The sequence below is a fragment of the Sminthopsis crassicaudata genome, chromosome 2 (assembly GCF_048593235.1).
Source record: "Sminthopsis crassicaudata isolate SCR6 chromosome 2, ASM4859323v1, whole genome shotgun sequence".
NCBI lineage: Eukaryota > Metazoa > Chordata > Mammalia > Dasyuromorphia > Dasyuridae > Sminthopsis > Sminthopsis crassicaudata.
The window spans coordinates 438317112-438378059 of NC_133618.1; the positions used below are offsets into that span (position 1 = coordinate 438317112).

The 60948-nt window shown below is 40.1% G+C and overlaps 1 protein-coding gene across 7 annotated transcripts; it reads left to right on the top strand.

Moving 5' to 3' along the window:
- Positions 1-7944: 7944 nt before the first annotated feature.
- On the top strand, positions 7945-58899 carry ZNF341 (zinc finger protein 341). 7 transcript variants are annotated; one of them, XM_074292420.1, is made up of 15 exons: positions 7945-8083; positions 38740-38850; positions 41428-41615; positions 44229-44378; positions 46341-46601; positions 47798-47993; positions 48886-48970; positions 49334-49524; positions 50063-50253; positions 50653-50861; positions 52761-52857; positions 54093-54225; positions 54732-54843; positions 55489-55559; positions 55839-58899. In XM_074292420.1, exons 3-15 carry the CDS (start codon positions 41490-41492, stop codon positions 56339-56341), a joined length of 2325 nt encoding a protein of 774 aa, XP_074148521.1. In that variant the 5' UTR covers positions 7945-8083; positions 38740-38850; positions 41428-41489; the 3' UTR covers positions 56342-58899. The 7 variants fall into 7 exon arrangements, with proteins under 7 accessions (XP_074148521.1, XP_074148518.1, XP_074148519.1 ...); XM_074292417.1 differs by having other exon boundaries at positions 7947-8083; positions 44226-44378; XM_074292418.1 differs by lacking the exon at positions 7945-8083 and adding an exon at positions 30324-30427 and having other exon boundaries at positions 44226-44378.
- Positions 58900-60948: the final 2049 nt, after the last annotated feature.

Below are 60948 nucleotides of genomic sequence, written 5' to 3' on the forward strand. Positions count from 1 at the left end.
TAACTTCCATAGCATAAATCTTTAGAAGGATTAACAGAAAGCAGTGGGCTCTATAATTTGAGGTGTTGGCAGCTAATGATCCTTGGGAAAATTGAAATTTTGAATGATACCATTTGTAATTAAAATACAGATTTGATTTGACTGAGTTTGTCTTTAAGCTAAATTATGATATGGTCTCATTTAAAGTGAGATGCATTCTATTAGGATAATTGAAATATTTGACCCTGTATAAAAAGATCAGATCTTAATGAAAAAGATATTTGATATTTTATATTAGGGCAGTATGTTTAGAAACTACTTGTATAAAAATTTAAAGTGTTATTGTTTCTTTTGACTGGTTTTTGAATGTGATTAGTATAGAATGCCAAATCAATAGCTGGATGAAGTGATTTTCTAAGTAAGAAGATTTGGAAATATATTCAACCAAATTATTATTTGACTTTTATTTTGTGTTATGTTTTTAAAATCCATTATGTTAGTTATGTTATTGTTATATTTCTAATTTTTGTTGTATGTAATTTGTGGGAAATCATTATATAAGAAATGCTATTAATTTGAAAAATAGATATCCCAGGGAGTGATGCAATTGTATACTGGGAAAATAAACTCCTCTTCTGAAAAAAACTGTTACTGTTATGGGTTAAAATTAACTGTTGAATGTTTAATTAAATATATTTTATTTTTGAAATGAGTAATGATAATTATTTATACTTCAAGAAAATGCCACAGTCTTTGGAAAATCTGTAAAGTTCTTTGGGGATTTGCCAGATTTTCAGTCTTCAGGATCTTCAGCCTTTTTAATTCTGTGAGAAATTGTTGATAGAATTGTGTAATGTTCTCAATTTAGTACTGACTGATCCAGATTTAAAGATTTTGCTTTAGGGATTGATACCACCAGATATGAATATCTGCCAGCCTCAAAGCTACATTAGAAAAAACATTCTTGGAACTATAATTTGATATTTTTAAGTATAATTGTCTGAACTGTCATTAAGCCAATAATCCACCATTTAAAGAAAATTCCATATGTTATTCAAAGGAAGTATGATCTGAGAACTGCTACAGCCTAGAAAGACTGAAAAGACAACCTTGGATTGCAAGGGTAGGCTTGTCCTGGCTGAGTTTCTTTATTGTGTTATTTCCTTTCTGAATAGGAAATTTCCCCACCTGATTAATTCTGAGCCTGAGTGTAATATTCTGTGAATAATGTGGTATTTTGCTTTATGATTGTTTTTTTTTTTTCAAAATAAAGGTTTAACTCTGACACCTGGAATTGAACAAAGCTAAGGGAACTTTATCCTGTTATGCTTATATCAGGTCTTTGAAGGGACAGTCTTGATATTATTATAACTATGTCCTTTTATATATATATGTGTGTATATACATACTCAATTGGTAATAAAAATTTATCTTACCCAATAAAGAAGTAAATAGAGAAAGAAATAAAAGTGGAGGGAGGTCGTAATGGGAGGGTAGATAAAAGAAAGTGGACAAAAACAAAACAGACTTGAGAAGAAAGGATGAAAAGAGAAATATACATATTTATATCAAAGCTTCTTAAACTGTGGATCATGACCCCATGTGGGGTCATATGGTGGGGGGTCATGAAACTATGCTTTATTGAGAGTAAATGTTTGATTTCTATACCAATTTTATATATCCATATACCAAGGCACATAAAAATTTCTCAAAAGGAGAGGGGTGATGAGTGGGGAAAGTTTAAGTAAACCTGATTTACAGGTACATTTATATTAGACATGGCCATGCTAAAATATGTTTTGCTTGACTATGTTTTTGAATAAGGGTTTTGTTTTTCTTGTTTTCTCAGTGAAAGGATAGGAAAAAAAGGAGACCCTTTGATCCAGCAGTGATACTACTGGGCTTACATCCCAAAGAGATCTTAAAGAAGGAAAAGGGACCTGTATGTACAAGAATGTTTGTGGCAGCCCTCTTTATAATGGCCAGAAACTAAAATGAGTGGATGCCCATCAGTTGGAGAATGGCTGAATAAGTTGTGGTACATGAATGTTATGGAATATTATTGTTCTGTAAGAAATGACCAGCAGGATGATTTCAGAAAGACCTGGAAAGACTTACATGAACTGATGCTGAGTGAAATGAGCAGGACCAGGAGATCATTGTATACTTCAACAACAATACTATATGATGATCAATTCTGATGGACATGGCCATCTTCAACAATGAAATGAACCAAATCAGTTCCAATAGAGTAGTAATGAACTGAACCAGCTACACCCAGCGAAAGAACTCTGGGAGATGACTATGAACCATTACATAGAATTCCCAATCCCTCTATTTTTGTCCACCTGCCTTTTTTATTTCCTTCACAGGTTAATTTTACACTGTCTCAAAGTCTGATTCTTTTTGTGTAGCAAAATAACTGTTTGGACATGTATACATATATTGTATTTAATTTATACTCTAACATATTTAACATGTATTAGTCAACCTGCCATCTTGGGGAAGGAGTGGGACTAAGAAGGGGAAAAATTGGAACAAAAGGTTTTGCAACTGTCAATGCTGAAAAATTACCCATGCATATATCTTGTAAATTAAAAGCTATTTTTAAAAAGGAAGAAAGGAGAGAAGGTAAATGTGATTTAATTTTTTAAACTATTTTAAGATATTTCATGATCCCACATATTTCTTTCAAAATTGTGTTGTTCAGAACTGACCAACATCTCACATTGTATACCAAGATTTGGTCAAAATGAGTACACAATTTACACATAAAGGGTGATACCATAAGCAAATTAGGAGAGCAAGGAATAGTTTACCTGTCAGATCTATGGAGAAGGAAAGAATTAATGATCAAACAGGACATAGAGAACATTATGAAATGCAAAATGGATACTTTTGATCACATTACATTAAAAAGATTTTGCACAAACAAGGGCAATGCAACCAAGATTAGAAGGGAAAGAGAAAGCTGGGAAACAATTTTTACAGTCAGGGTTTCTGATAAAGTCCTCATTTTTTAAATCTGTAGAGATCTGAGTCAAATTTATAAGAGTACAAGCCATTCTCCAATTGATAAGTGATCAAAGGACATGAATAGGATATTTTCATATGAAGAAATTAAAGCTATCTATAGTCATATAAAATGCTCTAAATCATTATTAATTGGAGAAATGGAAAGTAAATCATCTCTGAGGTACCACCACATACTTATCATATTGGTTAATATGACAGAAATGGAAAATGATAAATATTGGAAAGGATGTGAAAAAATTGGAACACTAATGTTCCACTAATTGGTGGAGTTGTAAACTGATCCATTCTAGAGAGCAATTTGGAACTATTCCCAAAGAGCTATAAAACTATGCATACCCTTTGATCCAACAGTGTTTCTATTGGGTCTATATTCCAAAGATATCATAAAGGAGGGAAAGGGACCCACATGTGCAACAATGTTTGTGGCAGCTTTTTTTTGTAGTGGCAAGGAACTGGAAATGGAGGGAATGCCCATTAGTTGGAGAGTGGCTGAATAAGTTATGATATATGAATGTTATAAAATATTGTTTTGTAAGAAATGATCAGAAGGATGAATTCAAGGAGGCCTGGAGAGACTTACAGGAACTGATTGATGCAAAGTGAAGTGAGTAGAACCAAGAGAACATTGTACATAGCAACAAGAAGATTATGTGATGATCAACTCTGATAGATGTGGCTTTTTTCAACAATGAGGTGATTCAGGTCAATTCCAAAAGACTTGTGATGGAGAAAGTCATCTGCACCCAGAGAGAGCACTGTATGGGCTGAATGTGGATCACAACATAGTATTTTCACTTTTTTGTTGTGATTTGCTTCCTTTTTTTTAATCCTCATTTTTAAATCTGCTTTTTCTTGGGCACCATGATAAATGAAGAAATATGTTTAGAAAAATTTCACATGTTTTAATTTATCTTGCATTATTTGCTATCTAGGAAAGGAGGTTGGGGGGAAGGGAGGGAAAAAATTCGGAATATAAGGTTTTGCAAGGGTGAATGCTGAAAACTATTTTGCATGTATTTTGAAAATAAAAAGCTATTATTGAAAAAATGTGTTGAGGAATACCTACTAATGCAATTATAATAACAAATTCTGTTATTTATTCAATAAAAATAATATTATTCTGTGCAAACATACTATATAAAAATAACCATATAAATAAAAATAATTAATACTCTCAAGAAAAGACAAAATTATGTTGTTCTTTTCTGCTTCCTTTTGAACTTCTGTTTTCTTTTGTGCATTTGAGAAAATGTTTCAAGAGGTTTCTTTTTTGGGTGCACTATTATTTGCTAGTCTCTTATCTTTTCCTGAATATCTTCTCCCAACCCCCCCAATTAAAAACTGAGAGAAAGGGAAAGACCTCTTGTAACAAATAAGTATAGTTTAGTGAAACAATTAGCATGATGGCTTAGGGCAGATGAGAGATAGAATTCTCATCATTAGTGTGCAATGAAAATCCAGCAAAGGAGCCATTAGAAGCAGTTAGACAGGGAGAAAGAGAACCAGAAGAAAATCCTGTCGTGAAAACCCAAAGAAGGAAAAGTGGATAATCAGTAATATCAAAGGCTGCAGAGAGGGGTCAAGAAGAATAAGGATTAGAAAATGCCATTATATTTGATAATTAAGAGATTGTTAATAACTTTGGAGAGAGTAGTATTAGTTGAATGATGAGATCAGAAGCCAGACTGCAGAGAGTTAAGAAATTGAGAAGAATGGAAATGGTTGCACCTGTTATAGGCAACTTCCTAGGTAGTTTAGCCACAAACGGAAGGAAAAACATGGGACAATAGCTTGCAAGGATGGATGGATCAAGTAAGGATTCGGGTTTTGTTTGTAGTTTGGGGAACCTATAGGTATGTTTGTAAGCAGTAGACAATCAACCATAGACAGAGAGATCTAAGATAAGTGAAAATAGAGAGGATAAATTATGGGTAACATGTTTCATTACAGAACCTCTGCAGACACAGTTGGTCACTGCATTGAAAAGAATTCTTGTCTTTAAAAGTTATTTTAATTTAAAATGTCATTATTGGGACAGCTAGATGGCACTGTGGATAAAGCACCAGCCTTGGATTCAGAAGGACCTGAGTTCAAATGTGGTCTCAGTTACTTAACACTCACTGGCTATGTAACCTTGGACAAGTCACCCCAATTGCCTCACATACAAAAAGACATCTATCTATAAAATATCATTATTCTTTTTTCTATTTTATCTTAAAAAAATATTAAAGTGTTTTATTTTCAAAACAATCATAATTTTCAATATTTACCTTTGTAAAACCTTGTGCTCCAAATTTTTTTCTCCCTTCCTTCCCACTACTCCCTCTCCTAGACAGCAAATAATCCAAAATATGTTAAACATGTTCAATTTTTCTATACATGTTTCCACAGTTACCATGGTGCACAAGAAAAATCAGCTCAAAAAGGGAAAAAATGAGAAAGAAAACAACAAGCAAGCAAATAACAACCAAAAAGGTGAAAATGTTGTGATCCACACTCAGTCCCTACACTCCTGTCTCTGGGTTCAGATGGCTCCCATCATCCAAGACCATCTGGCCTGAATCACCTTGCTATTGAAAAGAGCCATGTCCATCAGAATTGATCATCATATAATCTTGTTACTGTGTGCAATGTTCTCCTGATGCTACTCACTCAGCATCAGTTCATGTAAGTCTCTCCAGGCCTCTCTGAAATCATCCTGTTGGTCATTTCTTACAGAACAATAATATTCTATAACATTCATATACCATAACGTATTCAGCCATTCTCCAATTGATGGTTATCCACTCAGTTTCCAATTCCTTGCCATTTCAAAAAGGACTACTAGAAACATTTTTTCACATGTGGGTCCTTTTCCCTTTTTTATGATTTTTTTGGGATACAGGCCCAATAGAGACACTGCTGGATCAAAGAGTATGCACAGTTTGATAGCCCTTTGGGCACAGTTCCACAGTCTCCAGAATGGTAGGATCAATTCACAACTCCATCGATAGTATATTGAGTGTCCCAGTTTTCTCCCACCCCTTCCAACAAAATATTAGTATCTTGTACAAATTTTTCAATGGGTTCTACTAACTTCATTCTGTATCAGTTCATATTAACTAGGATTCTCTGAAATTCTCTTTTGTTAATAACTCATTATATTTATACTGTCATTTGTTCAATCATATCTCAATTGAGAAGTATCCCCTTAGATTCTAATTCTCTTTGTTTTTATTTTTCCTTTTAATTCACTCCTCCAATCCCAGGAAGTTTGTTTTGTTTGTGACTATTACTTTTCTCTTAACTGCTCAACATAATACCAACTTGATTCCTCTTGAGTTTGTTTTATTTCTACCCCAAATTGTGTCTGTTCAATCATGTTTTGCTTGTTTCATCTAAGTGAATTTTGAAATACAGAAAGTCTTTCTCTATATTGATGAACCTGTAATTTATTCAAGTAGACAATGGCAGCATTAGTGCTCTTGTGACCCATCAGGATCCCACCTTTCTTGTGCCTTCATAATGAAGCAGGTTGTGGTCCCTTTAAGAAACAGCATTTGTGATTCCTTTCTGATTCCCAACTCCTCTTGGCTGATGCATTATCAATCCAGGATGTCAGGGCCTTTGACTCACAAATCCTGGTCAAAAGCATCCCTTTGAATTCCAATAGGAGATCTGGGCTTGTCCCAGCCCTTAGATTTGAGCCAACTCGGGCTGTCCCAGCCCCCATTCTAATGATCTGCTAGGTTTCCCAACCCCCACCAAACAAATTCTAGCCCTACCAGAAACCCAACTTGGGACTTCACCCACAGGCCCCTTTAGCTAAATCTCTCATTATAAAAAGAGCCAAACTAAAACCCTTTCTTTGCAGAGGTTCCAAACATGCTAGCACCATGCTTGGCACCCCAAGGAGCTTCTGCCCACTGGAATACTCTTTTCCAGTGCCATATCCTCTATACCCTCACCTATTTCCTTAACCAGACTTTAACCTTACTTCCAAATCGTGGGGGCGAGATTTCGAGCTGGATACAAAGCTGGCCAGCCTGCAGGGAAGCCCTGAGAAGCCAGGCTTGCTGGGACTTGCGTCCAAGGCTGGCTTCGGAGTCACAACTTGTGACTTTGCTGCAGATGAACTGAGCTAAGTTGTTTGTTAGCCCCTCCCCGACTCTGAAGTCTGGATGAATTGTGCCTCCAGGTATGGGAGAGTACATGCATATTTGCTTTCTGTATAGCAGGGCAACGAGCGATGGAGCGTTCTTCGGTGAACATTAATGCAAGTGGGATGCAGCAGGACTCCCAGGGCTGGGGGAACAGCATCAGTGGGAGCTGGAAGCAACAGCGAAGTATCTAGAGGCCCCAGAGTCCTTAAGAGTACCCGGATTTAGCTTTCAGGCGTGTGGCCGAATGCAGCCCTTGTTATACTAACATAAATGCAGTTATAAAACACTTCAATGAAATAGTGATTTCAGTGAAGGGTTAGTTTCTCCTAGTTGAGTTTCACTAATCAATAAATTAACCAAGCTTAAGTGCGCCCAAGCACTGTGCTGAGTGCTGGAGAAAGGGGCCGGACATTGTGGAGGACGAGGGTTTCCGTGCTCCTCGCTGGAAGTGCCGGGGGCGCCGGGAGCGCGCCAGGCTTTAACGTGCTGCGCTTTGGACGGAGTGGGAGGGACCGGCTCCTGGCCTGAGATTCACGGCGGGGATTCTGGACTTAGTCCGACATCCCCGGGCCTCGTCCGCTGAGGTTCGGCCGAGAAGTCTGCGGCCTCAGTCCCCCGCAGCTGGAAGGGTGCTGCTAGCCCCGGGGCAATGGCTCACGTCGGCAGAGACGCCGCGCCCAGTCAGAGGCATGGCCCAGTGCTGCCCAGAAGCGGCTCTTCCCGCTGCGTCCCGCCACCTGGAGACGCCCCGGCCTGGAAAAAGGAGAGAACTGGAAGTTGTTGTCTCTTCCTGCCCGGTGGCCCACGAGGGGTCGCCACCGGCTTTATTAAGTGCAGAGAGCCGGGTGCCGGTGGGACTCACACTTCGAAGACAATCACTGCCGGGTGAGCGGAGGAGGACTGGAAGCAGGCAGCCCACTCAGCAGGTGGGTGTGGCGGGAGCTCGGGAGGGGGTCATGAGAGAGAGAGAGCAGGGGCGAAATCACGGGGTCTCCAGCACAGCTCGGACCGGGGCAGTGAGAGAGTGGAGAGGCCGGGCGTAGTCCACGTTGCAGGCGTGGAGGCGGGAAGGAGAGTTCCAGAAAGTTTGCTGGAGGTGGAGGCCGGTTAGGAGAGAGGCCGGTGAGGTCACTGGGGGCACACTGCCTCTGAGATCTACTTGACATCTGACTCAGGTGTCTGGAAAGCAGTAATAGGGTGGAGAATCCTTTGCAAAGAGAAGATAAATCCTCAGGGACTGAGGAGACCGCAGACTAGCACAGCGGGGATGAGAGGAGGATGGGGCGGAGCCTGGGGGCCCCCACCTCAGAGGGCGTGGGATCTGAGAGAGGGGCGAGAAGTGGCCTGGTGGGCAGAAGGGAGGACCAAGGGCCTGGCCCAGAGAGGGCGGAGGTCAGTTAGAGGCCCGGCCGGTAGGCCGGAGGCCTGGCAGCTGCCGAAACAACACTTTGGGGGTGAGGAGGCCGGAGCCGGGTGGGGAGGGCTCTGTTAAGAGAGAACGAAGGGGCGCCCGTGATGGCGGCCTCCTCAGGGAGCTCAGCCACAAAGGGACACATGTCGGCGCTCGGCGGGAGACAAACGTGTGTCTGTAATGGGTGAGGAAACGGCCCGGAGACACAACTATCGAAGCCGCATGAGCGAGCAGAAGGAGAGGCGTTCGAAGAGGCGGGAAGGAGTCAGTTGGGTTGGGTGAGGAATAAAGTCGCCGGTTCTTGTGAGGCAGAGGTGAAGGAGGAGCGTGACAGAGTAAAATAAAGTGAGGGAGAACAGAGGAGGGGCATCCTGTGCAGGTGACCGCGAATATTTTTGTAAAATAAAAGTCAAAGTTTTTAACCAAGAAAGGTGGAAGTTCCAAGAGGTTGGAGAAAGATAAAAAGGCTTGGAAGAACCATTGGAGAGTAAGACGGTGGGTTCGTAGGGGAGATTTGGGAAGATCGCCTCCGTCAGGGAGACCTCACTTGAAATCGCATCACATACATCTGGAGCGGAGCCACACAGAGCTAGTCACTTCCTCCGCTTTGGTTCAGCTGCGCGTATAGAGAAACGAGAGCTGATCGGGGGCCGAGCCAGGCCGAGACTTCCCAGGTACCGAGGCTGATATTATAGGGGCCCGAGAGAATTGGAACTAGTCTATGAATGCCCTGGCAGGACCTGGGATGTGGCCGCGTCTGTGTGTGGTTGCTGCAGGCAGGGAGGACAGACCCCGGGGAAGTCAGCAGCGGAGTACTAGGGATCCGAGGGAGAGTCAGTGTAGATACTGAAGTTCCCTAGTATGAGGAAGGAGTTGGAGAAGAGAGAAAAATCCGGAACCTGGCCCTGAGCTCATTGGTGAAGATCCACATACGGTAGCCCTCACAATTGGGAATGGAGGTGCATATAAACCTTGATTCCCAGACTGCGCCCCGCAGGCATCCCCATGGAGACGTCAGATTCCAGAAACGCCTTATGGAGTCTGCCTCCGAGTTCACCACTCTGCTAATATCTGTTCAAAGGTTTTGGAGATTTCTAGAAGGAACCCAGAAGAGTATGTTCATCTTGCTCATTTCCCCACGTAGGAAGAGCAGTCATCAGGATCAAAAAAAGGATTTTTTAATGCTTACTCCCTGATCCTCCTCCTGGCAGACTTAGAGCTGCTGTTAGAGGATAGCAGTAATCAGAACTGCTGAGATACTTGATAATAGTACTTCCTTGCTACTTGCAGTAGAGAGAAAGAAACCACAGAAGAGATAAAGATCTGATACTCCCAGTTACTAGCCAGCAGTGGTCACTACCCACTTTGTTGTTTACTTCTCAATCAGATTTCCTCTCATCTTATGTATATCCCTGTGAATAAATAATTTTTTATATTTTAAAATTTTATTATTTTGAGGCTGGAGTTAAGTGACTTGCCCAGGGTCACACAGCTAGGAAGCGTTAAGTGTCTGAGACCAGATTTGAACTCGGGTCCTCCTGAATTCAAGGCTGGTGTTCTATCCACTACCCCACCTAGCTGCCCCGAATTTTATTTATTTTTAACTTTTAAAATTTTGAGTTCCAAATTCCCTTCTTCCCTCCCAACCCCTTTTCTATTCACTGAGAAAGCAAGCAATAGATCAATTATTCATGTGAAATCACGCGAAACATTTCCATGTTAGCCATATTTTTTAAAGGCAAGAAAAATACAGAAAGTGAGAAAATTCTACTTCAATTTGTACTCAGAGTTCATTAGTTCTCTCTCTGGAGACAGCATTTTTTTCATTATGAGTTCTTTGGAATTATCTTAGATCATTGCATTGATCAGAGTAGCCAAGTCTCTCTCAGTTGATCACTATTACTATATTGCTACTACTGTTCACGATGATCTCCCGGTTTTTCTCTTCACTTAACTTCAGTTCACTTAAGTCACTTCACTTAACATCAGTTCATACACCCCTTGACATGTTTTTCTGATACCATCCTTCTCATTTCCCACAGCACAATAGTGCTCGACCACAAACAAAAGTCACAACTTGTTCAGCCATTCCTCAATTGATGAGGATCCCCTCAATTTCCAATTCTTTGATATCACAAAAGAGCTGCTCTAAATATTTGTGTACATATAGATCCTTTTTTGTCCCCTTGATTTCTCTGAAATACAGACCTAGTCGTGGTATTACTGGGACAGAAGGTATGTGTGGTTTTTGGAGCTAGTTCCAAATTGCTCTCCAGAATGGTTATAACTCCAGTTACTTATTTTCCCCTCATCCTCTCTAGCATTTATGATTTCTGAGATGTATGAGATAGTGCCTCAGTGTTATTTAAATTTGCCTCTCCCTAATCAAGAGTGATTTAGAGCACTTTTGCCCCATGATAATTGATAGATTTGATTCCTTCTTCTGACAGCTGTCTGCTTATATCCTTTGACCACATATCAATTGAGAATAGCTCTTATTTTTATAAAGTTGATTTAGTTCTACATCTGAGAAATGAGTCCTTTATCAGACAAACTTACTATAAATGTTTTTATGTTACTTCATTGGTTATGGTATCTTCCAGACCACCATAATAAAAGCTAATGCAATAAAGCAAATATTGAAATAATCATATGAATTTTTTTGTTTCACAGTGCACATAAAAGTTATATTTTATTAAGCATAATAGCATTGTCTAAAAACCTGCACATATTATAATTTTAAAATGTTAGTCATCATCCAAGTCTTTACTGAGTTGTAATCTTTTTGTGAGTAGATCTTATTTTAATGTTATTGGCTGCTAACTGATTAGGGTGATAACCGATAAAGGGTGAGGTGGCTATGGCAATTTCTTAAAATAAGACAACAATAAAGTTTGCCAATTGATTCTTCTTTTCATGAAAGATTTCTCTGTAGCATGCAATGCTATTTGATAGTATTTTCCCCCTGCTGTTACATTTTGTTTTTTTTATTAATAGCTTTTTATTTTCAAAAAACATGTGTGTGGTTCAGAAATGGTGAGGGGCCACTATTTAATAAAAGAGGCTGGAGAGATCTCTAGAAGCAAAGCAAAATTTATTATATGGTCCAGTGAGAAGCACCTCCTGGGGGCAGGGTTAACACTTTAATCCCTAATGCATATGCCCCTCCCAACACTGATCCTCATCCTCATTGGCTGAGGGTCTCATTCTCAACGAGGGAACTACCCAAGAAATTGAACTTGACCAATAAGTACATAGTTGTCCATATTTGATTGAAATAGGGAGAAAATTATGTCATTAAAGGATAGCAGAAAGGGGACTTAGGTAAGCCCTTGGATCAATGCTCAAAGTCCTTCAGGCATGCTCAAACTCTGAAGTAGATGAAGCCTTACTCCATTTTCACAACTGTCTTGAAAGATCTCACCCCATCTCGTTCACATGCAAAGATAGTTTTCAACATTTACCCTTGTAAAACCTTGTGTTCCAAATTTTTCCTTCCCTTCCTCTGTTCTCTTAGACAGCAAGTAGTCCAATATATGTTAAACATGTGCACTTTTTCTATACATAATTTCAATTTATCATGCTTCACAAGAAAAAATCGTAACAAAAAAAAATTAGAAAAAAAAAGCAAGCAAACAACAAAAATGGTGAAGATACTGTGTTATGATCTACACTCAGTCCCCACAATCCTCTCTCTGGGTGTAGATGGCTCTCTCCATCACAAATTTTTTGATCTGAATCACCTCATTGTTGAAAAGAACCATGCCCATATTTGATAGCATTTTATCCACAGTAGAACTTTCAAAATTGGAGTCAATTCTCTCAAATCCTGTCTCTGCTTTATCAACTAAGTCCATTAATATTTTTCAATATTGTTGTGCTCCAGGAAATAAGAAGACTTGAGGAAAGGGAGAGAAATGTGGAATTTCTGGTCAGTGGTCATAACAAACATAATATTTGTCAATTAAGTTCATCATCCATTATAGGTATAATTCATAGTGCCCCAAAATAATTAAAATAGTAACATCAAATTACTGATCACAGACCACCGTAATAGATATAAATAATAATTGAAAAATTTGAACTATCACTAAGATTATCAAAATGTGACCCAGAAACACAATGGAAGCACAGCTGGAAAAATGGCACTGATAGACCTCCTTAATGCAGAGTTGCCACAATCCTTCAATTTGTAAAAACAAAATAAAACAAAACAAAAACAAAAAACTTCACAACCCACTCCCCACCATAATATTATGAAATGTAATAAAGTGCAATAAAATGAGTTACGCCTATTATTTTCTGGTTAGATCCTTTTTGCTTTTACTTTATCTGAGATCATGCTGCTTTTTTTTTTTTTTTTAATTCAGCTAAAACACTTTACTTTCTGCCCTAGCCCTTTATTTTAATTCTGTGTTTGTTTTCTCTTTTAATTATGTCTCATAGAACATAGTGTTGGATTCTAGTTTCTAATCCATTCTGCTATCTGCATCTGCTTTATGGGTGAGCTTATCCTACTCATATTCACAGTTATGATTACAAACTATATATTTCCCTCCATTCCAATTTCTTCTGTTTTTTCTTGTCTCTCTCTCTCTCTTTTTTTTATCCTGTCCTTCCTTAAAAGTCTTATGTTGCTTCTAACCACTACCTTTCTTAATCTGCCCTCAATCCACCTGACTTTCTCTTATCTCCTTTCCCTCCTATTTCCCTATTGGGTAAGTTATATTTCTACACACAACTGAGAGTGTATGTGTTTGTGTGTGTGTGCATACATATCCTTCCTCTTTTGAACCATTTCTAATGAGTGTGAGATTCAAGCATCTATCCCCCTATTTTCCCTTCCACTGTAAAAACCCTTCTTTACATGCTTCTTTTATGAGAAAATCTTCCCCATTCAACACCTCACTTCCCCTTTCTCCCAGTGCATCTCTCTTCCTCATTTCTTCATTTTTGTTAGAAGTTATGCTGACATAATTGACTTACATTCATGCCCTTTGTCTATGTAAACTGCTTTCAATTGCACAGTAATAATAAAATTCTTAGGAATTACATGTATCATCTTCCTAAAAAGGGATGCAAATAGTTTAATTTTAATGAAACTCTTTATGTTTACCTTTTTATGCTTCTTTTGAGTCTTGTGTTTAAATAGTCAAATTTTTTATTTACCTCTGATTTTTATATCAGAAGTGCTTGAAAGTCCTCTATTTCATTAAATATCAGTATCTTCCCCTTCCCCAAATATTATACTTAATTTGGGGTGTAATCCTAGCTCCTTTGCCCTCAGGAATATCATATTACAAGCCTTTTGCTCCTTTAATGTGGAAGATAGCTAAATCTTATATAAGCCTAACTGAAACTTCACAATATTTAGACGGCTTGATATATTTTCTCTTTGACCTCGGGAATTTGGCAAGAGTATTCCTGAGAGTTTTCTTTTTGGGATATCTTTCAGGCAGTAATCACTGGATTTTTTCAATTTCTATTTTGCCCTTCAGATCTAAGATATTGGAGTAGTTTTTCTTTATATATGATGTTTAGTCTTTTCCTTTGATTATGGTTTTCAGGCAATCCAATAATTTTTTTTTTTTCCCTCCCTGAGGCTGGGGTTAAGTGACTTGCCCAGGGTCACACAGCTAGGAAGTAATCCAATAATTCTTAAATAATCTCTCTTTGATAAATTTTCTAGACCAGTTGGTTTTTTTTCATTGAGATGGTTTACATTTTCTTCTATTTTTTTCTTCTTTTGATTTTGCTTGTTTTGTTGGTATCTCTTCTACTTGACCAATTCTAGTTTTTAAAGAATTATTTTCTTGAGTGAGATTTTTGTATTTTTTTTTCATTTAGCCTATTCTGATTTTTAAAGAGTTCTATACTTAAATGAATTTTTGTGCTTCTTTCCCCCCCTTTTTATTAATAAAGATAATTTGCTAGACCGGTAGATCAGTGGAACAGATTAGATACAAAGGACAAAAAAGGGTACATCTATAGCAATCTAATCTTTGACAAACCCAAAGATTCCAACATTAGGGATAAAAATTCATTATTCGGAAAAAACTGTTGGGAAAACTGGAAATTAGTATGGCAGAAATTAGATATGGATCCACACTTAACACCATATACCAAGATAAGATCAAAATGGGTCCATGATTTAGGCATAAAGAGGGAGATAATAAATAGATTAGAGGAACAGAGGATAATCTACCTCTCAGACTTGTGGAGGAGGAAGGAATTTATGACCAGAGGAGAACTAGAGATCATTATTGATCACAAAATAGAAGATTTTGATTACATCAAACTAAAAAGTTTCTGTACAAATAATACTAATGCAAACAAGATTAGAAGGGAAGTAACAAATTGGGAAAATATTTTTAAAAACAAAGGTTCTGACAAAGGTCTCATTTCCAAAATATATAGAGAACTGACCCAAATTTATAAGAAACCGAACCATTCTCCAATTGATAAATGGTCAAAGGATATGAACAGACAATTCTCAGAGGAAGAAATTGAAACTATATCCACTCACATGAAAGAGTGTTCCAAATCACTACTGATCAGAGAAATGCAAATTAAGACCACTCTGAGATACCACTACACACCTGTCAGATTGGCTAAGATGACAGGAACAAATAATGACAAATGTTGGAGGGGATGTGGGGAAACTGGGACACTAATACATTGCTGGTGGAGTTGTGAAAGAATCCAGCCATTCTGGAGAGCAATCTGGAATTATGCCCAAAAAGTTATCAAACTGTGCATACCCTTTGACCCAGCAGCGCTACTACTGGGATTATATCCCAAAGAAATACTAAAGAGCGGAAAGAGACATATATGTGCCAAAATGTTTGTGGCGGCTCTTTTTGTTGTAGCTAGAAACTGGAGGATGAATGGATGTCCATCAGTTGGAGAATGGTTGGGTAAATTGTGGTATATGAAGGTTATGGAATATTATTGCTCGGTAAGAAATGACCAGCAGGAGGAATATAGAGAGGCCTGGAGAGACTTAAATCAACTGATGCTGAGTGAAATGAGCAGAACCAGAAGATCACTGTACACTTCAACAACAATGCTGTATGAGGATGTATTCTGATGGAAGTGGAAATCTTCAACATAAAGAAGATCCAACTCACTTCCAGTTGATCAATGATGGACAGAGGTAGCTGCACCCAGAGAAGAAACACTGGGAGGGGAATGAAAATTGTTAGCACTAATATCTGTCTGCCCAGGTTGCATGTACCTTCGGATTCTAATGTTTATTGTGCAACAAGAAAGTGATATTCGCACACATGTATTGTACCTAGACTATATTGTAACACATGTAAAATGTATGGTATTGCCTGTCGTCGGGGGGGAGGGAATAGAGGGAGGGGGGGTAAATTGGAAAAATGAATACAAGGGATAATATTATAAAATATATATATATATATAATAAAAAAAATTTTAAATATTAAAAAAAAAATAAAAATAAAGATAATTTGCAACATTATTTTTATTAAAGTTTTTTATTTTTCAAAACACTGGACAATTCTTCAACATTATCATAGTAAAACCCTGTGTTCCAATTTCCCCCCTTTCCCCCAAACCCTCCCCTAGATGGCAAGTATTCCAATATATATTAAATATGGTAAAATATATATTAAATCCAACATATATATGTATATATATATATACATAATTATACAATTGTCATGCCACACAAGAAAAAAAAAAAAGAGAGACGCAAAGAAAATTCAAGCAAACAACAACAAAAAGAGTGAAAATGCTATGTTGTGACCCACACAGTTCCCACAGTTCTCTCTCTGAGTGTAGATGGCTCTCCTCATCACTGAACAACTGGAATTGGTTTGAATCATCTCATTGCTGAAGAGAGCCACATCCATCAATATTGATTATCTTATAATCTTGCTGTTCTTGTATATAATGATCTCCTGGTTCTAGCTCATTTTATTTTATTTTATTTTTATTTTTGCAAAAATTTTATGCCTAGGTAATTTTCCAGCATTGACAATTGCAAAAATTTCCCCTCCTTTCCCCCACCCCTTCACCCAGATGGCAGGTTAACCAATACATGTTAAATATGTGAAAGTATAAGTTAAATACAATATATGTATACATATCCAAACAGTTATTTTGCTGTACAAAAAGAATCAGACTTTGAAACAGTGTACAATTAACCTGTGAAGGAAGTCAAAAATGTAGGCAGACAAAAATATAGGGATTGCGAATTCTATATAGTGGTTCATAGAGTTCTTTTCCTGGGTGTAGCTGTTGATTCAGTTCATTACTACTCTATTGGAACTGGTTTGAATCATCTCAATATTGCAGAGAGCCACGTCATTCAGAATTGATCATTGTATAGTCTTGTTGTTGCCATGTATAATGTTTTCCTGTTTCTGCTCATTTCACTTAGCATCAGTTCATGAAAGACTCTCCAGGCCTCTCTGAAATCACCCTGCTAATCAATTATTACAGAACAATAATATTCCAATTATATTCATATACCATAATTTATTCAGCCATTCTCCAACTGATGGGTGTCCACTCCAGTTTCTGGCCACTACAAAAAGGGCTGCCACAAACATTTTTGCACATGTGAGTCTCTTTCCCTCCTTTAAGATCTCTTTGGAATATAAGCCCAGTAGAAACACTGATGGATCAAAGGATATGACCAGTTTGATAACTTTTTGAGCATAGTTCCAAATTGCTCTCCAGAATGGTTGGAGCTGTTCACAGTTCCAACAATGTATTAGTGTCCCAGTTTTCCCACATCCCCTCCTATATTCGTCATCATCTTTTCCTGTTATCTTAATCAATCTTTCAGGTGTGTAGTGGTACCTTAGAATTGTCTTAATTTGCATTTCTCTGATCAATAGTGATTATGAGCATCTTTTCATATGACTAGAAATAGTTTGAATTTCTTCATTGGAAAATTGTCTGTTCATATCTTTGACCGTTTATCAGTTGGAAAATGGCTTGAATTCCTATAAATTTGAGTCAATACTCTCTACATTTTAGAAATGATGCTTTTATCAGAAATGTTTTCCCAGTTTATTGCTTCCCTTCTAATCTTGTCTGCATTATCAACATTATTTTTGTAAGATTTTAAGTTCCATATTTTGCTCCCTCCTTCCCTTACCTCCTCCTTCCCTAAGACAGCAAGCAATCTGATGTAGACTATGCATGTACAATCATTTTAAACATATTTCCACATTTGTCATATTGTAAAAGAAAAATCAGAACAAAAAGGGAAAAAAATCATGAGAAAGAAAAAGCAACAAGAAGAGTGGTGAAAATAGTATGCTTTAAATGAAGATAGCCTAGCTGTAGTAGACCTAAAACCATATTATAAAGCAGTTGGTCATCAAACCATCAATGTTTGATGGCTAAGAAATAGAGTAGTGAATTAGTGGAATGAATAGGTTAGGTTCACAGGGCTATAGTAATCTAGTGTTTGACAAATCCAAAGACCCTGGCTTTTGGGATAAGAACTCACTATTTGACAAAAACTGCTGGGAAAATTAGAAATTAATAGGGCAGAAACTAGGCATTGACTCATACCTAACACCCTATACCAAGATAAGACTAAAATAAGTTCATGATTTAGACATAAAAAGTGATATTATAAAGAAATTAAAAAAACAAAGGATAGTTTACCTCTTAGATCTGTGGAAAAGGAAGGAATTTGAGTACATTATTGAATACAAAAAAATGCATAATTTTGATTATATTAAGTTAAAAAGTTTTTGTACAAACAAAACCAATGTAGACAAAATTAGAAGGGAAACAATAAACTGGGAAAACATTTTTTACATTCAAGGATTCTGATAAAGGTCACATTGTTAAAATATATAGATAATTGACTCAAATTTATAAGAATTGAAACCATTCTCCAAATGATAAATGGTCAAAAGATATGAAAAGGAAATTTTCAGATGAAGATATTAAAACCATATGAAAAGATGCTCTAAATCATTATTGATCAGAGAAATGCAAATTAAAACAACTCTGAGGTACACAACTCTCAGATTGGCTAAAATGAAAGGAAAAGATAATGACTAATGTTGGAGGGGATGTGGAAAAACTAGGACACTAATACACCATTAGTGGAATTGTGAACTGAATCAACCATTCTGGAATCAGAATGGAACTATGCCCAAAGGACTATCAAACTGGGCATACCCTTTGATCCAGCAGTGTTTCTATTGGGATTATATCCCAAAGAGATCTTAAAAGAGAGAAAGGGACCCACATGTGCGAAAATGTTTGTGGCAGCCCTTTTCGTAGTGGCAAGAAACTGAAAACTGAGTGGATGCCCATGAACTGGAGAATGGCTGAATAAATTATGGGATATGAATACTATGGAATATTATTGTTCTATAAGAAACAACCAGCAGGATGATTTCAGAGAGGCCTGATTTTCAGAGAGACTTACATGAACTGATGCTAAGTGAAATGAGCAGAACCAAGAGATCATGATACACAGCAATAGCAAGATTATATGATGATCAATTCTCATGGACTCAATGGCTCTCATCAACAGTGAGGTGATTCAGACCACTTCCAATGGTCCAGTAATGAAGAAAGCCATCTGCACCCAGAGAGAAGTCAGTGGGAGCTGAATGTGTACCACAACACAGTATTTTCAATCTTTTTGTTGCTCTTTGCTTGCATTTTGTTTTCTTTCTCATTTTTTTCCCTTTTGGATCTGATTTTTCTTGTGCAGCATGATATTTGTGCAAATAAATAAATAAATAAATATATATATATGTATATATATATATATCAAGAGGAATTGCACACGTTTAACAAATAGTGGATCACTTGATTGGGGGGGAAGGGAAAGAAAAAATTAGAACACAGGGTTTTTTGTAGGGGTGAATGTTGAAAATTATTCATGTATGTATTTTGAAAATAAAAAGCTTTAATTAAAAAATATTTTATTTTGATCTGCATTCAGTCTCCATAGTTCTCCCTCTGAATGAAGATGGTACTTTCTATCCCAAGTCTATTGGAATTGTCTTGAATCACCAAATTTCTTAGAAGAGCTAAGTCTATCTTAGTTGATCAGCACATCTTGCTGTTACTGTTTTGTTCAAGATTAATATCTTCACTCCTACTTTTTAAAAATTTCTGCTAGAGCATAATATATTCTGTTCTAGTCTTAATCTATATGTGTCTCTCTGCTTCAAATGTGTTTCTTATAAACAGCATATTATATTGTTCTGGCAGTATTTTCTTCTTGACCTGATAATTCTGGAATTTAGCTACAATATTCTTTTGGGGTCTCTTTCAGAAGATGATTGGTAGATTCTTCCTATTTTACCCTCTGGTTCTAGGATATCCAGTCAATGAAAAATGTTCTCTGGGCTCTTCTTTTCTGATTATGGTTTTTAATTAGTTTAATTAGTTTAATAATTCTTAAATTATCCCTCCTGGATCTATTTTCTAGATCATTTGTTTTTCCAATGAGATCTTTTACTTTTTTTCTATTTTTTAATTTTTAAAAATTTTGTTTGATTCTTGATGTCTCATTAAGTCATTCATTTTCATTTGTCCAATTCTAATTTTTAATGAATTATTTTCTTTGGTCAGTTTTTTTTTTTTTGCCTTTTTTTACATTTGGCCAATTCTACTTTTGAAGAAATTGTTTTATTCAGTATTTTTTAATCCATTTTGCCAAGTCTATTATTTAGGAAATTGTTTTCTTCAAATTTTTTTTTGCTTTTCCAAGTTGTTGACTTTTTTTTCATAATTCTGTTGTGTAATTCTCATTTCTTTTCCCAATTTTTCTTCTAATTCTCTTACTTGATTTTCAAAATCCTTTTTAGCTCTTCCACGAGTACTTTTTAAGCTTGAGACCAATTCATATTCTCCTTTGAGACTTTATATTTTGCCATTACAATCCTCTTCTGTATTTATGTTCTGATGTTCCCTATCACCATAGTAGCTTTTTCATGGTCAGGGTTCTTTTCGCTTTTTTTGTTCATTTTAAAAAGTTGCCCTCCACTCCTAAAACATAGAGGAGAGTTTCTCACATTTCTTTTGCAGAGGTTCAGAGGTCTATTACTGGCTTTCTGCCCTGGGGTTGGAAGTGCCACCAGCTTTCTCACTGCGCTGGATTGGTTTGGCTTAGTCCCACTTATTGTGTTGGGGTTCAGGGGTTTGCAATTTTCTTTCTGTAGTTGGATTGGAGGACTCACAGCTACCCTGCTGAGCCAGGATGAACAGGCTTCCCCTATAGGTCTATGCTTTGGATAAGAGTCTCCCACTAGATTTCCCAGACTATGCCTATGCTGGGCTGCTCTTCCTCTTTGCCCCATTGATACAGACCTTTCCTGAAGTCCTTCCAAGATATCTTAAGCTGGAAAATTACTTCACTCCAAATTTTTGTGGATTCTATCACTCCAGAATCCATTTAGAGCTTGGATTTTCTGAGGGAAACTGAGGAGAGCTCAGGCAGCTTCCTGGCTTCTCTCCACCATCTTGGTTCCCAGTTTTTGTGTCTCTTTTACCATTAGGTCATTTCTGTTTTTTAGGGTGTAATTTTCTTCAATTTTTTTTTCTGTCTCCTTCATCAAACTATTAATTTTTTTCTTCATAATTTTCTTAAATATCTTTTACTTCATTTTCTCTCATTTTTTCTCCTAATTTTTCCTCCATCACTCTTGTTTCTAACTCTCCCAGAAATTCTTTTTGGGCTTAGGTCCAATTAACATTTGTCTTTGAGCTGCTTTTACAGTATTATTTTTTTCTGAATTTATGTCTTGGTCTTCACTGCCACCAGTAGCTTTTTATGGTCACATTTTAAAAACTATTATTTGCTTATTTTTCCAGCCGATTTAAACTTTATATTAATAAAATTAGACTCTTTTGGGGCAGCTAGGTGGCACAATGGATAGAGCACCAGCCTTGAATTCAGGAGGAGCTGAGTTCAAATGTGGTCTCAGACACTTAACACTTCCTAGCTGTGTGACCCTGGGCAAGTCACTTAACCCCAGCCTGGGGGGGGGGGGGGGACTTAGACTCTTTTAACTTCAGCATGAGGAAACACTATCCCAATCTTCAGGCTTTTTTGTGCTGCTGTTTTCATGTTGGAAGCCTGCAAAATTTGAGTGTTTCCATAGTGCTGTGGTCTTTACCCAGGAAGGAATCTTGATTCCCCACAACCACAAGCACTAATTCTCTCTTTGCCTTGGATCTGCAAACAGGATCCCTCTTCCCTGTGACTGATCTCCCAGGTCTTCTCTCAACTCTGGAACACCTTGAAACTTTTTGTGGACAAGAGAGTTGTCAATCACCACCTGCTATACCCAGTGCCAGCAAAAGGCTTTCTGTAAACTCTTTCTGACTCCCTTGTGAACTCTGGGTTGAGAGCTTCCAAAGCTGCTGCTACTGCCCCCATAGCTCTGGATTCTGAATAGGCTTTTTCCCCTCAACATCACACCCTTTTGCTGCTGACCACCGAAGTTTTCTTAAGCCAAAAAAGTATCTCATTCTGAACTTTTGTTAGGCCTGACACTCAAAATTTGATTTTAAAATTATTTAGCAGGAAATCTTTAAAGTTCAATTGTCTCTAATCTGCTATCTTGGCTCCTCCTGTATATGATTACATACAAAACTTTGGCATCTATCTATATTAATCATAGAATAGACAGAAATTTGGGGAGAAATCTTTTAAAAAGATGGGAGATATTGTCTCTGCTTCAGCATTTGTTGAAGCAAATATATGTCATAGGTAAGAGAAATTTACTATTATCATACCTGATGCCATAGGTAAGAGAAATTTATTATAACCCTACCTGTAGAGAACTGCAATTTTCCCATAAACAGGAAATATGTATAAACACATCCACACATCTAGAATTTTATTTATATCTCTAGACCTAGAAATATAAGCTATTATGTAAATGAGATCCTAGCTAGATAAGCCTTGTGTAGGAAGCATTTTGAAATAATCTCCCCTTGACCAGCTTCCAGTGGAGTTCGGTTAGGCAGTTAAGATGATACCTCATTTGAGAGTCACTCCTTGTCCTTACCCTCCTCAGTTTAGTTTATTGCTATTATAAAAAATTATCTGGCCACCTATTATGACTATACTATCAATGGAAAGAATGGTAACAACAAAGTTGACTGCTATGTAATTATAATGACCAAACTTGACCCTAGAGAATGAGATGTACCTCCATTCTTCTCTGCAGAAATGAGCAACACAGGGTGTGGGACATTGGAAATAGTACAAGACTCAGTTGATGTGTTGGTTAGTTTTGCTGAATTGTTGCCCCCCTCCTTTTAATGAAAGGAATGGCTCAATGGAATCACAAGATTATTTAATAAAAACAAACAAGAACATTAATAATTTTTTAAACCCAGTTAGGTCACTTGTTCTCATGGTACTTACTATGGCATATTAATAAGTTGTTGGACTAAACTAGTTTTTAATAAAGTGATGACAGTAGCTCTTTCAGAAAAGGGGTGTCCTTCCACAGAAGTTTGTGTTTAAATTCTTAGGTTTTTCAAATACTGGTCTATTATGTTATTTTTCGTCTAGATCATGCTTATCCAATCTGTTTCATTGGTCTTCTTTTCTAGTTTTATTATATTTTATTTTTTTCTGTTATACTTGTATATTAATTTTTTGATACACATTTCTTTTTTTTTTTATTCATTTTTCCAAATTATCCCCTCCCTCCCTCCACTCCCTCCCCCTGATGGCAGGTAATCCCATACATTTTACATGTGTTACAATATAACCTAGATACAATATATGTGTGTAAATACCATTTTCTTCTTGCACATTAATTATTAGCTTCCGAAGGTATAAGTAACCTGGGTAGATAGACAGTAGTGCTAACAATTTACATTTGCTTCCCAGTGTTCCTTCTCTGGGTATAGTTATTTCTGTCCATCATTGATCAATTGGAAGTGAGTTGGATCTTCTTTAGATACACATTTCTTTATGAATCATGTTGAGAGGGAAAAATCAGAACAAAAGGGAAAAACTACAAGAGAAAAAAATAGAAGGAAAGGAAAAAAATAGTTAATGTAGCATGTATTGATTTACATTCATTCTCTATAGTTCTTTCTTTGGATGCAAATGACATTTTCTGTCCAAAGTTTATTGGGATTGCCTTGGAGCACTGAACCACTGAGAACCACCAAATCTTTCATAGTTGATCATCACACAATCTTGCTGTTACTATGTAATATATTCTTGGTTCTAGTTGTTTTGTTTAGCATAAATTCATAATCAGCTTGTTCATCATTTTTATAGAACAATATTACATTACTTTCATATACCATAACTTATTCAGCCATCCCTCAATTGAACTCATTTTCCAATTCTTTGCTACCCCAAAAAGAACTGCTACAAACATTTTTGCACATGTGGATCTTTTTTCTTCCTTTATGATTTCCTTGTGATACAGACCCAGTATAGTAGCATGGATAAAAGGGTATGCAGAGTTTTAAAACCCTTTGGGCATAATCCTAAATTGCTCTCCAGGTTGTTTCATTTCACAACTCCACCAGCAATGTATTATTGTTCCAGTTTTTCCACATCCCCTCCAACATTTATCATTATCTTTTTCTGTTATCTTAGCCAACCTGAGAAGTATGAGATGATACCTCAGAATTGTTTTAATTTCCATTTCTCTAATCAATAGTGATTTGGAGCAAAAGGTCTCATTTCTAAAATATATAAAGAACTGTGTCAAATTTATAATACAAGTCATTCCCCAATTGATAAATGGTCAAAGAATATGAACAATTTTTAGATGATGAAATTAAAGCCATCTATAGTCATATGAAAAAAGATAATGATGAATGTTGGAGGGGATGTGGGAAAACTGGGACACTGATACATTGTTGGTGGAATTGTGAATAAATCCAACCATTCTGGAGAGCAGTTTGGAACTATGTCAGAAAGTTACCAAATTATACATACCCTTTGATTCAGTAGTATTTCTACTGGGATTATATCCCAAAGAGATCCTAAAGGAGGGAAAGGGACACACATGTGCAAAAATGTTTGCGGCAGCCTCTTTGTAGTGACAGGAACTGGAAACTGAGTAGATGCCCATTAATTGGAGAATGGTTGGGTAAATTATGGTATATGAATGTTATAGAATATTATTGCTCTGTAAGAAACAACCAGCAGGATGATTTCAGAGAGGCTTGGAGAGACCTATGTGAACTGATACAATGTGAAATGAGCAGAAACAGGAGATCATTATACATGGCAACAAGAAGACTATCCAACGATCAATTCTGATGGACCTGGCTCTCTGCAATATTGAGATGATTCAAACCAGTTCCACTTGTGCTGTGATGAAGAGAGATATCTCCACCCAGAGAAAGAACTTGGGAACAGAGTATGGAATACAACATAGCATTCTCACTCTCTCTATTATTTGCTTGCATTATATTTCTTTCTCGTTTTTCTTTTTCTTCCTTCTTGATCTGATTTTTCTTACACAAGATAAACTGTATAAATATGTATATATATGTATATATATGAGATCTAAAAAAATAAATTTTTATCTTCCCGAAAAAAAAATGAGACCTTTATCAGAAACAATGGATATAAGAATTTTTCCCTAACTTTATATTCTCTTTTAATTTTGTGTTGCTTTTGTCTGTATGGAAACTTTTTAATTTAATGTAATCAAAGTTGTCCATTTTGCATTTCATAATGTTCTTTAGTTTCTTTGGTCACAAATTCCTCCCTTCTTCAAAGATCTCATAGGTAAACTATTCCTTGCTCTCTTAATTTGTTTATGGTATCACCCTTTATGCCAAAAACATGTACCCATTTTGATCTCATTTTGATATGGGGTGTAGGTCTATGCCACGTTTCTGACATTAATTTCCAGTTTTCCCAGCAATTTTTTTGAAATAGTGAGTTCTTATCCCCGAATCTGGAGTTTATCAAGTACTAGATTAGTATAATCATTGATTATTGTGTCATATATATCTAACCTATTCCACTGATCCACTAATCTATTTTTTAGCCAGTACCAAATGATTTTGATGATTGCTGCTTTATTATATTATAATTATATATTATATTATGTAATAATATATAATAATTATAATTATATATATATATTATAATTTTAGGTCTGGTACTGCTAGGCCATCTTCCTATGTAATTTTTTCCAATTAATTCCCTTGATATTCTTGACTTTTTGTACTTCTGCTTTTCTAATTTTAAATAAGTACAAAATAATTTTCTTGATTATTGTTTTATAATACATTTTGAAATCAACCAACAAATTATTACAGGCACTGGTGATATAAAGAAAAAAAATGAAAAAGTCTCTGCTCTTAAAGAACTTATGGTTTATGGGGAAATATATTAAGACTACTAGAATACACAAAATAAATGCAAGATAATTTTTCTTGAGCAGAGAAGAAGCATTAGTGACTGGAAGGCTTAGGCAAGGCCTCATGTTGAAAACGGAGCTTGAGTTGAGCTGTGTAAAAGGTAGAAGTGAGGAGGGAGTTCATTTCAAGTGTGGAGAAATGGCCTTAGTAAAGTTAGAAGAGGGAGATGGCATGTGTGATGAGGGCTAAAGTATAATTAGACTGGATTGGCAGTTTGAAGCAGATTAGGGAGAAGTTTAAATGCAGAGGAATTTGCATTTGATCTAGAGTTCATATATGTCTTCATATATGACATGAGGAGTCTAAAGCTACTAGAGTTTTTATTGAGCAGGAGAGTGACATATCCAGGTTTTTGCTTTAGTAATATCATTTGGGTGGTTTTGTGGAAGATGGATTATAGCGGCTGGGAAACTCCCTAAGATATTGTTACAATAGTCCAGAAAGAATGAGAGCTTCTATTAAGATTACAGCTCTGGGGGCAGCTAGGTAGCGCAGTGGATAGAACACCAGCCTTGAATTCAGGAGGACCCAAGTTCAAATTTGGTCTCAGACACTTAACACTTCCTAGCTGTGTGACCCTGGGTAAGTCATTTAACCCCAGCCTCAGGGGGAAAAAAAAAATGTTACTGCTCTGATAGTGGTGAGAAAGGATTAGATTTAAAAGATAATAGTAGAGGTCAAACCTAGACGACAGAACAACTGATTAGATATGTGAGGAGACCAGGAATGAGGAGATTTAAGGAATACCCAAAGACTGTGAATCTGTGTAAGTGGCAAAATAGACCCCTTGATATAAGAATGCTTGACAAAATAACTGTATGGATATGTATACATATATTGTATTTAATATATACTTTAACATATTTAACATTTTTGGGTCTGCCTGCCATCTAGGGGAGGGGAGAGGGGAAAGAGGGAAAAAGTTGAAAAAGAGGGTTTTTCAGGGTCAATGCTGAAAAATTACCCATGCATATATGTTGTAAATAAAAAGCTATATACATTAAAAAAAAAAAAAAAAAGAATGCTTGAAAGAGAGGTAGGTTTTGAACATAATGGGTTTTTTTTGCTGAGACAATTGGGGTTAAGTGATTTGCTTAGGGTCACACAGATAGAAAGTATTAAATGTCTGAGATCAAATTTGAACTCGGGTCCTCCTGATTTCCAGGCTGGTGCTCTATCCACTACAGCAATTAGCTACCCTATGATAAGTGTTTTTAATAGATAAGTTGACTTTGAGATATTTATAAGACATCCAGTTTGAAATGTCCAAAAAACACTTGGTTATGAGAGACAAGAACTTGAGTCTAGAGATCTGTAAGTTGTCTGTGGAGAGGTAATTGTACCCATGGGAAGTAATATGGTCATTAAGAGAAAGAAAAGGGAATGCTTTCGTAATTTCCCCAGAGGTTATAAAATTTTTTGTTTCTCCAAATGAATGGAGAAACATTGCACATGTCTCTGAGACCACAGATCCATTGGAATATACAAGCATCAAAGAAATTCTCAGTTATCTCTACCTACACTTTGTCCAAGGAGAGAGAAAAATTTGGAACACTAGATGTTGCAAAGGTGAATGTTGAAAACTATCTTTGCATGCATTTTGAAAAAGAAAAAGCTATTATTTTTAAAACCTGCCTGTTTGTATCCTTTTCAATATTTATTTACTAAGGAATTCCTCTTAAATCTTATAAATTTAAACCATTTTATTATATATGCTATATGAGATGTGGCAAAATGTCCCCCCTACCCAATTTACCTGTTTCCCTTCTGATTTTAACTATCGTTTCTTTGTGTAAAACCTTTTAGATTTTATATAATCAAAATTGTTTATATCTTGTGTGATCCTTTTCTGTCATGAATTCTTCCATGTTCATAGATCTAAATGGTCATTTCTTCCTTTCTTCTTTATGATTTTGTGTATCTAGGGCATTTGTTTGGAGCTTATTTTGATATATGACACGAGGAGTTGGTCTAATTTCTGCCAGAATGCTATTCAGTTTTCCCAACAGTTTTTGTCAAATAGTGAAGAAATATTTCCATCCAAAAACTTGGGTTTGGGCATTTATAGCAAAATTATATCACTGGTTCTGTATATTATATACTTAATCTGTTCCACTAATTTATTTGATTGACCTATTTTTTAACCAATGCTAAGTTGTTTTTAATGATTACTGCTTTGTAGTTTGAGCTCTAATATTTCTAGACCCCCTCCTTTTTTCCATAAGATTATTGATCTTTCAATACCCCGTATCTTTTAGCACTATAAAATATACCTTTGATAATTTGACTTTTTTTCTGCTTTTCTTGATTAGCCTAGTTTACCACCTCTAGAACAAAGATGTATAGGAGAGAGAATGAAGGGAATGTGATATTTAAAAGCCATGAAGAGATAGGAGAAGGGAGACATGGAAAGAAAGGGAATGTTATAGAATTGGGGAAATTCCATATCCACACCCCAAACTCAGAATATGTGTAGGTGGTTCAGACAATAGTCTGTGCAATTTTCTAGTACTCTAAGGTCCTACCAATCTATCCCTCTGGGGAAATAACTTGAATTCAAACATAAGACAGCTCCTAATTGGGTCAATGAACACAGTTCTGAATGTCCTCATAGTGTGAGGAAATAGCTTGTTAAGAACTAAGAGAGGTAGGAAAGGGAGAGGAGTCAAAAAGAGGTTTAAGAAATTAAATGAAGGGAACAAAATGAGACAGTAGCATGAGGTTGTAACTTTGTGACCTTGTTTCCTTTTACTCCTCCCATAGTAAAAGTTTTATTAGTAGAAAGCTCTATTAAATGCTAACCTATTTCTTCAGTAAATAGACTTGGTGGGTAGAAGAGATTCTTAGACTGATCTAAAAGCTTGGGGGAAATTCTGGAATTCCAACAAGGCCAGGTTGTAGGGATAATGGCTTCCAGGAGATCCCCAACCCTGATATTATGGGGAGTAGCTAATTCTGGAAAGCTCATCAACACTTTGACTACAGAGTGATTAGCATTTTGGGCACAGCAATTCTGGAATATTATTGAGTATGCAATCATAAAGGGGTTATGACTTCCATCTGTGAAGGAAATGATCACATAAAATCAGGGATCTTGGAATTAAAGAGAGGGAGCAGGAGAAGGGAAAGAAGGGAAAATATGTTGACAGCTGAAAGAGCAGGCAGAGCAACCTTGGTGTGGGCACAGTTTCCTCCTCAGAAAGACCTAATGGTTGCAGCTAGATCCTTGACTTCAGCATCTTAAACATCTGGAACTCTTAATTCTGAGGTCTAGGGTAGAAAGGAAGATTTGGCCTAGGGAAACCGAACTCTTAAATTGCCTGAAGACCACAGAACTTTGACCTGGAACAGTTTAGGTTAAACAGTAGTTCTGAATCAAAACAAGAGTTATCATTAACATCAGGGCTTCAATTCTCTGGGCATCTCTTTTTGTGCTGTCAGTAGAGACTCATCCTACAATTCCTTCTCTCAAGGGCCAGCAGGTGGCTCCAGGAAAGCAAGGGAGATCTGAGGGAACAGGAATTTTTGGTGATATGGGAAGGGGTGGGCAAAATATCAAGCCAGGTGTGTGTAATAAAGGGGAAAGGTTCTCATGAAAGAGTATATCTGTGTGTATGTGTGTATATATACACAATACAAGCATTTACATATATATGTGTGTGTGTTTATGTATGTGTGTGTATATATATATATCTGAAATCAGTGGGATGATGTGATGGGGAGGGGTTAAAGTTTGTAAAGTTAGATGTGTGTGGAGGATTTTAATATTGTTTTAAGAGTCAACTAGCAAAGGGATTGGCTTTAGTTTGGGTTTAGATTGGGTTTTAGTTCAGGGGATATGTGGAACAGGGCAGAGGGATCAAAAAGCAGAGAGCAGTGTGTCAGCCATGAGATGAATGTGTATTGAGGAAGGGGTGCAAGAAGAGGGAATAGGAAATATGTAAAAAGGGAGTGTATAGGAGGGATAGGATCATGTAGTAGACTCATAACACAGGAATAGAAAGAGGTTTGTGTAACAGAGATGGCATGAGTTGGAGAAGGGTCAGATAGGGTGTGTTAGAGCCAAGTGTTTGTCAGGCAAGTGGTATGTTTGTATAAAGATAGGCTGCATATGGGAGGTGGACCCCAGATGAAAGGACTTGTGGGGGGAGTGTAGATAATTTGAATATGGCTCTATTAGGGATGGGGCTGCAAATGAATATGGAGTATGTCCTTGGGAGTCTCTGGGATGGTGTGTGTAGATGGAACCTAGATAGGGTAGGGGGTGTGTTGGGGGAGGAGCAGTTTATCTGATATAGGTGTTTCAAAGATGTGGTGTGGAAATGTACTCTAGGTAAGGGTGTGTGCATATATCTATGAGCTTATTTAGATATAGGGCTGTCTGCCAAAGGTGTGTGTGTGTGTGTGTAGGCTCCACTAGAGTAGCGTGTGGGGGTGTCGGACTGAGGGTTTGAACTTTCCCCTGTGGGAAAGGGTAAGTTGGATCAGGTGGGGGGGTAAGGTGAATGGAGAAGGGAACCCCTGTAGGAGAGTGTGTTGGGGGAGATTAGAGAGGGAATTATAAGGGGGAGAGGGTGTTGGAGGGGTAGGCAAGGGGGGAGGGGATAGACTCCGGGTCAGAGGGTGCGTGCACTGAACTGGATGGGGTGCTAGTGTAAGGGGGGACCGGTGAGAGAGGGGGTTCAGGTCCGTGGCAGCGCCTCGGGGGCGCCCCCTGCCGCCTGCGGGCCCTGCCTTCGCGCCCCGGAGCCTACTACCCGCCGCCGGTCTGCCTTCCGCTGCCGCAGCTACCGTCTTTGTCCTCCAGGCCTCCGCCGCCGCCGCCGTCCCCCCCCCCCCCCCATGCTAGTCTAGCCCCGAGCCCTCGGCGGCGACGGCGGCGGCGGCTCCAAGATGGCGCAGACAATCTTCGAGGCGCTAGAAGGTGAGCGGCTCGGCGCGGGCCAGGCTGCGGCTGCCGGCGGGCGGGCGGGCGCGCGGGCTGCGGCGGTGGCTTCAGGGCGCGGAGGGGCGGCGCGCGGCCCCGGGGAGCGGCGGGCGGGGGTGGCTGTTCCGCGCCGCGCGCCGCCCCTCCCTCCGCGCCGCTGCCGCTACCAGCCCCAGCAACCTGGTTGCCACTGCCGGCGGGAGCTGGGGACAGGGCGCCCCAAGAACGGGGGCGGCGGAGCCGGGTGCCTGGAACAGCCACAACGAGGGCCTTGCGCACAGGGAGGGCGGGAGGAGGTCCGAGGCCTGGAAGAGCCGGCCCGTAGGCCCTGGCCTGGGAGGGGCGGGCCGAGAGGCCTCGGTCGCCATGCCCGGACCTACGCAGAGCGCACCGAGCGATCGAGAAAAGCCGGCCTTGTGCGGACTCCGGGGGCCTCTCCCTGTATCCGAGCCGCGGGGCCGGGCCAGGCCTCAGGGCCTTTCCTATCTTGTCAGAGTGGATACCGGCCTTAGTGTGCAGTGATGGGCGCAGGCTCTGCCCTTGGGGAGGTTTCTACTGGCCGGGGAGAGAATGTGAGTGCAGGCGCCCACCGGGTCCGAGCCCCTCCTCCAGCTGTCAGGCTGAACGTGGGCAGGGCCCGAAGTAGGACTTGGAAAGGAGCTCCAAGATAATTCACACACACAACCCCATACCCTTGTATCAGAGGAATTGATTTGATTGATGCCTTTTGTTATTTCATTTCTGAATAGACCCCCAACTTCTGCTTAGCCTTCCTTACAGAGTTCGAAAAGGAAAACTAAGCTGCGCAAAGGCTGAGCAGCCTTGGGAACTGCCCGAGCACGCATACCGAGGTCAGCGCCCTCGTCACCCTATCGGTTGTGAGAGCCGAGAAGCGCTTTTTCCTAATCCTTTTCCAGGACCAGGCCTGGCCTTTACATGTAACTGTGTCCTTTTTATTGTTCTGTCCTGTATTGTTACCCTGTGGATCTGAGCCTACATCAGTTCAGAGGAATCTTTCTAGGTAGCTCCGAAGTTAGTCCATGTTCTTTCTATTTTGCAGTTATTCCCTTCCATTTCTGTTCTTTAATTTGCTTGATTAGTCGATGAACAACTGTGGTTTTCTTTGTGACCCCCAAAAATAGTATCACAGAAAGGCCTTTCTCTTTTTTGGCTCCTTGTTTTGCTGTGGGATTTTTGGGGTCAAATGTTATGGACATTTTATTCAAGTTTTTCTTAAAATTCCAAATTGTTTTCCAGATTAGTTGGATCAAGCAGTACTTACATCTTTTCTTATCTTTGGCAGTTTGCCAGCCTCAATATTGTCTTTCTTCTTATTTGAGGCTTGAAGCAGTTTTTAATATGCCAACCCCCTTTACTTTTCAAATGAGGAAACTGAAGTCTAGACTAGGGAAGTGACATGTCCAAGTTCTCATAAATCATAAGTCTTAAGTACCAGGGCCCACAATTGAGCTTAGTTCTCCTTGGTGGCAGCATAGAAGCTTAGACTCAAGAGGGCCCAGTTTCAAAACCCACATCTGAAAATTTACTATTTGTATTGTATTGGGAAAGTTACTTAAATCTCTTTAGGCTTTAGTGTCTTCATCTTTAAAATGAGGGTCTTGGATTAGATGGACCCCGAAGTCTCTTTCAGTTCTAGCTCTATTATCTCTGATTCTAGCTCCTACATTTTATTTTATCCTGTACCCTGAACTCCTTTTATTGACTTCAGTTTCCTCATCTGTAAAATGAATTGGTTAGATTAGATAATGTTTCAAGGCTTTTCCAGCTCCTAAAATTTTATGATTGTATACACAAATAAGTATAAGAAAAAGAATAGTAAGAAAAATAGGGGGAAAACCAATAAACATTAAATGCTGTTTTGGGAGGATTTAATAAGTAAATAAGTGAAGCAAAAAGTTTGAGTATATTTAATTTATTAGTAAAGCACAAGTTTGCCAATAAATAGGACCTCAGCTTCTCAAGCAAAGCTAATACCTCAAATGAGAGGGGCAATTCTCGTTTACAATTTGGGAGAGCACCGAAAATAGGAAGGCTCACATCAAAAATGGAAGAAAATAGGATTGAATGGAAATTGGAAATGAACAACAACCCCCTCTTTATCTCCTGGGAATAAGAAATGTTTATTTTGAGTCCATCTGCATCTACAATGACAGATAGCAAACCAGACTTCTTTGGATAACAAACCAGCCATACTTGAAGGCTAATTTGGTAGTGTAAAGATGCTAGATCAGACTCCCTGGTATCTACCTGACTCTTTCAAGGGTAACAGAGTTTCTTGACACAAGAATAGGAAGGTGCTTAGCAAGAGAACTGGATTTCTAAATTTAACTACTTAGAGGACAGCTGAATTTCTGAACTAATTTCAGAGACAAATATGACTCAAGACAGTTACAGGACAACTTAATCAACTATAAATGGAATCAATTAAAAAAAAAAACAGTTATTTCAGTGCCTACTAAATGATAGGAATACAAAGACAAAAGACAGCCCCCTTGTTCTTAAGGCACTCACAGTCTCATAGAGAAGGCAACATGCCAACAACTTTATACAAATAAAATATATACAGGATAAACTAGAGATAATCTCAAAGGTAAAAGAATTAAAGAAGACTAAAAAAGCTTTCTTACAGAAGGCAGAGCTTCAGCTGAAACTTGAAATTAGGAGGAGGAAATGAAAAGAATTCTAGACCTGCGAGATAGCCATGCTCAGTCTGGAGACAGGATGTTCTGTGTGAGGAATAGCCAGGAGGCCTGTGTCACTGGATCATAGAATACTTGGAAGGGAATAAGATGCTAGGTGACTAGAAAGGTAAGAAGGGGCCAGGTTATAAAAAGACTTTAAAAGTCAAATGGAACAATTTTATATTGGATCCCAGGAGTGATAGGGAGCCAAAGAGTTTAATTGAATAGAGGTAGGTGACATGGTCATACTATCCTTAAGGAATTTCAGTTCGATTACTGAGTAGAAAGTGGACTGAATTTGGAAGATACTTGGCAGAAGGACCAACCAAGGAAGCTATTGCGGTAGTCCAAGCTTGAAGTAGTAAGGGCATTCACTATGGTGTATGAAGTGTCAGAAAAGAAAAGAAGGCATGCATGAGAGATGTTTTGAAGGTAGATATGACAAGACTTGACAGCTGATTGGAGGAGGGGAGTGAGAAAGAATGGGGAGTCAAGGATGACACCTAAGTTTTGAACAGGAATGATTGAATGGTGGTACTCTGCACAACAGTAAAGAAGTTAGCAACAGAAGAGTATTTGATGTAGAAAAGGAGTGAGTCCTGTTTTGGACATGTTGAGTTTACACTATATCCATTTTGAGATATCTAATAGGTAGTTGGAGATACAAGATCAGAGGTCAGGAAAGAGGTTAAGGCTAAACAAATAGATCAGAGGATCATCTGCAAAGAGATGATTGACTTTTTGAGAGTTGGTAAGTGCATTAAATGAAATACTATAAAGAAAGAGAAGAGGGACCAGAACAGAGCCTTGTGGGCCCTTCACTGTTAAATGGTGAAATCTGGATGAAGAGCCAACAAAGAAGACAAAGAATCATTATCACAATCACCTAGAAATAAGAGAGTAACAAGGTGAAAATGGTAATGGATATGTCAAAGACTAAAGAAAGGTCACAAAGGATGAAGATTGAGAAAATCTCAACAAATATGAGATTATTGGTTACTATGGAGAGAGTAGTTTTGTCTGCCCAGGCTCACACAGCTAGGACATGCCTGAGATGGGATTTAAAGTTCCCGTCTTCCCAACTGGGGCCCAGTGCTCTATCCACTGAGCTATCTAGCTGTCCCCTAAACAATTATCATCCTTTAAAAATCCAACTACTCCATTAGGAAGCTTTCCTTGATTCCTTTTCCTCTTATAAATAATGAACTCCCTACCCTCTTGCAATTCTTTGTTTTATACCTTTCTAATCTTTATTTTGTCCTTGTCTCCCTTAGGGGTCTATTGCAGGTTCTAAGCTGTAAGTAAATACTTAGGACAAGGTATTTGCTGAATGAATACAAGTGCTAGGAGAAATTTTCTTTATTAAAATTTTAATTGTTATCTTTTCTTTTTATTTCATTTTCTTGTACACTGCTCCCTCCCATCCTCAGAGAGATATAACAAAAATAGAGAAAAAAGGCAGTTCAGCAACACTAACACATTAAGGCTTGAAGTATATATAGTCTTCCCATAATCTATAATCCCACCACCACTTCAGGCAAGGGAGGAAATTTTCTTCCCTCTTCTTGGGGTCTAGGCTTGATCATCATAATTATACAATATTGGGAATTTTTGTTTGTATGTTCCACTCACTTAAAGTATTATAGTAAATGTATAGCTTATTTTCTTGGTTCTTATTTAACTTTATATGAGTTCATGTAAGTTCCTATTCTCTTTATTCAAATTTATTTTTTTTAATGGCACAATAAAATTCCATTACATTTTTGTACCATGATTTGTCTCTCCATTCCTCAATTGATTGTTTATAATTTCTTGATGTGCCAATAAATATTTTGGTATTTGTGAGATATTTCTGTCTTAGACTTTTTTTTTTTAATATATATATACCTTCTTGTGGTCCTTTTCATCATTGATCTTTGGAATGGTTGAACAATTTGACTAGTCCAAAACCAATTTGTTAATGTCCCTTTCTTTCCATGGTGCCAGCACTATTTCTATATTTTTGTCAACTTTTCTAATTTATTGAGTTTAAGGTGAAACCTCAAAGTTGTATCGATTTACATTTATTTTAGTGAATGGGAACAATTTTTCATGTGCTTATTTATAGCTTGCAGTTGTTTTCTTGAAACTTGTTTATTTATATTGTCTACTTAACTATTGGGAAGCTAGAATACATTTTAGGAGAGGCCGATCATTCTTTTTTTTTTTTTTTCTTAATAGCTTTTTATTTTCAAAATATATGCAAAATAGTTTTCAACATTCAACCATTTAATACCTTGTGTTTCAAATTTTTTCTCCCTATTCTCTCTCCTAAATGGCAAGTAATCCAATATATGTTAAATATGTGCAATTCTTCTATATATATTTCCACAACTATCATACTGCACAAGAAAAATCAGATCAAAAAGAAAAAAAAATGAAAAAGAAAACAAAAAACAAGCAAACAACAAAAAAAGGCGAAATTATTATGTTACAGTCCATATTCACTTCTCATAGCCCTCTTTCTGGATGTAGATAGCTTTTTCCATTACAAGTCTATTGGAATTGTCCTGAATCACCTCATCGTTGAAAAGAGCCACATCCATCAGAATTGATCATCATGTATTCTTGTTGCTGTGTACAGTGTTCTTTTGGTTTTATTCACTTTACTTAGCATCAGTTCATGCAAGTCTCTCCAAGTCTTTCTGAAGTCATCTGAGACAAATCATTCTTACTTGGATAGGGATTATTTATGAACTAGGAGATAAGTAATTGGTATTGAAGTAAAGGAACGAACTTCAAGTCAGCAAAAATTATTAACATCTCATTGTGTGCTGGGTATTGCTAAATCTGATAGAGATAAAAATGAAATAGCCTTTGCTGTCAATGAATTCATAGTATACCAGGATCTCAACAGATTTAGGACACAGTGATGACAGGGGCAAAGTCAAACATAAAAGTAGAAATATTTATCTTAGTTGCCCTTTTCCTTCTCCCGTTTCCTCCAGTGCCCAATATAACATAATATATGTAGCAATAATGATAGTAATGAAAACTTATATTTATGTTTTATTATTGGCTTATAGATTTTCACTAAATTCCAAACTCCTGTGATATGGAGTTGTCCCTGAGTTTTCTAAAGCTGTACTGTTGGAGCATAAGTTGCAGCAGGCCCATTAAAGCTAGAAAGACTCCAGATGTGTGCCCAGTGTTATTGTCTGATGACCACTCTAGTTCTTTTCTGGAAGGCTTATCACCAGAAGATTGATTACCAGGTGATGGATTTTATTGGCCTTAGTAGCTCTTGAAAGCCCCCTACTAAGGCATGAAATAATTATAATCTATGTCAGAGGAAGAACCCATATAGGTCACCCCTACTTCCCTTAAATAGCTATAGAGAACTGAGTCTTAAGCATGAGTTAAAGCAAGTGTGGTATCTGAGAAGCATTTATTGAGGTACTATCCTAACTCCTTTGGTTACAAAGAAAGGCTCCTTATTCCCCTTCCCCCCAAAAAAGATACCCTTCTCTCAAAGGACTCACATTCTAGTAGTGGAGACACACACAAACAACTATATACATAGAATATAAATACAGAGTAAATGGAAGGTAATCTCGAGGCACTAGTAGTGGAGGAGACCAGGAAAATCCTCCTGTAGAAGGTAGAATCTAAGCTGAGTATTAAAGGAACCGGGAAAGCCAAAAGAGTAGAGGTGAGGGAAAGGCATATTGGACTTCTGGTGAAAAAGTATGGAACCTAGAAATAAAATATTGCATGTAAGGGATGGTAATTGGCCAGTATAGCTAAATCATGGAATCTGTGGAAAGCACTATAACACAGGACTGGGAAGGTAGGAAGTGGACAGGTTAGGAGAGTCTTTAAAAGTCAAGTGGAATTGGGGTAGCTAGGTGATGCAGTAGATAGAGCACCAGCCCTGAAGTCAGGAGGACTTGAGTTCAAATGTGACCTCAGACACTTAACACTTCCTAGCTGTGTGACCCTGGGCAAGTCTTAACCCCAATTGCCTCAAAAAAAAAAACAAAAAAAAACCAACAATGGATCACCCTCACATCTGAGCACTCTTCTCTTTTCCTCTATATTCTTTAACTTAGTGATCACATCTATTGGTTCAATATTTTATTGGTATCAATTTCATCTTTGAAAGTGATTCTCAGATTTATATATCCAGCCTTAGTTTCCCCCCTGTGCTACAGTCTTGAATTATTAACTGCCTTTTGGACATTTTGAACTGGATAGCCTGCAGACCTCTCAAACTCATTATGTCCAAAACTGAACTCATTATATCTCTGTGTGCAATATACCCCCCCAATCCTTTCATCTCCCCAACATCTCCGTTACTGTTAAGGGTACCACTCTTCTACTCACCTAAAAGCTTGATGTTATTTTCTCCTTACTCTCCTTACTCCTTTATTTAGCTTGTGTCACAATCAAGATAAGTAGCCTTAACTCCTATAGGACCATGAAGGGGAAGGGAATAAACATTTATATAACATCCTCTGTGTCAGGCTCTGTGCTAAGTATTTTATAAATATTATCTCATTTGATCCTCAAAACAACCTTGGAAGAGTGGCATTTATTATCCCCACTTTATGATTGAAGAAACAGGCAACCAGAGATGAATCTCTGGATCTAGATTTGAATCTCAAGTCTTCTTGATTCCAAGCCCAGAGCTGGATCTATTGCATCAACCCTGGTTGATGTTTTGTGCTATATGTGACAGTGCTGTGCTGGAAAGCATGAAAGGTGGATTCTCAAACCTAGGATTACTTCTGTCCACATCAGTTTTAGTGTCTTTGGACTAACCTGAAATATCAGGATTTTTGCTTTTAAAACTAGACCAGTGAGACAAAGCTGGGGAAGTGTGTGTATTCTCCAGGTTCTTTTCATTCCATTAAGCATTGTATTTCTATGCATTTTTAATATTTATTATCTTTTAGAGCATAATATTCCACTACATTCATGTACCCAGTTTGTTTAGTCCCTAGTCTACTTTGCTTACAGTGTTTTGCTGTTATAAAGTGCTACAACAAACATTTCTTGGTATAAATGAAACCTTTATGTCCTTGATCTCCTTGGAGAATAATACATGCTTAGCAGAGGAGCCAAAGGATATGCACTGTATATGTTTTCTAACATAGCTGTATTTTTCTCTTTTAGGAATAGATAACCAGACTGTCCTGGCAGTTCAGTCACTGTGGGATGGACAAGGGGCAGTTCCTGACCCAACTGCTCAAAGTGTCAACACTCCTACCACCATCCAATCCTTAGGTAAGTCTTTTGAGGGTGAAAGACATTCCAACAAAATTAGGGTCCCCAGGCTAGTGTCAATAATATGGTGAAATAATTCGTACTCAGTTTATCTCCAAGTTAAGGGGCAAAGATTTATTACACTGTCAACAGCAGGCTAAGTTCCAAAAAGTATTAGCAAGAAAATAAATGTATAAGAAAAGAACAGAGAGATCTGATGCTTTATGTCACTGGTATGCTAATTTTATTATGCCTCTCAATATTGAATTTTGTGGTTTAGAGTTGGAAATGGAAGAGTAACCACCATTTGTCTAGAAACACTTATTACAGACCAACAGATTGGTATCTGGCAGCCAGTGTTATCTGTGGCACTACCTCATTGTCAAGCCCTGAGGCCTCAGGGCTAATTACTGCCACATTTCCCTTACAAGTTGGATCCCATCAAGTCCTCAGGTCTAACATCAACTAGGCATCCTATGAGGGAATATTAGGCAAAAAAAAATTCATAACAATTCTGTTCAACAAGCGGTTTATTTTCAGCTATATTAAAGTACCTTTTATACAAGGAATCATGCTGGTTGTTAGAGGTACAAAGATAAAGTGAAAAACAGTTCTTGCCCTCAAGGAGCTTATGTATTACTTGGGGGAAACAGCATATCCACACACTTAAGTGAAAGGAAGCTGGGATTGAGCACTCACTGGGAGACCAGGAAAGGCTTCCTGGAGGAGGGAGCATTTGACTTCCACCTTGAAAGGAGCTAAGGATTGTTAGGGGCAGATATGGGAGGGACAACATATGCAAAAGCATGGAGGTGGAAATGGAGCACCAATTGTGGAGAACAGAAATGAGTCCAGTTTTCCTGGAGTGTGTGAAAGGTAGCAATGTCCAATAAGCCTCAAAAGGTAGGCTAGAATCACACTCTGGAGCGGTGTAAATTTCAAGAGAAAGAATTTGTGTTTCTTCATAAAAGCAAGAGGGAACCACTGACAATTCTTGAATAGGGAAATGCTATAATTAGATTTGTGCTTTAGCAGTGCTCTTTTAGCAGCTAAATGGAGACTAGAAAGAAGAGATCAGTTATATTTTAGTAAAGCTTTTCAAATTTCCACCGTCTACGCACTATATCTAGAAGAGACCCCACTAATCCCTCCCTTCTGCCACGTTTTCATCCTTTTCCCCCTTCCACACATCCCAGGAATTCTCTTTTCTTCAATTCTTCACCATCCTACAGGTTGGCTTTGTTGGTGGGTTTTTTTTTTTTGTTTGTTTGTTTTGGGTTTTTTTTTTTTTTTTTTTTTTTTAACTTAGATTCCAGACTGGCTTTCAGGATCACTTAAAGCTGAAAAAATAGGATCTGTATAAAGTGATGGAACAAGTGTTACTATTACACATTAAAAATGTCCTACCCAAAGACCCCATAAAGCCTTTATCTTCTTAGGGCCCCTATGATATATGGATAGGCCAGACATTTCTTTCCATCTTGCATACAAGGAATACAAAATTCAGAAAAGACAAAAGGCTTTCTAAACATCAGAAAGAAAGTCACTGGGAGAGCTGAGACCAAAATATCTGTCTCTGTGAGCACTGCTTTAAATTCTAACTTTGCCACTTAACTACCCATGTGGACAAGTCATACTCCAAGCCCACACCTGCTTTAGTTTCTTCATCATAAATTAAAGAAGCTAAATTGTGATCCCTGAGCCCTCCATCTAGCTCATAACATTGTGATTGAATGAATTTCAAGACCAATGATCTTGAATACACTGTTTGCAGATATTGGGTCTTTTGACATTTGGCTTTATTATTATTCCAGCCAGAGGTGAGTTTTACCTCTTATGAACTTTATTCATCACCCTCTTATAGCACCTATGTTTTATTTTATATTATCGTCATCTGTGTACATGTCTTATATACCCAACTAGATTATAAGTTTCAAAATATTTCACCTGAGACTTTGTAACCCTCACCATATAATCTAGGAAAGGATAACTTCCTGTGGCATTTTATTTTTTGTAACTCATTAATATATTTATCATTTCATATTATGTATTACTTTATTGTGTTCTTTAATAATGGAGACCATATCCTATCTAAATTTTGTTTCTCCCCTTTGTACTCAGAATATGTACTCTGTATACAGCAATCATTTAGTGTTTGTTGCATTATATTTTTTCAGTTTCTTATGTATAGTAGGTATTTAATTGATTACATATGTACCTATATCTATTATATCATGTTATATGATTTTATATATATGTGTGTGTGTATATATATGTATATATATAGATGTGTGTGTATATATATATATACACACACACACATACACACACATTAAACTCAAGTGATTCACATATATTTATATTATTCCTTAGCACCTAGCATATAACTCCATTTACTGGTTGTGCTAAGTAAATGTCTTTTCATTAACTGTTAGATCCAGTGATGCTCATTTGACCTTCTTGATTACAGACATGGAATACAAGGCTCTTCTGAAGTCAGATATTAACTGTGGTCCTTTTTTCTGCCATTCTCTCTGATATGGTTTTTCCCACTTTCCTTTATTCTTTGTTACTGTCCCCTTCCTGTTTGATTTATAGATGATGAAGATGTCTTTCTCTGTGGGAAGTGTAAAAAACAATTCAACTCATTACCAGCATTCATGACCCACAAGCGGGAGCAGTGTCAGGGGAGCGCCCCTGCACTGGCTGCTGTCTCCCTGGCCACCAATAGCATCTATGCGCCCTCCATCACATCTGTGCAACAGGCTCCACCAGCCAATCGCCAGGTAACTGTGAGCAATGTGGGGCTTCTTTAGAACCAGGGCTGAATGAGTGAGAGGGATGAAGTAGCAGCTGTGGAAAGATTGAGTATAACTAAGAAGGGTTTGGAAGAGATCCACAAAGGAGAAGCGGGGGCTCCTTCTCAGAATGCAGGCCTACATGGCAAAATTTTCAAGGGATTAAGCCTCTGCAATCCTTTCCTGTTCACTATTCTAAAAGTATAAACATATATAAATAGGGTGATTCTGTTGGGAAGTCCAGATATGCTCACTAGAGTGAAATAAGACAAAAAGATCTCAGGAAAGGTTTCTCCAAGTTATTTCCTGGGCATATTAATTCTATTTCCTATCTCTTATCATAATCAAAAAAAAGTAAGCTTAATGTGTGTGTGTGTGTGTGTGTGTGTGTGTGTGTGTGTGTGTGTGTGTGTGTGTGTGTGTGTGTGTGTGTGTTAAAAGTTTCTGAATGCCAGTAAAAAAGAATACAGGAAAGTGTTTAAGGAAACAACTGTAATACTAAGATAGTTACCAGTAATTTAACCTCATTCTCAAAAGCCCTGGATTGACTTCAGTGTTCTTTCTCTAAGTACAGGTTATGTGCAATTGATTTCTCCGGATTAATATTTTAGAAATACATGTTAAACATTTAGGTGGAAATCCTGACAGTGGTTATATTTTCATATTGCAGCTGGACCACGTTTTAAAATTTTGCGTTAAGAGGGCTCCTCAGATTCACCAAGAAGTAGAGATTTTTTTTTTAGTATGATCAGTACCCTAGATCAGTTTCACTTATTTTTCATTCAGCCTGGCTTCTTCTCTGGATTCTTACTGCAATATTAGCATTACTATATTTGGGTTGGCAAGCTGCAAAGAAAGATTTCAACTCCACAAAAAATTTAGACAACCTGTGTCTTTGGAGAAGTACCTCCCCCCTTAAAACTTTGTATTTTGATCCCAATTAAAGTCAATTGTGTCTTTTAAATTTTTTCTCCCTTGTTCAAAGAACAGAAATTCCTCAATGTTTGATAGGACATTAGAGTTCAGCTGAGAGTGGATTATGATTCCAGACAAGGATAGTTTTATAAACAGAAGTATTTGTGCTTGCTTTTTTCTGTAGAGGAAGTAAACTGATTTATATTTTGCTCTATAGAAAAAATATAGAAGGTAGGTGGTCTTATGGATAAAATTCTAAGCTGGAGTCAGGATCTGAGTTCAAATGTCATCTCAGAAATTTAGTAGCTATGTAACCCTGGCTATGTAACACTTAATCTCAGTTTACCTCAGTTTTTTCAACTATAAAATAGGAATGAAAGCAGAACCGACCTCCTAGAGTTGTGAGGTTCAAATGAGATAATATTTATAAAGTGTTTAGCACAGTGCCTGGCACATGATAGGGGCTGTATAAGTGTCAGCTAGTATTATTATTGCCATTATTAATTATATTCTTATTTCCCTTTGAGGGAATGGAACTTCTCAAACAGCAGGAAGGGATAATTGAATCTGTTTGTGATGGAGTATGAACATAAATTATATATTAATAATGTCCTCTTGTACAATCCTAAATTTAGTTTATTGTTTTGTTTTGTTTTAATGAAAACAGATTAGTATCTCTGGAGGATTATAAATATCTCCTTCTGGAAAAAAATTTGGAGCACAGGGTTTTGGGAAGGTGAATGTTGAAAACTATTTTTGCATGTATTTGGAAAAACAAAGTACCATTTTAAAATAAATAAATGTCTCTAAGTACAGAGTTGATAAGAAGCTTTTCTGGTTTTGTTTGTTTGTTTGTTTTTGCAGCAATTTAGCAAAACATAAAAGAGGAAAGTGATTAAATTATGTTTTGTTATTTGGTTCTTTGTAACCCTCTATCCCTTGAAGGCTCTTACCTATCATGTATTGTTCTTATTTTGTCTGTGGAAAACATATACAATTACTGATGACATGGTATAGTGGTTAGAGTGTAGGTCCTGGGGTTAGAATGAGTAAGGGTTAAATCCCACATTTGCTTTCTATATTAAGTGCCTTTGTAAGGCACTTAATTTAAAGTTAGATCTAAATAATTGGAAGAATATCAAGTGCCTATGGGTAGGGCAAGCTAATATAAAAATGACAACTCTACTTAGATTAATCTATTTATTCATTGCCATACCAATCGAACTGCCAAGAAATTATCTTATTATAGAGCTAGAAAAAATAATAACAAAATTCCTCTCTAAGCCACTTAACTTACCTGGACCTTAATTTTCTAATCTGTAAAATGGAGGTGGTAGAGGGGTTTCCAACCATTTTTTGGTCCTTATCTCCCTAGGCTTTCAATAAACTTTTTTGTTTACTAAAACAAACTAAAGCTTACCATGGATGTGTATATAAGAAACAATATAAAGAGATTTTGAAAATTTGAAAATACTTTATAAAATCAGATTTTTTAGTAGTAGATGATAGCAACTCTGAACCAAAGAATATATGTTCTTCACCTGTGTTGCCTCTCTGCCAAGTGATCATTCTGAGCCGGGAGAAGTGAAAGAGTCAGAACAATTCAAAGAGGGGATTTTGGGTTTTCCAATATTAGAGGTTTCTTCTTGTGTGATGTCCAGTTTTCATCTTCATTCCCTGCAGCAGATCTCTACATATATCACAGTACCCCCATCCCCTCTGATCCAGACTCTGGTACAAGGGAACATTTTGGTGAGTGATGAAGTGCTGATGTCAGCCATGTCAGCCTTCACATCACTGGATCAGCCAATGCCCCCTGTGCAGCCTCCCGTGCAGGTAAGAAAAATTTGTACCACCTTGGATAATAGAGTATAGCTTCTTCAGAAGATTAAATTTGTTTATAGACAAATTTGTATTTGTCATGGTTCACTCTCTAACCTAGAAGCTATTTGCTGTTTTTCAAAGATCTTGGTGAAAAATAAAGAATGATTTATTCTGATTTTTTCCCAAATGAGTAATTCCTATATTCTATAACTCAGGCAGACTCTAGGTCCTTGAATTAAGGCCCCTCTTTGCAGCAATTTGAACTTCTTGTGTGAATTTTAGGCATTTCAAAATGAGGAGACTTATCAGTTTTCCTGTTTTAGTGCTTATGTTTATAGCAAAAATCTCTCTAAATGAGTAATTATGCAGCAACTCAGTTTCTACAGTAGGAAAGGGAAAAGGAGAAAACTCCCCTATGAGGTTTATACATCCCAACTATATTTAAAATTTTTTTATTAAAACCTTCTGTTTTTACATTGCATAATTTTTTCCTGTATCCCTTTTTCTCTCCTTTCTGGAGAGTCACCCCTTATGACAAGGAATTGTTTTCAAATGAGAAGTATATTCTGCACAGTTGAGGCTTGAATGGAGTATTCCAGTTCTCCAAATCTGTGTACAGATTGAGTGATGGTATAACATCTCCCAGTATAGCTTCCAAGAATTCCTTTTGTGTTTTGGAAAAAAAAAAAAGTCCCTTCTAATGTCAGGGACATTCCCTCCATCTTAGGGATTCTAGAATAATAATTAGTGAGGAGCAAGATTATTATGTCTGAATTCTGAACACTATAATTGGTTGAGAGGAAGATGAGAATGATAGAATTGGAGTGACCCTCCTCTATTCCAGGTTGGCTAATAAGGAGAATCTGAAGGATCTTGCTTATGATCTCAGGTACTGTGGGACGGTTTGGGCCTAGGCAGACATTTATTTTCAAAGGTATGATTGAAGAGACAGGGACAGACTTTTGGCTGCCTTTAGGGCTGAAAAAAAAGAAAGAAAGAAAGAAACCAAGAAACAATGAAAACTATGTGAATCTATGTGAATATAAGGGAAGCAGACAATTAATATGGGGCACGCACTTCCCAGGGAATCCTACCTCTAAATGGCTAGTCCATCACCAGAGAACAAGCTTTGGTCTTTGAATGTGAAGTAAAGCCCTCTGTTGGACGTGCTTAGAGCTTTCTCTTTGGGGGATTTCACATAGACTTGTTAATTTAGATTCTCTAGGGGAAAGGAGGATAAACTCTACTTCATAGAGATCCTGATGTAGGAAGAAAAGTCTCAGTGATTAGCATATCTGTATATAAATGTGTATATGCATGTATGTATTCTTTAGCAAGCAAGATCACTTCCTTTGCATTCCAAAAAGAATTGCAGTTGGAAAGTTCTAAGAAGCAAACGCATCCTTTCTGTCTTATATGTAACATAAGAAGGTCATAGCGATCCTAAATCAGACACTGTAAAATGAATAAGCGGTTACAGTGTGAAGGGCTCCTTACCAAAGGCCGCCATTGGTAGAAGAGACTGTGGTTTTCCCTGCCTGGAGTCACGAAGTCACACCCTGGGATGGAGCTTTGGGAACACATAGCAGTGGTTTAGCCAGAAGGGAAAGCAGGAAAGGGCCTTTTCTGTTCTGTGCACAAATCCAATTTTATTTCATGGTCTCCCTTTCAGCTTCTTCTCTGAATCTATTCCCCAAATAACTCTGCTTTTCACACAGGTGGGTTTGGTTTCTGGGTTGGAAGAGACATGCTATATGGGTTATCTTGTGATGTCACTTAGATTCTCTGAACCTCAGTTTCCTCATCTATAAAGTGAGGGTGGTGGGAATGTTCTTGTGAGCTTCCAGTGGGCCATTTTATATAAAAGTTCTTTATTAGCAGAGTACTGAACAGATTTAAAATATGTCTCTGTTATGATGATATCTGGTCTTAATGCCAGGTTTATTTATAATTTTCTTTTATCTCTTCTTTTAGAGCAGCCTGAGTATGCACTCAGGGCCTGGTTACCTCCCTCAGCCGCCACCCCCTCCACCACCCCCTCCGCCATTGGCCCCTCCTCCTCCCCCGCACCCCCCGCCCCCGCCTCCGCCTCCTCCTCAGAACCTCGGGGCTCCGGGACGTCCCAGCACGGGGAGCAGTGGAGTAGTAGAGGTGTACAACGCCTCTGCCCCCCTGCCAGGAAGCAACGTGGTGGAGATCCAGGCTCTGGGCCTGCAGCCCTACCCCCCCATGGAGGTAATGTCCCACCCCGGGGGCGGGGCATGGGGGGGAGGGGCGCGCATACCCAGAGGTTTCCTGGGGAAAGGGTACCGAGCCATGGAAGCTATCAGGGTCCTGGTTGGGAGAGACAAAGTCTGGGCGACATCGCAGTTCTGATGAAAAGGTTCAAAAGCGGGCTGGTGGTAGTGGGAAGACAGATATCTTGGAAAGGCAGAACACAAGGGGAGTCAAGGGAGTCCCAAAGAAGCTCAAGCCTCCATTAGGCAGCTGGAAGAAGCAGAGGTTCTCAAGGCCCAAGACCTGAGTTCAAAAGCTGCCTCTGACCTGTGGAACATCTCGCAAGTCATTTTCCCACCAGGAGCCCTGGTTTCCTTTTTTGTAAAATGAGAGGAGTTGGCTCAGAGAGGCTCTCGGGGCCTTCCCCCAGCCAGCGCTGTGGCCCTTGGGTCGTGCCTGGCCTGACCCTGTGAGACAGGGAGATAAATTTCCCTGGCTTCTCTAGGAGAGGCTGACATCTCTTGGGTATTAATTGGCTCTTTTCCGAAGCTCCCACCTGCCTTTCCTATGGATGGGCCAGGAAGGAGGAGGCCAGCGGCAGACGGACTGAGCAGGAGACATAAGATAGGATTATCCCTGGAGAGCTATAAGAGAAGCTGCTCTGGCTGGTCCTCAGAATTATTAGATGGGAGAGATTCACTCATCAGGGTTTGAGAGGGGGTGCAGACTTAAGACAGATAAAATAGCTAAAGCATTTTGCATGGTCATATTATACAATGAGTTATATGCTGGGCTCTAAGAGAGAATGCAAAAGAAGCCAAGATGCTTAGAGATAGTGGAGAATTCACAAAGAAGCATAGACTAATGGACAGGTCCTGAACTGAGAATGCTTTGGCTTGTTTCCATAACTTATTTTGTAGCTTTAGGTAAAATCATTTAACTTTTTTGAGCCTCAGATGAGATTCTGTTGAGTAAAGAATTTGATTTAGATGTCTCATAAAAAAGCTTTTTTTAGAGCTGGAAGGAACCTTATCAATCATCTTATCTACATCCCTGAATTTTCCAGAGAAGATATTTGAAGCCCAGAGAAGAACAGGAACTCCCCAAAGTTGCTACAGTTCCACTAACTAACATTTGTAAATTTCTAACTCTTCCCTCCTTGGTTTAGATAGCTCTAAGAAGTTTGGGGAGTTCTTATATCTTTGTGCTTTCAGGTTCCAAACCAGTGTGTGGAAAATCCTGTGTACCCCAGCCCCCCTGTATATAGCCCTGGGAAACAGGGCTTCAAACCCAAAGGACCGACCCCACCTGACCCCTTGACCGACACCACCAGTGGTAATGTGGCTGCTTTCAATTCCCCTTCCTCATTGAAGACCCGGCGTCCCAAAAGTGATGGTGGATTCCAAGAAGGTAGGGTCCAGGTCCCTTTTCCTTACCAGTGGCTAAGCATCCTGACATTGTTGAGTGTGCTGCCCAATTGCAGGAGCTACCCTTCTAGGTCAGGAGCATTCAGGTTTTTCACTAGTAGGCCACATGATTAGAAATCTTGTGTGGACTATATGAATTTAATGATACAATTAATTGTATTTGGCTTTTATTATAAGCTTAACACCTCAGAGCTAGGAGTCACTCATTGCTAGTGATCAGACAGTAAGCATATATTAAACATTTACTATCCCAAAAAAAGTCAACCTTAGTCCCTGCCCTAAGGAACTTACATCATGTAGAAGCAGCTGTGCAGATGGTTCCTAATGGTCCTGTTCTTCTGGTATATTTCTTTTTTGAATAAAAATCTTAGGTAGGACACACATGAGGTAACCCTAGGATAGGGTCCTTAGCCTGGAGTCCATGTAGTTAGGTTTTTCTTAAAATTCTGTTGTGATGGCTATATTTCAATATAATAGATTTCCTTTGTTATCATCCTATACATTCAAAAACATCATTCACTAAAGAGGTACATTGACTTTATTAAACTACCAAGAGGGTCTATGACACAAAAGTGATTAAGTGCCCTCTGGAGCCTTTTCTGTGAGGAAATTATAGGTTCAGGCAGCAGAAATTGAGTGGAAAGAGCATGTGGATGCTTTTCAGAGGCTTTGCAAGTTGGGTTTCAGGGTCCCTTCATCCTCAGAGGGGAGTGAAAGATGTGCTTTCCCTTTTTGCCTCTATCATGCATGATGCCTCGGCTAGTGTAGCTGCTGCCATGGAGGTAAGCTATGAGGAAAGCCCTACCCTCCTGTTCTAATTTCTCCTTATTCCTCTTCTGCTTTTTTTTTTTTTTTTTTTTTTGTCTCTGTTACAGGGAAACCCAAGTGCCAGAAACTCAAGTGTACCTACTGCAACAAAACCTTCACCAAGAACTTTGACCTGCAGCAGCACATCCGAAGGTATCTGGGAGGGGAAGCTCAGACATTATCTCTGAGGGTGCCTTCTACCCACCTTGGACTGGGAGGCTGCAGCTGCCCCCAGCTTCCTACTCTGTTTAGGGAGTGCTGACTGTGGCAGGGCCCTGGTATCTTGTTCTTTGTTCCCTGGAGCACTGGGGCAAAATAGCAATGTCTCCAGAGCAAATAAGGCACCTTCTCTCTCCCTTTATCCCATCTAGGGCCCTTGGGAGGGGGCATACAGATAGCCAGAGTTTGGCTTTTCTCTGCCCAAGGCCAAGGGGTCTTGCCAAAAGTGTGACCTGAGCTCTCCTGACATCTCTGCACAGTTCGAGGGTTGTGCGTCTGACTTCTTTCTCCCTCCAGTCACACAGGGGAGAAACCCTTCCAGTGCATTGTCTGTGGCCGGGCCTTTGCACAGAAGTCAAATGTCAAGAAGCACATGCAGACCCACAAAGTGTGGCCACCAGGGCATGGGGGCACGATCTCTCGGAACTCAGTGACTGTCCAGGTTATGGCCCTGAACCCCACCCAGCAAGAGAATGAAGAAGACTCAGGTGTGGAGCTGAGGAACTTCGGGCCTGGGTGTTAGGGCAAGGCAGGGGCCGGGGGTTGGGAAGGCGGCCCTGGGCATGACTGGGCCTTTGGGTGGCTAGGCTTCCTTCTCCCAAAGTTGTTAGCTCTTTGTGTCAAGAGGATGATGAGAAAAATGTCTCTCGTGTTTCCCCAAGGCAACCAAGCTGTTCTTTTTTGCAGAGTATTCCTTTGTGGTCCCTGGAGCTGGTTAGATCTCTGCCTTTCTTAGTGGGGGCTTTGGTCTCAGGGATGCTTAGGTCTCTTGGTGGCTTGGAATTATTCAGTTGCAAGAAGAATGCAGCTCTTCCCGTCCAGTCACTTCCTGCCTAAAGACTGGATGGTAGAGCTAGACTTGCTGCCTGTGCAGTTATTTAAGGGTTTCATGCAAATGTTTTCTCTCTGAGGGAAGAGACGAGTTTTTCCTTCTTTGTCTGCCAGAATGCCCAGCATCACCCCAAGAACATTGTGAATGTTGATTGAGTCCTCTCCTGCCTGTTGTTCTGTTCCTCCTCTCTGCAGGGATCAGCCAGCCCCCCAGGAGTGTGCCCCAGCCTCAAGTCTTAGCTTCCGCTGAGGAAAGCGAGGCAGGGAAACTGGACGCCAAGCAAGTGGTCCTCATTGACAGTTCTTACCAGTGTCAGTTCTGTCCAAACAAGTTCAGTACCTACTTCCAGCTCAAGTCACACATGACCCAGCATAAGAACGAGCAGGTAGGCAGTCATTGGTCTGCTCCATCCTGACCCTCTTCCCAAGTCCTGCCCAGGAAAGGAACTCGGCGATGAGACCAGAGGCCTTGGGATTATCTGGGAAGGGGCAAATGTGGCCCCTGCGTGAGCCTGCTTGCTGGCCTACCGCAGAGGGCTGTTGGTCCGCTCAGGAGAAGAAGGCTCCTGAGGCAACCTCAGGAGAAGGGCAGCCTGTGGGAATGAAGGCATCTGGCTCAGGGCTCACTCCAAGCAGGTTTCTCTTCAGCTAGCCCACCACACGTCCTTGTATGATGGGAGCTGAGTCCTAAGCCATGACTGAGCTGACAACAGGGAGTGGAAGGAGCAGGCTACCCCTTCCCACTGCTTACCCTTTTCCCCCCACCTCCTGGGGCCTCCCTGCAGGTGTATAAGTGTGTCGTGAAGAGCTGTGCCCAGACCTTCCAGAAGCTAGACATGTTCCTGGAGCACATCAAGAGTCACCAGGAGGAACTGAGCTACCGGTGTCACCTGTGCAGCAAGGACTTCCCCTCCCTGTATGAACTGGGTGTGCACCAGTACTCCCACAGCCTCCTGCCTCAGCACAGCCCTAAGAAGGATGTCACAGTCTACAAGTAATGTCAGGGTATCTCCAGATAGGGGCCACTATGCCTCCAGCAGACCCCAGGCAGGCAGGACTGAGTTTTTGTGAAGCTCAGAACCCATGCAGCCCTTTAAATAGGTGCCAGGAGTCTGAGTGCATAGATAGATTTATCTTCTTTTTGCATCTTGTGTTATCTTTTGGGACTAGTGAACATACAAGTTTCTAAATATTTGTATTCTCATAGCATAGGTGATATCTGGAAAGGAACATGTTTCCAACTGTGAGCTCTGACAGGACAACATCCATGCCTACAGCTTTTTTCTTTCTAACATATATGTCATGTGTCCCAAACCAGCTTTTTTTTTTTTATCAGTAATAATACTAGATTTTATTTAAAGTTTATAAAGCACACTCCTCACAATAACTATTTAAAAGAGATTGCAATAATCCTTATTTTATAAATAAATTAGGTGAAATGACCAGCCCATTGTCATATAACTGACAAGTGGCAGAGGTGAGATTTGACTCTAGATCATCTCCTTGCCACAGAATGTACGTTACTATTCTATCCCTATGTTGCCTTTCATAATGTGCAGGATTTGTGTGGCCATCCAAGGTTATTTGTTGGAAGCTGTGAATGTACAGGTTTCCAAATGTGAAACCTGAATTTTTAAGGCTGTTCTTCTTCATCTTTGGAAAATGATCTGACCCTCAGGACATGTTCTTGAATTTTGAGTTCTCATTATAAACACTTTTTTATCTTCCTTTTTTGGAGCTACAGAAACCTTAGTCCATTTTAAGTCTGGTGTCCAAATATGTTTGGAAGAAAGCTCCTTTTGAATTGAAGTCTCTCCTTTTCACAGGAAAACACCCTCCTGTTAGCAGAGAGCTCTACTCCCACCTCTTGGTGTCCTGGGCAACCAAGCCTCTCCAGCCAGCCCAAAACATTTTTGTTCTGGATCTAACAGGGTCAGAGCCCCCCAAAGTTAGGAGGTATCTTGGGACCACACTGTTTGAGCAGACTTTAGGAAGAGCTTGGAAAAAAGCAGGGCTGGAGAGGGAGTGTAATTTAGAATCTGCCATGCCCTTTCTGTATTCCCTACAATGATCCTTGTTTGGAATCCAATTTAACCTTAGGAAGTGACTCTTCTGTGCAGAAACTATATTAGGGGCTTAGAATAAAGGATAAGAATAAAGCTTTCTTGTTTTGCAGGCATTTACAGTTTAGCCAAGAAAAACTGGATACAAAACTGATATCAGATAATTGGAGATGAAGGCCTCAGGAGCTGGGGGAGCTGAAACACCCTTGTGAAAAAAGTGGCCCCTTAGCCAAGACCTGAAGGACTCAGTTATAGATGAGTTGTTCTTGGTGGAGTAATTTTTTTGTACTGAAAAAAAAAAAAATGAGGCTTCTTGACATATTAGTTCATCACTTTAAGGTATCTTTTACTTTATCTTATGAAAAATCGAACCATTTTCCCATTTGTTCTGGTTATTTTTTTCTGTGACAAATGGGGGAATGTGGGTTGATGATCCTTTTTTTTCCTCTTCATCATCATAGTGATAAGCTGGCAGGAGGTGTTTGAAAACCAATTTTTGGATGGCCTGTTAGAATTTGAAAGAACTGCGCTAATTGATTGTAGGAATGGGGTAGGAACTTGAAAGGTTTAGGCCCAGCCAGTTGAGAAATCAGCATTAATCAAGAAGAGTTATTGCTAGGCCACATGACAGAACACATTAGCAGGATTCCTGGGAATAAGATGGAGGATTGCTCCAAGCATCCCTGTCTTCCATTCTTAAGGTGCTGCTGTTCCTTGGACAAGTTTCTGGGACAGCAAATAGTGAGTGGTCTGGCTTGAACTTTGTCTGTCCTGGAGACTCCAGTCTCCAATACTGTCATCTTTTCAAGTCTCCTTACTTCTCATTTCAGGTGTGTCAAATGTGTCAATAAATACTCTACCCCCGAAGCCCTGGAGCACCATCTCCAGACAGCAACTCACAACTTCCCCTGTCCACACTGCCAGAAGGTGAGTACTTGTTTCCCTCCCCAGGAAAGTACCAGGAAAGAGTGGGTAGTCCAGAAACTAGGATTTCCTTCCTTTTTTTCCTTCTTCCTTTCTATCTCAGTACATAGTGGGAGGTCGTCTGAAGTGTCTCAAGTGAGGAGACAACACTCATTCCTTCACTACTGAAGTATCTCTGTAACCTTGGCCGTAGACGACTTTGGGACCTGAGCTGTGCCAGACCCCAAATGGCCCACCCAAGGATTGGGGCTCTGACTGCCTTACACAGTGGGGATTCTGAGTCACACCAGGTTGGAGTGAGTTAGCTAAAATAATTCCCAGGCCCTTGGCCAAGGCAGAGGTAGATCTGCTCTCTACTGAACCTCTTTCTTGTACTCCTGCCCCACCCCCAGTAATATGTGGGATGTTTTGGTTGAGACCGTCATTACCTTGCCCCCTTTCCCCAAGGGCTTAGGGACATGGAGAATCAAGGGTCAGATGGCAGTTCTGTGACTTACTCATTCCCACAAAGAACATGAAAATCCTAAACTAAAATTTAGCAACTTACTCCTCTGTTTATAAATAAGGAAGTAACAGGCTGGTCGTGGGGGTGGGGCCATTCTCAGAGGTTTAACTGGTTTGTCCTGAGGTAAATCAGGGGAACTGTAACCCCCACTCTAGTTAGTAGCTCTTCTGTGTCTTTGTCTCGGTCCCCAAGGCCACAGGATGGGGACTCCGGTGGGGACCTGGAACAGGTGGCCAGGTCAGCTGCAGTGCATTGGTTTGGCCCAGTTTTTCCAGAAGACTCTGCCATGTAGCCCTGAAGGGAAGGGAAACCCTTTGGGTGGGAGGAAATGCTGATGGAATGAAGCATATATTTGAAGCCTCACATGGGGGCATTCCCCTCTAGCCTTCAAAAACATCTTCCATTTAGGTCTGATTTTACAGAGGAGCTCATGCTGTGATGTTAAAAAATATGTGGTACCATGTTTTATTCATCTTTGTATCCATGACAGGGCCTTGCTCATAGTAGTCACTTAGCAAATATATGTTAGTGGATTGGTTTCCATGTTTTCTTTACAGTTTGCATTCTTGTTTTATCCTGGGCAGGGAGTGCAGGGAGAAAGGGTGAGCAGTGAATAGGAAAACATTCCTTAAATTAGCCTGGGAGAGCTCCAGGAACCAATTCATGGGTCTAGAGAGTGGAGAGGGCAGGGGCTAGTGATCTTGGTCTTTGATGCTGCCTCCACTCCTCCCAGGTGTTCCCCTGTGAGCGGTACCTTCGACGTCATCTGCCCACCCATGGCAGTGGGGGCAAGTTTAAGTGCCAGATATGTAAGAAGTTCTTCCGGAGAGAGCACTACCTCAAGCTGCATGCCCACATCCATTCTGGTAGGTGGAGGCAGCCACTTAGGGCCACTGTCAGGGGCCTTGTGTGCCCCTGGCATTGCTGGGGACACCTACCTGTCACATCCCCGGTTTACTGCCTCACAAACCTAATGAAGTTCTCTTGACCTTAACTTTGTTCCCCTTCCCCCTTTCCCCCCCACCATTTGCCTCTCTTCTTTCCCCAGTTTGGTCTAAACACCTTTGATCCCCTGATCCTGGAACTCCCTAGTGAGGAAATCCATCCACTAATACAGATCTCTAGAGTCTTGGAGATGCGTGAGTTTAAATGCCTTCTCCCAGGTCATCCCCACTAGGTGTTGGAGGAGCGAGTCTCCCTGACTCTGAAGCCGTCTGGACCCCTTGCTGCTCCTCAGGAATGAGGATGGTAGGGATGCCATAGGCTTCTGTTCTTCCAGGCTTTTCAATGCTCTGAAACTCCCCACCTCCCATATCAATCCTATAAACGATTGACCCTGATCATTTGGGCCTTTGCTGTTTCCCACACACAGGTGAAAAGCCCTTTAAATGCTCTCTATGCGACTCGGCCTTTAATCGGAAGGATAAGTTGAAGCGACATATGTTGATCCACGAGCCAACCAAGAAATATACATGCCCCTTCTCGTATGTAGCACTGCTTTTGGGCAGGGGCCAGCTGAGGGTGGGCTGAGGCTGGGGGGGTGGGGGAAGGTCTGCAGATCCTCTCAGGGCAGGTTTTAAGGAAAGATGCTGCTGGCTGCAGCATAAGGGGCAGAACAGAAAAGTACCAGTGCAGGGGGTCGGGGCTGCACTTTTTCTGGTGGAAAAAATCTGGATCTGGCTGTCACAAGTCCCATGCCTCCTTCAAGGTTCAGTTTCACATATGTAAAATGAGGAGGTTGAACTAGAAGGATGATGTGTGTCAGATCCCTTTCTGCTCCAGCAACTCTCCTAGGAGCTGAGGAAATGTGTTTGATGCCGAAGTTCCTGGGACAGGAAAGTCTATCGTCCTTGGGCACTTGCTCCTGGAAGCTAGTAAAAAGATGCCCTCCCTCTCTAAATAGGCATCCTTATGGGCTAGGCACAGGCCTTGCCCTGGGGAATGCTCTGGGATGAAATGTTTCCCTTTTCTCTCCTCGGTCTTTTATTCCTTGTTTACCTCATCTGTTATGCCCCAGTGGGCTGACGTGGGCGGGCTGCTTGCCAGGATAAGATGCCTCTTGTGGCATAAGGAGGGGATTGGTCTGAGTGGCTCAGCTTCGCAGCCATGATAGGATTGGGTTGTTACAGGACGCACACAGGCTGCAGTAAGGAGTTCAATCGGCCAGACAAGTTGAAGGCTCATATCCTTTCCCATTCGGGTGAGTGGCTCATGGGGAGAGTGGCATGCTGGGTGGTAGGAGAGGGCAGAAGCCTGACACAGAGGGTGCATTCTTTCTTTCCTCTGATGGAAACATGCTTTTGCCCAAGGAAAAGGACATTGGGAGGTCTGAGCTGGCCCTGAGTAAAACTTGGATGAGGCATTTCCCCCTGGGCTATGCACCACTGGGACCAGGCCCTGCCTTGAAGATGGCCCTGGCAGGGGCTGGGGTGATTCCCATGACTTCCCTGCTACCTCTTTCCATTTTGCTCCAATGCAGGGATGAAGATCCACAATTGCCAGTTCTGTAGCAAGTGCTTTAGCCGCCGGGCCCATCTTGTGGAACACCAGCGCTCCCATACTGACAACTACAAGTACCGCTGCTCCAGCTGCGGCAAGGGCTTCACCCGTAACAAGTACTTGAAGGAGCACCGATGCAGGCTGGGCCCACTCAAGGACAAAGACCCCCAGGCCTGCCGACCCCAGAAACAGCGGGGGGCTCGGGGCCGCAAGGCCTCCCCGCCTAACCCATTGGACCTGGAAGAACTCAAGGGCAGTACTGAGGGGGCTGAGAGGGCTGGCTCTAGCAAAGACCCTTTCCCAGAGTCAGATGCGGTTCTCTCCATTGTGGTGGGAAGCTCAGTGGGGGGCGAGCCCGAGCTGGTGGTGCCGGGGCACACAGATGCCATGGGCCCAAACCTGACCCTAGCAGGACTGCAGTCTGCAGCTGAGGGCCCCTGTGCCATGCTGGCCGTCCCTGTGTATATTCAGACCACCGAGTGACAAGGAGAGAGCATTGGCTAAACCTGGGTTTAGTGCTGGGGCTCAGTTCCCCATCACTGCTGCTGCTGAGTGTCCTGGGCCATGAGCCCCCTTTTGAGGCACATGAAGGAGTACTTCTCAGGCTTCTTCCCTGCCCCGATAGGGGGAGGGGGAGGACAGTAGCCTACTGGGGCCTGTCAAGAGTAGCTAGCATCTCCTTATGCAGACAGGGTGAATCCTAGGGATTGCCTGGGGCCAGACCATGCTATTACTCTTGGGTCTGGTCCTACCCTGGCAGACTCAGGAGATGGGACCTGAGAAGTGTGGCACTTGGGTTTGTGATCCAGTCAGTATGCCTGGTATTTGGGCAAATGGCCTTCATGAGGGCAGACCAATGATCCTTCCTACTGGAAGCAAGTCAACCGTGAAAATCCTTTTGGAATGTCATTTATAATACCTCACATCCTTTATGCTGGCTCTTACACATATAGGGAAGTCTTTTGGCTGGCCAGGGCCTAGGAGAGGTTTTATGATGCTTTTGTCTCCTGTGACCACAGTTCTCTCATAATCTACCAGTTTTGGGGGCAGGACAGGTGGGGGAAGGGGTTGAGGAGATGGGAGAGTTAGAAAGGGTTAGAAAGTATGGATGGATGGACCCCAGGTCCTGCTGTAGTCTATGGGACAATGATTCATCTTCCTGCTCCTGCCATCACATGTTATGTGGGATGAAGCATAAACATTAAGACAGTCAGAGAGAAGAAACTATTGTATAGCCTGCTATCCTCCTGACCACCTCTGAGGGAAATAAGGTAGAAATCAGGCTAACCCTGAGGCTGGTGGGCAAGGAAATGGAGGGCACAACGAGGGCACACTGAGTCACAGCAGCCTGTGGTACCCCTGAGATCATAAGCCTCCTCCCCCTGCCCTTCTACCTCCAGCTCTGCTATGAGACAGGAGAAGCTCTAGCTGTAAAAGTGACTTGATTGCACCAAGATTTGGTAGCCCTTGCCTTCAGTTAGCCCTGGACTAGAAGTATACTAGAAGGAATAAGGGGAATAAGCCCAGGCTTCTCTCTGTTGAGGAAGAGGGAAAAGAGGAGCTTGAGGGAGATAGAATCCAGAGGTTTGGGGGCAAGGTCTCATCTCCTAATGGAGCCCTTACAGTCTCCTGCCACAGCCTCCCCCCCTAGTCCTTGCCCTGCACTTGGGCTTATAGCTAACTCAGGGTCCCAAGAGCAGCTTTGGCAACACACATTTCTGAATGGAGTAAGGTAAGGGGTTAGTGGTCCTTGTGGAGTCTTCTTCAGTGAAATAAATGCAATTTGATGATGGAAATTCCAACCTCCTTCAAATGTGAAGGGAAAGATTTAAAGAATGAAACTCTTGTGTGATGCATAGGATTAGAGGTCTTAAAGGTCATCTGGTCTAACCCCTCATTTTCATCTGAGGAAATAGGTTCAGAAAGGACCTGGAATCACACAGATGGGCACAGTTTGACCCCAGGACTTCGGACTCCATATCATTGTGCCATGCTGCCTTCCCTTCACATCCATTTCAAGTCATGGGAGGCAGGGCTGTGATCTCAGAGCGATGCCCCAGAGGGCCTGGTGCAGAATTAGCCCCAGAACAGAGCCACTGGGTGATGCTGGGCATCATTCCTGCTGCTCCTCAGAGAAGGGCACTTGTCAACAGATTTGGAGATGGAATGAGGAAGTGGGAGGAGTTAAGTATCAGCTCATTAAGTACTTGTTATTTGCCAGGCACTATGCAAAAGTCCTTGTCTTCAAAAAACTTACATTCTCCTGAGAAGATAGACTTTACAAGACAAGTGAATACAGGATGTGTGCTAGATGAGAGGCAGCCTGTCAGATTCCAGCAGAAAGATAGGAATTAAGTCTTGCCTTTGGCATAAATGGGCTCTGTGACTCTGGACAAGTCATTTAACATCTCAGCACCCAGTCTGCCTTTGGTTATGAATTGCTTGCCAGATCTACAGTGGTAAATAGTTTATTACACTAGAGCAATGACAGATCCCAGCTAAGTTCTGCCTCAGGGACAGAGATGCCAATTACTGGGGGAATCCCAAAGGCCTTTGGAGTTGAACCTCCATCTGGGAGCTAGAAGTTCAAGAGGTGGAGGTGAAGAGATGACTTGTGAAAATATAGAAATGAAAGTGGAATATTCTGCCCAGGGAGCAGAAAGGAGACCTGTCTGGGGAAGCACAGTACATGTAAGGGGACATCATATATAATCAGCCCAGAAAAGTGGACTTTCTCAGGCTTCTTCCCTGCCCCCATAGGGCAGCTTGTGAGGGTCTTTAAAGGGTAAACGGAGGAATCTGTATTTTATCCCATAAGCTAAAAGAGGAGCCATTGAAGCTTTAGCAAAGGAGTGCTATCAGACTGTGTTTTTGCAACATCATTTTGGAAGTTGTGTGGAGAGTGGATGCAAAGAGACCAAATGAGAGGCTATTGTTGTATAGATAGTAAATGGGCCCAGAGTCAGAAGATCTGAATTCAAATCCAATCTTACATACTATTTCTATGACCTTGGGCAAGAAATAAACTTCCATTTGACTCAGCTTCTTTGACTGTAAAATAACACTTTCCAGAGTTGTTATGAGAATCAAATTAACTAATTTGTAAAACACTTAAAACAGTGCTTGGCACATAATAAGTACTGAAAATGTTAGCTGTATCATTATTGCTATTAACACAGTAAAGAATAGATCATCTACACTAGAATGGCTATGATATAAATGGAGGGATAGAATGGGGACAGATAAATATCACAGGAGGTAGAAATGACAAAACCTGTCAGCTAATTGCATGTGGGAGGTGAGTGATCAAGAGTATGACCTTCCTGTGTGAGCCTGAGATCAGATAAAAGCTGAGGGTCAAATGTTTTGAAGGTCCTGAATCTAGAGCTGGAAGCACTATAGAAATCTAGTCCAATTCTTTCCAGATGAGAGTCACTGACTTACCCAGGATTATACCAACCCAAGGTTAATGAACTGGGAAGCTAGAGCACTTGAGGGAACGTCAATATCAACATGTCCAAGGTTCAGAGGATAAGGGCAGGAACTGGGACGAAGAGGAAGACTGAACCCAGTACTGACCTGCTTGAGAATGAGAAGATCTGAATTCTAGTACTAGATCTAGATGAGGAAATAGGCTAATAATCTGGGTGGAGTGGCCTTCAGAGGAAGAAGTATGCCTGAGTGGTAATAACTGGAGTGGGTCTAGAAAAGGCAGGAATAAGCTGTTACCTTACCCTTGTATTGTCCACTAGGGGTGGGATGTTGATCCAGACTGAAAATGTCTCCCTCACTGAACTGGGAGGACAGTTAAGCAGTGCCTTCTGGGGAAGTGGGTGGGACAAATGTCTATGTATCAGAAAATGGATGAAGTGTAGAAACATCTAAGCTAAAGAGAAGTCAACAATAGAATGGTAATTTCAAAGAGTACAATGGAAGGGATAAACTGGGACTTGAATGGAAATGAGATATTGGGAAATAATATTTAGGGAAAGGACTTTTATTTTTACCAAGGCAGCTGGGACTGAATCATAGGGATCAGGAAAGGTAGTACATTTGTTAACCATGGGAATGGAGTGAGGGACCATTTGGCTGGGGCTCTCACCATTAAGGGCCCTTTGGTGGTAAAAGTAATCCTTAGTTCTCAAATACCAGGAAGGAAGGGAAACTAGGATTGGTGTCCTAGGCCTCATTCCTAAAGGAGATTCTGAAGGCAAGAAGATTGGCCTCTTCTGCTTTAGTCTGGGAGGTCAGAGACCTAATGCCTGCGGGTCACTAGCCTCTGAGGCAATAGGTTAGGATAGAAGAGAAAAGTGGGGGTGGGGGTAAGAGTGAGGAGAGGAGATTAGGATCCTTGGGGAATGGGTGAGAGGTGAAAGAAGGTACCCTATTCCCCATCCCTTAGTGGTAGCTCACAAAAGCATTGCTCTTCCTGTCCTGATGGTATTGGTCCTACCAGCAGACCACCTCAGTGTTAACTTCTTCCTCTCTCTAAGCACCAAGTTCTCATCTGAATGAACCATTTGGAAGGGGTCCATTTCACTTTCAAATTATAAAAAGTGAAGGTATATGATGGTTCAAATCATCAGTGAGTTCTCTTTGTCCTCATTTTATTCTGCTGTCATCTCAGCATTTCCATCTCAGCCCCTCAAATGGTGCTTTTATCCAAATGGGTTTGTTGACCAAGACAAGTAGATTTAATTATAGGGAAGCTGAGCAGTTTTTTGGAATAGCTAAATGGCACATTGGACTTCAAGTCAGGAAGATCTGAATTCTAATCCAGCTTCAAATACTAGCTGGGTGAGCTTGGAAAAGTCACTTCACCCTGTTTGATTCAATTCCTTGTCTGTAAAATGAGCTAGGAAAGAAAATTGCAAATCATTCTATCTTTGCCATCTTTGCAATCTATCTTTGCCAAGAAAACCCAAAATGGGGTTATTAAGAATAGGACATGAGTAAAATACAAAAAGCTGTTTATTGCAAGAAGTAAGTGGCTTAGGTAAAATGTTAACTAGGGCCTTAGGGATTCTAGTACGAAGTTAAAGGAAGTCTTGTGCCTAGTCATTGAGAAATATCAAATCAACCAACCAACC

Bases quoted from the DNA above. Each gene is read 5' to 3' on its own strand.
- ZNF341 (XM_074292415.1), top strand. From the start codon at position 30,847: ATGGCGCAGACAATCTTCGAGGCGCTAGAAG. The intron at 46,602-47,797 runs GTAATGTCCCAC...TTGTGCTTTCAG, and splicing joins AGCCCTACCCCCCCATGGAG to GTTCCAAACCAGTGTGTGGA. The intron at 52,858-54,092 runs GTGAGTACTTGT...CACTCCTCCCAG, and splicing joins CCTGTCCACACTGCCAGAAG to GTGTTCCCCTGTGAGCGGTA.